Below are 72,089 nucleotides of genomic sequence, written 5' to 3'. Positions count from 1 at the left end.
TCACATCATATGATTAGAGATAAATCAAAGTTTGAGCACATGGAATATTATGATGGTGGTAGTGTAAGATTTGGAAACAATGAATCTTGTAACATAAAAGGAAGAGGATGTATCTCTTTGACCAATGAACTTATATGTGATAATGCTTATTTGATTTAAGGACTAAAGAATAATCTACTAAGTATTGCACAGTTGAATAATATTGGATTTAAGGTAGAATTCATGAATGGGAAGGCAAAATTGCTGGATGGAAAAGAAAATTTGATTGGATCTAAAAAAAAGAATGAAAGGTAACCTATTCTATCTCGATCTTAGTGAAAGTTCATGTTTTATTGCTCAAATAGAAGAAAGTTGGTTATGGAAAAAAAATATTATTTCTTTTAAACTTTGATAATATGGTTAAGATAAGAAAACACAAATGAGTAAGAGTTATTCTTAGTTTAAGGAGACCTTATATAGGTCTATGAAAAAATTGTCAAATTGGTAAGATGGGAAAGACTAGTTTCAAAAGAAAAAGCTATCATTCTGAAGAAGCCTTAGAACTTGTACATATAGACTTATGTGGACCTATTGAATAGAGAGTTACAATGGAGAAAATTTTTTCATTCTCTTTGTTGATGACTATTTTAGAATTATGACTGTAATGTATCTAAAAGAAAAATTAGAAGCATTTCAAAAATTCAAGTGGTATTTGGCAAGAGTAGAAAAAGAAACTGGAAAGAAGTTGAAATATTTGAGATTAGACAAAGGTGGTTATTTCATCTTCAATGAATTCAATGAATTTTGAATTGAAAAAGGAATTAAAAGACAAGTATCAACCTCTGGTACACCTTAGTAGAATGGTATAGCTGAAAAAAGGAACAGATCCATCATGAATTATGCAAAAACATTGATGATAGAAAAGTATGTTGCAATCAAATACTAGAAGGAAGTAATCAACACTACAGCTCATACCTTGAACAAAGTATAGCTGAAGAAAGATTCAAATCAAACTCCTTATGAACTATGGTATGGATACAAACCTAATGTAAGTTACTTGAAAGTATTTGGTAGAAAATGTTATATCTTGAAAGAATTTAAAAAAGGAAAATTTGATGTCAAAGGTGATGAAGGCATATTCCTAGGATACTCCTATACATGTAAAGCATACAAATATTTGAATTTACCTACTCATAAAATCATAGAAAGTGTACATGTGAGAATTGATGAGTTTGCAGAAAAGTGTGAAGAAGAAATCAACAAAGAGCCTGAAGATTACAAAAGGTTTGTTTACTATGAATTCAATACCCTACCAAACTTATCTAGAAAAAAGGAGGCTTCACCTCCCCAATCCCCAAAATCTCCAATAGATACCAAGTTACGGATAGTGTAACCTGAGTCACAGTCCAAAGGAACTGAGTTAGAGGCTATCGAGCTAGACAAAACCAATTCTGATAGACCTAAGTCACAAATAGTGGGACCTGACCTTGATACCGAAGTTCATGATAAAATAAATGAAACTCACTCCAATTACAAAGAATATGTGTTAGTAAGATATGTCAAGAGACATCATGCACCTGACCAGATCATTGGAGACAAATCACATGGAACAATGACACAAAAAAATTAAAAGGTATATGTTTTGTAATGTCCCATTTCAGGACATTAGTTCTTTCCCTATTATTTGTATAAATTTGATAATATTTTATATGATATCCCTCTCAACATTTGATATTCTATATATATACATGCATTTCAAAGAGTCATGTCCTTTCATTAATATTAATTATATTAATGATAATATAATTAATTATATATTTACATCAATAAGCTTAGTCAAATTAATTAATATCATAATGTATACTATATTAATAACTATATTATAACATATATTATTTTAATAATATATCAAGTATATATATATATATATATATATATATATATATATATATATATATATATATATATATATATTATAATACTTTATATTAATAGTGTTTCTATATTAAATCATATCTTAATCATTATAATATCATTATTTATTTATAATTATATTAGATTATCATTTAATTAATTTCCTACTTCCATATTGTTATTATAATCATAATACAATAATATTATTATATAATATTACTTATAAAATATTATTACTTTAATATTATTATTAATATTACTTTATATATAATACTTATTTATTATTTAAATTATATGTTAGAGTGGGGACATCATTGTCCTCCCCTCTGAAATTTGCTTGCCCTTGAGCAAAATATTTCATACACAAACTTTGTCATAGACACAAAATATATTTGCTTTCAAAAGACAAGAGAGATATATGAAATATACATGAATGAAAACATAAAGCATACATGATGTAGACAGATGAAAACATGAAGTAGACATGATGTAGATAGATGAAGACATAGAGAAAATATGATGCAAACACACAATACACACGTTATGCATTTTCTTAATTGTGAACCTGCAACCAAAAAAATCATTAGTACACATTATATATAAATCAATCTCCTAACAAGGTGTTTTATAGTCTCAATTTACTGACTTGTCAATCAAAGTATCTATTCATTATAATATTAACTCATCAATTCCTAGGTATGGGAGGAGAAACTATAGTAGGGTGCCCTATTACCCAATCATGGGGCTCACCGTTCTCCCTCATTATTGTTATCTCTCTCTAATTATCATTCCCAAGATGGTGCTTTTGTATGATGTACCCTGGGATATTCGCACCACTATAGGCCCTACCTAGAACCTATAGACTTTATCTAGAACCTCAAGTGGTGTCACCCAGCCCATTCCATCGCAGACCTTATCTCATCTTTCTCTTTCTCATCATCATTCCCAAGATGGTGTCTTTGTATGATATACCCTAGGATATTCACTCCACCATAGACCTTACCCAATACCCATCAGCTTTACCCAGTACCTCGAATGGTGTCACCCAACCCATTCCACTGCAAGCCTTATCTCATCTTGGAAGATGATAACCTTATTGATTTTACTTAATAATATTATTTGTGATAATGATTGAAAAACCAATCTCACTTAGAATTCAATATTAAAATTTTGAAAACTTAATTCTATTCAATCATTATTTGATTATTATTTTATAAACTTCAAAATAAATCTAATTTCATTATAAATATTCAATTAGGTATATTATAACTTAGATATTCGATGATTCAATATTCGTTACAATAACAAAATAAGTCAATAATAAGAAAGTTACTAATAATATATGATAATAGTTACAAAATTTTCCAAAATAACAGTATAAAAGAAAAATATATAATTTTCCTCATACCTTTATGTGTTTGAGTGGTGATTTAAAAGCATGAAGCAACCTTCATATCCATTTTCCACATTAAAGTCCCTTAATTTAGTCAAGCCAATAAATGAAACTCCTCTCTTATTTACAACTTTTATGCCCTTTTTAACTTAATTGGTAAATCCACAAACTAATCATCAATTCTCCCTTTTCATGCAGGTCCTCCTTTTTACATTAACCTTTGACCACCAAAGTTTATCTAATACTCCATTCTCATGCTTTTACCTAGCCACTATCTATAAAGTGCTTAGTTTTGGTTTAATGATTTCCTACAATGTTTGATATGTTGTTTGTATGTTGTCCCATATAATCCAAGTTGGATGGTCATTCTCTCCTTTGTTTTAATATGCTTCAGTCTTCTTACAAAAATATGATTCAATATTTTGACTTGACTTTCAATGCGAGTGATGATGTGTCATTTTGTACGTCGAGCCTCACATCTCTCAACAAACACAATCCTTTATGCACTCCTCAGATTCCACTCTATATCATTCGCATTGATTTTCATGTGAAAACCCATTCATTTCCATTTCACCCCTAAAACATATGTAATAAGGGACCAAAAGAGTGTGCGCTTCCATTAAATCTCTCAACTTTTTAATCTTTAACACTGCAGATACAATCATTAGGAAGAAATATTTTTACACATTTTTCTAGGAACATATTATGCTTGATATCTATGTTTCTCATCACTGTATCTTGTAGTCCCTCTCCAAATATTTCCCAAATAAACATTTCGCACGCATGTCTTTAAGGGAATCCACGAAGGAAAGGCAATCGAATTCTCCTAGTTTTTTTCCTCATCAATGGACAGACAAGCGAACTTGTTGGAAACCTTGGCAATCTTATCTTGTTCAAAGATGAGATCCTTTTCTATATCAAATATTTAAGTAAATAGAAAAGATTGAACTTAATTTTAAGAGGAAGTGGAATTATTTATTGGAAAAGCAAAGGAAATCTGTAGCGAGATATGATTGATCCAACAAAAAGATCTACAATTTTTTATGGGAAACAACACAAAGGTAATGACCCACATGTGCATGACTACCATTAGGGTTTAAATACTGATTTATCTTCAATATTTTTATGTGAAATTGTAATGGTGACACAGATTTTCAATACTTCTTTCTATTACCATAACTTTGTAATCCGATTGGCAGAGAAGATATGCAGCCGCTCGTAGTTGGGCCTCTAATTTTGTGCTTTCCATCAACTATTTGAATTATGTCAAATATAGTGCCAATTATCCATATGACTATTGATTTTTATATTTGCAACATGATGTGAATACTATTTCTGATATTTTATTGGTACTACTACTGAAGACTTCCTCCATTCATTTTAAATATTTGTTCCACTCCAATCGATTTTCTTTCCTCAATTACATAATTACTTCTCATATATTTGACTGTATAGAAGTGTCTTGGCTCAGACCTCACACTGTTTTCTATTTTGTTGTATACCTAACTCAAAACAGATTCCTAATCCTTCACACCCTGCAATGATCTATAAATGAATTGCTAAATACTATGATGAACATCTTCTTTTCACTCTCTTCATCACACTCTTTGCCTCCATTATTTTTAAGATAATTGGATATTCTTCTTTATATTTTATAGATATTGTTCATGCTAGCTAGTTTGGTCATTGTTACATATTGATTATCTTCTTCTAGTCCCTTCAGGCTAGTAGGAACATGCTCTGATACCACTTGTAATGTCTCATTTTAGGACATTAGTTCTTTTCCTATTATTTGTATAAATTTGATAATATTTTATATCATACCGCTCTCAACATTTGATATATATATATAGACACACACACACACACACACACACACACACATGCATTTGAAAGAGTCATGTCCTTTCATTATATTAATTATATTAATGATAATATAATTAATTATATATTTACATCAATAAGCTTAGTCAAATTAATTAATATCATAATATATACTATATTAATAACTATATTATAACATATATTATTTTAATAATATATCAACTATATATATATATATATTATTATATTATAATACTTTATATTAATAGTGTTTCTATATTAAATCATATCTTAATCATTATAATATTATTAATTATTTATAATTAGATTAGATTATCATTTAATTAATTTCATACTTCCATATTGTTATTATAATGCGATAAGAAAATTATATAATATTACTTATAAAATATTATTACTTTAATATTATTATTAATATTAATTTATATATAATACTTATTTATTATTTAAATTATATGTTAGACTGGGGACATCACATGTTTACTTGCTGAATTTGAACCTAGAAATGTTAAAGATGCATTAGATAATGAAAGTGTAGTGCCTACCCCTAGTTTGCATTTTTATTACTATTGCCAAACTCTTTTAAGCTAGTTTTATACTCAATGATTAGTAGCATTGTTTAGAGATTATTAGATATTGTTTTAAATTCAATTGATGTATAATGAGGTTACATGGTAATCCATACTTCATGTATGCATGATAATTATTAGAAAGCTTTTCAGTTATTGATGATGATTAGTTAGATAAATTATCATATATTTTTTCTTATCGATACTTACCCCATATTGCATGTGTATGGTGTGCGTATATGTTTTCTTTATGTGTGGTATTTTTGATATGGTTAATGAAGGCAGTCATAGTCACTTGCTAGTCAGGATCTACACATTGTACCACTTCCTACCATTGCCTATTTAGCTTAGAATATTGTCTTTGTACATGCATGGATTTTATATAGGTTACAAGTATTGGGTATCAACTTCCCTAAATTTCTAAGATGAGCATACCCTATAACATTATCTCAATAGTAAGAGAGGGGAGATAAATTTTTGAGTCCTTGATCAATATATTTGGATTGCTTTCTAGTCACTTTTGTAGGACTGAGGTGTCTGGTATGATTTGTTCTTGGTGATGTCATGTTATGACATATTTGACTAAATCATTTTGAGTCTTCATTTAGTTATTTTTGGGATGCTTTCAAGTTTCTCGTAGAGAACTAATGTGGTTATTATGATTTATCTTTTGATGCTTTCTAGTCACTTATACAGGGCTGAGGTAATTTTACATGATTATTGGTTTGTGCTTTTATGAGCCAAGGGTAGGTAATCTATATGTAATGTCAGGAATTGGCTTGCAATGGGGGTTGGGGCCCTAAGTGGCTACCAGGGTAACCCATTGTAAGTTGTTTAATAAGTGAAAACACTAAACTAAATTGGATTAAAATGAACCTAGTAAGAGTCTTTGTATGTTCTCACCCATGTCTCGAGTGCTAGTACAAACTGGGAGTAGAGAGAATGCTTAGTTGCAACCTTGCATCTATAGTATGCCTTGTTAGTACAAGATGATACTAGTGGCCATATACAAATCATTAGGGGACTAGGGTCCTTAGAGACTACTAGGGTAACTCTAGTGTGATTTGTGCGATGACACTTGCTTGCTTACATAGTGGGTTTCCTACATGTCATGTGTGCCTCTGGGAATAGATGTTAATTCATATTGGAACTCTTGAGTTAGAATACTTTTAGGATTTCTTGGACTTAGAGAGTACTTTTGATATGTGGTTTGATATCCTATTTGGGACTTGAGACTATCTCCTTAGCATGGTAGGAGTGGGCCATTTAGGTTCCACCGCACTAAGGAGATAGTCTCAAGTCCTAAATAGGATATCAAACCACATATAAGTACTCTCTAAGTCTAAGAAATCTTAAATGTATTCTAACTCAAGGGTTCCAATATGAATCAACATCTATTCCTAGAGGCACACAAGACACATAGGAAACCTACTATATAAGTGGGCAAGTGTCATTGCATGAATCATGCTAGAGTTACCCTAGCAGTCTCTGAGGACCCTGGCCCCATACTGATCCCTATGTCATCACTAGTATCCTCTCATACTGACAAGGAATACTATGGATGCAAGGTCATAACCAAGCATTCTGTCTACTCCCATGCTAATCTGTACTAGAACTCGAGGCATCAGTGAGAACATATAAAGAATCTTATTAGGTTCATTTTAATCACATTTAGTGTAGTATTTTTACTTATTAAACAACTTATAATGGTTTACCTTAGCGGCCACGTAGGGTCCCGGCCCCCATTATAAGCCACTTCCCCACAATACATATAGATTACCTACCCTAAGCTCATAAAAACACAAAAAATTAATCATGTAAAATCACCTCAGCCCTATTGAAATGACTAGAAATCATCAAAATATAAATCATAATAACCACATCGGTTTTCTACAAGCAACTAGAAAGCATCTCAAAAATAACTGATTGAAGACTCAAAATGGTTAAGTCAAAGATGTCATAACATGATATCACCAAGAACAAATCATACCAATCACCTTACTCCTATAAAAGTGAGTGGAAAGAAATCCAAATATACTCATCAAGGACTCAAAAATTTATCTCCCCTCTCTTACCATTGAGATAATGTGATAGGCTACTCTCATCCTGGCAATTCAAGGAAGTGGATACATGGTATCTACAACCTACATAAAATCTACACATGTACAAACACAATATTCTAAGCTAAATAGGTAATGGAAAAAAGTGGTGCATCGTGTAGATTCTAACTAGCAAGTGACTATGACTCCCTTCCTTAACCACATTAGAAATGCCATACATAAAGAAAATATACACACACACCATACACATGCAATATGGAGTAAGTATCGATAAGAAAACACATATGATAATCCATCTAACTAATCATCATCAATAAATAAAAAGTGTTGTAATAATCATCATGCATACATGAAGTATAGAGTACCAAGTAACCTCATCATACATCAACTGAATCTAAAACAATATATGATAATCTCTAAACAATGCTACTAATCATCAAGCATAAAATTGGCCTAAAAGAGTTTAGCAATAGTAATAAAAATGCAAACTAGGAGCAAACACTACAGAAAGTTGGATTGAAGCAATGAATTAAGAAATAGAATAGATAGAGAAGACAAAAACTTGGACTCTTTTTCTTATAACCAAGGATGAAAATGTAATTGGCACAAAGTGGGTGTTCAGAAATAAGCTGAATGAAGATACAAAAATTAACAAAAGAAAACCAAGGTCAGCATGTAAAGGCTATTCTAAAGAAGAAGGTATTGATTATGGTGAAACTTTTGGTCCTATTGGAAGATTAGAAGGTGTTAGAATCTTACTAGCATATGTAGCACATAGAAGATTTAAAATTTACTAAATGGATGTAAAATCTATATTCTTAAAAAAAAAAATTTGATGAGGAAGTCTACATTGATCAACTAGAAGGTTTTGTAGATCCTAGCAAAAAGGACATGGTCTGTAAATTACATAAGGCATTATATGGTCTCAATCAAGCACCCAGAGCTTGGTATGAAAGACTAAATAACTACTTGGTACAAACTAGTTTTCAAAGAACAAATGATAACAATAGCATGTATATCAAAGAAGTACCAGACAAGAAGATTGTGTTAGTAGAAATATTTTTTGATGATACTTTATTCAAAGGAAATGATGACTTGTGCAAGGCATTTTCATAAGAAATGAGTAAAGAATTTGAGATGTCTATGTTTGGTGAGATAAAATTCTTTGTTGGATTGCAGATTCATCACAAAAAAAATGGTATCTACATTACTCAATCTAAGTACATCAAGGAAATAATAAAAAAGTTTGGAATGGAGGATTCAAGACCAGTTGGAACTCCTATGACTACTAGAGATAAGCTTTCCAAAAATGATGATTCTAAAGAGGTAGATCAGACCACATACAAATCAATGATTGGAAAATTATAGTATGTAGTGTACACATGGCCTGATATTGCACTGGCAATTGGTATGGTGGCAAGATTCTTAGCAAATCCCAAAGAAAATCATGTGATGGTAATCAAGAGTATCATGAGATATCTAAATTTTATTGAAGACTATGGTTTATGTTGCAAAATAGGAGGCAATTTAGACTTAAAAGTATTTAATGATGCTGATTGGGTAAACAATATCGATGATGGAAAAAGAAGTAGTGGTGGAGCATTCTTACTTGGTAAAAGACTAGTGTCTTGGACAAGCAAGAAACAAAATTGCATCTCTTAGTCCATAGCAGAGGAAAAATATGTCAGAGTAGCAGTTAATTATTCTAATATTGTTTGGTTCAAACAACTGATGACATGTATGAAGATATAGATCAAGGATCCAATAGTCATATACTGTGATAACACTAGTGCAATCAATATATCAAAGAATCTAGTGATGCATACCAAAACAAAACACATTTCTATAAAATATCATTTCTTGAGAGAATTGGTTCAAGATAAAGAAGTCAAATTGGAATATATAAATACAAAAGAAAAAATTCTAGACATAATCACTAAGCCATTACTTAAGGATGCATTTTGTATCTAAGAGGTAAGCTAGAGGTCATTCAACTATTTGAAGCTTACTAAATGAAGTTTAGTGATGTATTAATTGGAGCATGTTGAAGATCAATTAGTTGATGCAAAATTGGCAAGGGCATGTTGCAAATGAATCAGTACTTAAGGTACATTGACAATCACTAAGTATTGTCTTTGCCATGTGTTGTCAAAGAGCGAGAAGTTTACTATCATATCTCATAGATTTTTTTTTTGATAAGGGAGAAAAGTATGCCATCATAGAAAGAATTATCAAAAAGGGAGAATGAACTTGGCTGAAGTTCTAGCAAACAGAATTTTTTCTGACAGAGGTAGAAATTGTAGATAGAAAAAGTTCACATTGATAGACGAAGTTCTCATGGATGAAAATCATAATGAAACTAAGGATATGCTCCTTATTTTTCTCTTTCTCTAAAAATTCATTATGTTATGACATATTGTGTTTCCATGAATTTCAAAGAAGGATATTATTGAAACAATTGATTAACTTTGTATTGTCTTTGATGTTACACAAAACATCATATCATTAAAAGTTAGTCAATGCTAAGCTCAATGAAGAATTGAAGATAGTTTTCTATGTCTACTGTGTGTTCCTGAGTTTCCTAAGTTTAGAAGGTAGTATATATCAAGTTCACTCGGGCACCAAAGGAAAGTTTGTAGAAGATAAGTGTTAACTGAGCTCAATCAGTTAATGAAGAAATGTTGGATGGAATCAAAATTAACTGAGCTCACCCAGTTACCAATGAAAACTTGTGAGTATTTAGTGTTGACCAAGTTCAGTTGCTTAACACAAGAAAATTATTTTTGTGTTAGTGTTTACCGAGTAGGGTCAACTAACAAAGGATTTTCTTATTTTGGCATGTTGAGTTTAATTGATCTATCTATTGGTTCTAGTTGACTAAGAAAATGAATATTAATTATTCTAAGTTGTATTCTAGTCAGCTTGACAATATGAAAGATATAAGTATAAGGTGAAGTTGAGATTTAGATGATTGTGAGTGTGTGGAAGATTTGATGATGCTAAGAAGAAGTAAATCAAAAGGATAAGAAAAATATCCTTGTGGATTAGAAAACATATATTCAATTAGGAAGGATCAAGTATAAGCTAGAATTGAGATATGTAATTAGCAATTCAATTGCATCCAAATCAAGTCATGTCATTGTTACTCTCTAACCATTGTCGCAGTAATCTAAATCTCCTAACAATGTTAGCTTAACAACTATTTTTAAAACCTCTAACCAGATGAAATTTCTATTGAATTTTCTAAAGACCTTTAACAAGGCCACTCCTAATAGGGTGATTAAATCCTAATGCCACCTAAAACGTAGCCTACCACCCATCATTCTCATCCTTCAAAATCTACCTACTAGTTAATCCCACTTTATTATCCTAAAAACCCTCTTAAACACCTTTTAGTCCCTAAGTGGTTGCTCACACGTGTGAGAAAATCAAAGCCCAAGATAGCTCCCCTTTCAATAATTCCTCCAAAAACTTCTTATACTCTTACACACTTGTCATCTTTCCTTTCTCCAAGGTTGCTCACACATGTGTGAGCACACCTTAAGCCATCTCAATCACAAAAAAAGCTTATGTTGACCTTTGCATGACTTGTCTCCTTAGCCCATGTGTCTCCCTTGTGGCACCTATGTGGATGCCACCTCCACAAGGCCTCTCTCAAGCATATAAATTGAGCCCTTGTCTCAAGCATTCTTAATCTCCCTCATTTGCATTATTTTTATGCTGGTATAGTTCTAGAGCTCTTAGTAGTTTTATGCATTGTTTCCAACTCTTTTGTAGTTTTTAGATTTCATTCTTGCATTGATAATTTAGTTTACTTTCTTGCATTCATATCCATTTCTTAAAATGTTTTGAGAATGGCTTCTTCCATAGCCTACTCTTGAAGCATTCCTCACTCATCTAGCTTAGGTTCATATCTCATTTTCATATTTTTATCATTGGAGGGATTCATTCAATAATTTTGATTGGAAGAGCACATCCACATCCTTCATTATTGAGCACACCAACAAGGCCTCTTGTGGGTGCTCTTCTTGAGGTGCTCCAAAGTTGCATGGCGACTCTTTTTTTTTTTGTTACATTAAGTTGTAGAACTCAAGTATAGGATTAGTTGTATTTTTATTTTCTTTGAATCTTTGATATACATGTACAACTAATGTTTACTTGTTTATGCATGGTCCCGATAGGTTTTATTTTCATGTATAAAAACTCTAAACATTATATATTTACCCTAGAATTGATAAGTTGATTCTAACCATAACCATAAAATATAAGTTACCCTAGAAACATAAAACTTCATACCGAAAGTTATATCATTTTAACACAAAACTTATCCCTAAACCTAAGCATGATGTGAAGACTAACTATAAATGTTTACATCACGATCCTCACTTGTTAACCCTAAAAAATGGGTTAATTTATGAATCCTAAGTAAAAAATTTAATCTATATTTGTACATTAACCCTAAACATTTAATCCTAAAGATTCCTAAATATTATATTAACTTTCACTAACATTGATCATTATTTTAAGAATATAGCTCTAGAAATCCCAACCACAATCCTAACTCTAAGCCTAACCATGTAATTATAGTTCCATAACATATTTAAATTTTAATCCTTGGTAATACTAAACCACACAATAAGTTAATTATATTAGCTTACTCAAAATTTAACACTAAATCCTAAACCTAATCATAATTCTACTTGTAGCACTAACGTAAGTCTCACACTAATATTAAACACTAATTATCTGACTATATAAGTTACACAATTATAACACTAACCCTAACTCTAACCATAATAGCTTACACAATATAGAACAATATTCTAAACACACACTCCTTTAACCGTAGCCCTAAATATTTTCCTAACCCTAACTTAGTAAAAAATTACCATGATTAAACCCTAATAATGGTCCCCTAAACTCAATACTAAGCTAGGTAACCCCAAAATTAACCCTAGAACTATAATATAAACCATAATCATGATAAAACATTAGCCTTGAATGCCAAACATAATTAAATTAATTTATGCACTATGAAGCACGTGCAATTCAAGAACAATATTTTATACTAATTTTATAAGTCAAAACTAACTATAACCCTAATTAATAAATCTTAACCTAACCTTGATGTTTTAACTTTAAGCCCAACCCTAAAATTAACTCTAAATTTAACACTAACTCTAACCAGAGTCCTACTTATTTCTCTAGTAACCTTAGCCATGATCATGAAAATATACTTATTAAATTTTATATTGAATCTAGTTCTATATTTAACATAGAGCTATGTGTCAGGTAGTCCATCCATGTGATCTAGACTCTATCTAGACTTAATTTAAACAATTCTATGAAGTTGTCACACGCGCGTGCGCACACACACACACACACACACACACAATGTACACATATAGTACATGTGTTATGTTTGTTTCATGTTTATGAAATTTTATGTACATGTGCATAACATATGTTTGTTTCATGTTTAAACATGTGCTATTTAATTTCACATATTTACAAAATTTTGGTTTCTTAAATGTCATCAAGTATGTACAATATATTTAAATTTTAATTAAATATCATATTTTAATTAACAATGTGCAAGTTCACACATTCTATGTTTATAGGTATTATATATATTTAATTTCATGTTTACAAATTTCTAGTTTCTTAAATGCCATTGGACATGGTAAATTTCACGTTTATTAAAAATGATATATTTTAATTTAAATTTCACGTTTTCACATTATATACACACATGCATAATACATACATTGACCTTCACATGGAAAATCAATAGCCTCATATCCCCCCTAGTAGTAGCCTCCTATCCCCCTTGAGAAACAACCTCCTATCCCCTTGAACAATAGCCTCCTATCCCCCCTAAATTGTGACAGGCTCCTATACCCCCCAAGCAACAGGAACCTCATATCCCCCTTGAGCAACAACAACCTCCTATCCCCCACAACTTGTTTCCCATAGTAGTAAACTATATCTAGAGATCAATAACCTATCCCACCTTACATGCTCTATGATCACACTAACCAAGAGAATCATAGACTTCATGAATACTTGGCTAGTGGCACATGCTCTAGTGTGTATAGTAGTACATGTTAGAGCATCTTATAGAGCCTCACATATATTATAGATGAGATTCATGGTGCTGATCCATATTCTACACATACTATATAGATTGTCCTTAACAGTAAGAGATGAGAAGTCTCTTCAAATCTCTCATCGTAGCAAGTATAGGGCTTAGTTCCCAAAGAGACATTGAAGAGGGGATTTTTCCCTAATTATCTTCCACTAAAGTGTGTGAAGGGGTATTCTCCCCTTAAGTGTATAGATCCATAGATGATTACACTTATATAGCCACACTTCCTTGGTCATTATCCAAATAATGACCAAATTCAACTCTATTTTGCAAAACAACTTTATGCAAAGGTTCTCTTAGGTAGGGTGGTGAGCTACATTTATTTACAATCATATTTAGGATAGGGGTGTGGTAGACTAGTTGATAGGTAGCTAGGTCATCCACCACTAACACATAAGTCTATTGTCAAAGAGAGGGTGCCTACTATTTCCCCTTTATTAGGTTCATCATCTAATGAGGTCATGTGTAGCATGCAATTGTGGAGGGTGATTCAAGGAGTTGGAGAGATTGCATTAGCTATCAGATCTATTCACTAACTAGCTTAGAGGGTCTCACTGGAGTGTTGGCACAAGATACTATGACTAGTCTTGCTAATGATCTATATTCATATAGATTAATATGAGAGCATCTTGGCATACCCATATTAGATGTTTGACATCATGTCCATAGTGGTATTGGGACACATCCTCAACCACATTCCTCTCATCGATTAGGTAGTGGCCATGGTGGTAGTACACATCATGATTAGTCTACTATCCACTCTTTTGCTACAAAGGGAAATATACATACTAGTACAGACCCTTCAACTAGTGCAAGGCATGGTCAAAGTTCAAATGTGAGCCTTGATGCTGTTGACTTCAGCTTGTCAACTAGATGATGGATGGACTTGTTGACTCATGGTGATTCTACTTCTATGCCATCTAATATAGTTATTCCACTTGGCTCATCAATATTAGGATGTGTGCCAACCACCAGTCATGGTAGCATAGATGCAGAGATGGAGCTAGATGAGGCCCAACAAAATCTAGATATATTGGTGGACATGATTGATGCTAGGTATTTTGAGTATTATTAGATGTCAACATGAACATAGGTAAATCTCTATTTAAAAAAATTCATGTTAAAATTTTGATTGAAAATGTGTCCAACTAATAATTTATGCATGTATACATATCATGCCTTTGTAATAAAATACATGTTTTAATTTGATTTGTTGCACACGTGTGTGTATGTATTGTGGGGACATTCCTCTTTTTACTCAATCTTTGATGCCAAATCATGTACATCTGAAGACTCATTTGATGATGTCAGTAGTGGACAAGTGAGATTTTTTTTTTGAATTAGACACATGTGAGTTTTAAATGTAATATATAAATTGTATGCAATTTGTAAATTTAAAAGAGATTTAATTAAATGTAAAATTATGTACATTGATTTCACTTTCTCTTGAATATATATATATGGGTCAACACATCCTAGTGAGCATCCTAATAGTCAATCTTCAGACTACAGATAGTCTTGCACTTGATGATCTATAGTTTTTTAATTTATAAATCATTTGATCTAGACTTTTATCCAAATTATACATGTTTGATGATTGACATGCATATATACTATGTTGTTATATGTTAGATTATGTTGGATTATGTTAGACTATCTTCTTTTACAGATTACATTATGTTGGATAATGTTCTATTATGTTGAAAATTATGTTAGATTATGTTGTAGTATGTTAGACTATGTTCTTTTACATGATATATTATGTTGAATAATGTTCTAATTATGTTGGAAATTATGTTAGATTGTGCTAGATTATGTTGGATTATGTTAGCTTATATTCTTTGACATGTTATATTATGTCAAGGATAATATTCTATTATCTCAAAAATTATATTAGATTATGATAGATTATGTTGGATTATGTTAGAAAACATGTTCTTTTACATGTTAGATTGTGTTGGTTTATGAAATAGATGTATACATATGAAATTGGTTAGAATTAGGGTTAGGGTTAGGGTTAGGTAATTAAATTTACATAATTCCTAATTATTTACATAATTCATAACTCCTAATAATGCAAGTGGTATTTAGATATGATTAAAGTCTAGTCCTAATTTCATTCCCTTAAGACAAGTGCTCAAATTTCTCCCTCAAGGCACATGTCCTAATTAGTTGCATACAAGTTCCTAATTTTTATAATTAGTTACAAATCATAATTCAAATTTCACAAGTTAAATAAAAGAGTAAAAGTAATATATAATTAGTTACATGTCCTAATTTCATCACCTTAAGTTACAAGTCCTAATTTGATTTGCTTAAGACAAGTGTTCAAATCTCTTCCCCTTCAAAGGAACATGTCCTAATTAGTTGCATACAAGTTCGTACTTTTTATAATTGATTACAAATCACAATTTAAACTTCACAAGTTAAATGAAAGAGTAAAAGTAATAAATAATTAATTCAACTAAATTGAAAATTGAAAATGATCAAGTTCAACAAAATTTCAAATTGTTGAACCAAATTTAAGATTTCAAATAGTTTAACCAAATTTTAAAATGTTCAAGTTGTTCAAAATTACAAGTTGTTTCTATCTCATATCAAGTGGTTCATCTCATTTCTAGATAACATTTAATATTTTTCCATGATCATCAATATCAAGCCTCCACGTATGTATTCTAGGTCCTTTGACTAGATGAAGAGTTAGACCAGTGGTAATAACATGGTTACTATATTGATATACCTTATTGTTAGGTTGATAATCTATGAAATGAATCCCATTCTTAAGTACTCTATTTTTCTTCAAATATGTTCCCTATACAACAACAGAACCTGCATACATGTCAATCAAATAAGTCAATAAATTTCAATTTATAAAAATATAGATGTGCATACATGTACATGATTCAACTATATACTAACCTATGGGAAACATAATTCCATCACTTATTTTAGTCTTTGTTAGCTTTTCTCTTTGTATGGTGCAATATAATAAATACTAACTGACACCTTCTATGTTTTCAAATTCTTCCATGACTGCCTACACAACTATATGTATATAAATTCCATGTGTCATGTACATGAGTATATATATATAATAAATTAACAAAAATTATGAAATACATACCACCAACTCTGATCAATCCTGAAATATGGTCATAATCACCAGAAATCAATGGAATATCAACACAGTTTTTATCCTCGTATTGATAATATCTAGTGGTACCAAAGTCTATTCAACCACATATCCACATTCTTGATTAATGCAACCATCATAGTTTCCATCAATGCAATCAGGACAAAAACATGAGTATTCTTGTAAAATGACCACATTACTATCTATACTCATAACTGAATGCAAAGATCATTTCTTATCTACTCTCTTGCATGCATGCATTGATCTTCTATTGACACCTGAATGTAAGGTCCATACAAACATATAAAAATAGATTTTTTAACATGTGTGTACCATAATTTAGTTATCATATAACATGTTAAATAAAAAATTGATTCAACTATAACATTTAAATTAATTTATAATTGATACCTCTCAAAACACTCAGAATGGTATGACTCGATCTGCTTGTGATGATGTGTTATCTGTGTTTGTTGGCACCATAAAATGTGTTTTGCACCACTCAACCACATCATGAGCATTATTAATGTGATATCCTTTATTGTCTATTTTATGCTTTCTTAAAGCACATTTGATACGAGATCTTGCACCCTCATGCTCACCCTTTCCATGTCTGCTCTAAATGTGTTGTATATTAAGGTATCGATGATATCTACATAATGCATAAAATGGTCTAGCTGACTTAAATTATGTTGCACATCCATCTAACAATACAAAATGTTTCTCCATTTTTATGTCTTTGTTTTTCAAATAATCAAAAAATGTCTTAAAATAATGTTCCACAAAATGTTTCTCATGTTCTTTGTCATCACTAATGTAAAAGTGATACTCTTTTTTAATGACTTGTGCTTTCAATTTTTACTTTCCACACTATCCAAATTGATTTGTGCATGTTGATAAGACACTTTTAATAGTAACTTGCTATGTATAGTAGTATTCTACTTGAATTTGTTTTTGAGAACTGAAGGAGTAATTATCTACAAAGTCAACAACATAAAAAGTTATCTCGAGTGGGAAAGTTTCTCTTAATGTTTGAAACTATTTTACTTGCAACTTAGAAAAAGAAGGATGACTTATATATGGTTGAATAAATTTATGAAAATTTGACATAAATTCTCTAGCAAGTATGTCATCCTCTACAGATTCCAACCTTCTTTATTCTTTTCTAAATTTTGTTTCTAACTTTCTGTACTTATATCTCTTACATTTTACCATCCTCATCATATCAGTATCTTCATCTCTCAAAGAAAATTTGGTTAGGTTACCACATGTTTCACAAGTTCCTCTTATGCAATCTATTTCACCTATTGTAAAATCATTTGGTTTGTCACATAGGACTGATTTTTATGAATTGGATTGCTCCTTTATGAAAATAGCTTTGAGAACCACCACTTTCCTCTATCATCTTCTAAACTCTTCATAGTACAAAATAAATTCAATGTGATATTGATAACAACCTGTTTCAAAAGATTTATTTATCTTCACAAAATATGGTTTGAATCTTTCCAATTTTGTGTCAGGATTTAAATTACAAAATGAGAGATACAATTCATGTTGTATGACATCCAACCAATATTTTCCATGTTGAAGATACTCCTTAGGCCCAATCCTCTAGTTGTTGATATCTCTTCTATTTGGTGAAGGACAAGTATTATCAATCCAAAATTGAATGACTAAGCTCTTAACTATTTCCATAATCCTATCACATCAAGGAACTCTACACATTAGTGCCTAGTTTCCTTCTAATGTACTATCAAATTCTTTCTCCTTTTTAGATAATATAATATCGTCTTTTGACTATACCCAGTATGGGATGATAGTGAAGAGATATGTCTTTTTTTCCATAATTTCTTATTTAAAAAAGATATCAGTATAGCTCTTCATGTAATGTATTTATCTAAGGATAACTATCCACTGTATCAAGATTCTCAAATTGTGCAATTATTTCTTTAGACTTTTTATTAAATTTCCTCTTCATAGTATGTGTAGGTTGACTAGCATATTCTCTCAATTTTTCCACATACATTTCAATTAAATGATCTACTTTTGTATGATTAATTTTTTTCTTCAAACTTTGAGCTAGATTAAAATTCTAATTTGTTGTTTGATCTTGGGTTGCAAGAAAAAATAAAATAAAGACTTAAGATAAAAATTCCCTTTAGGGTACACATATGTGTATATACATAACAAATGAACTATTAAATACAATTTTATCTAACCTTTAGATGGCCCTTTGATATCCATTGCTTCATCTTCAATTTCCTCCTATCCAACATATTCATCATCTACTATTACATGTGCATTATATAACAAATAAAATCAAGCAAGTTTGTAAGGGGATTTGTCTCTAAAATTAAAAATCAAAGATATAACATTTTCCTCTAGATAGGTAGAAGTCTAGAGAGAGATTGTACTTGGAAGAGATGTGTGCATAGATACATGTTTGAACTTGGGATGAACCTTCTCCAACCTCAGTAGGTTGTCCTATTTCACTACATCCTAAATAAATTCACAACTTAAAGCACCATAATTAAAATGTACCCTAATTCTAAATATTCATAATCTAAAAACCATAATGTAATAAATCTTAATTCTAAATATTCATAATTTAAAAACCATAATGTAATAATCCCCGATCCTAAATATTCATAATTTAATAAAACCTAATCCTAAATATTCATAATTCAATAAACCCTTAATATTAATTTAATAGTAACCCTAAGTTTATAGTTACCATATTCCTAATTGGATAGACCCTAATTGTAACTATATACTTACAAAAAGTCCACATTATGATTGCATGCTATATGAACTAAATATGCATTGGAAAAATATTGCACATGTACATACCTTGCTTGCTATAGTATCCTACTAAATTTTTTTGACAATTTTTATCTTCTTGTCTGTCAGTTCTTCTTTGTGAATATTTACTTGCTCTTTTACCTTTATTACCCATTTCACAATTTTTTTTCCAAAATTTGAAAATAGACAATCTCTCCCAATTGAAGTGCGAATTATCTGATTGAATTTGAATGCTACAATATATATATATATATATATATATATATATAATTTTACTTTAAAAAAAGACCCCTAAAGCTTGACTTTAATTTTGATCAAAACTACGTACTGTACTTCCAATCAAAAGTAAGGCTGACCCATTTAACCGCATGGGTTAGCCTTCTTAGTTTTGATAGAAATTAGGCACTTTTGTTTCTATTGAAACTAGGTAATTATAAGTTTTTCCCTAGTGTAAGAAGATTTACTGTATTTTCATCACTTCTAGGCTCAATTACCAAGTTCAGGTGGAGCATTGAAGTTGGATCATTTTGCATGATAGAAGTACTTTGAATAATATTTCTAATGACTATGCATTTGCTGCATTTTAAATTTTTTATTTATACCTTTTTACACATGAATTGAATAGAGGTTTGTTACAAAAAAATAAACCTATATATTGGACGCTCATGGAAAAATAGTAACTAATTGTGTTTTTTTTGAAAAATAACTACAGTCTCCGTATTTGAGTCCTCTTTCAATCAGAAAAAGAAAATTTGAAATCGAATAAATATATAATAAGTTACATGTGTCAAAAGCCATGTATGTCAAAATTCACATTAGGTGAACTTTAAACTCTAATAAAATATGTGATACTATGGATAAAGACATGAGGTCACTTCCATGGTTTTGGTATGGATATTAACAAACTAAAATCAAAAGAATCACATTGATGTCTATTGTGGAAAATAATTATGTGTAAAAAAAAACATTTTTTTTAAAATTAGGGCTTTGATAACATACCAATTTTTGTGGGAGAAAAAATAATTCAATAAAATCAATTCAAAAAAAAAAATTGGATTCTAGGTAGAAAATTCTAAAAGACTCGAATTTACTTCATCTTCAAATTCCTAACCACTAAATGGTAATTTGCATCTAAAAGTGAAATTTTTCTTGAAAATTTATAGTTAAGTGTCAGTTTAAGAAAAAGTGTGTAACTCACTATTGTGGGTTCACATTTGACAATAAACTACTTCATGATTGACAATGCACACAAACTTGAAAACTAACTAAAACTTATGGACACCTAACTCAAATACATCTACAATAAGAAGTTGATTCAAAATAAAACTTTCTCAATCACACCTAAACTAAACTTGTATTTCTTGCAACTCAACAAGGTTTGCCACATGTGCAACAATTGTTATTGACTACTATTAGAATATTAACTCCAACACCCCACTTAATGTGACAACTAAGGAAACATTATGTAGATATTATACTTTGAAATATGTCATAGAGTAAGACTTTCTCATAGTTATGTAGCTATCATCCAACTTCAAAACACCATTGGACACACCATCTCCACATGAAATTACCCATACACCTCATAAAGTTACAATGCTAATCTTCCAAACTTTTAGACCTCCCTAAACTATTGGACACATCATCTCCATGTGGAATGCCTCGTAACCCTCAAAAGGTATAACTTCTCCAATCATACAACACCTCAAACTATTAAAGCATCCATCTAGACTCTTCTACATATTTTCCTATTTTTCAAAGCATTCATCTATTCAAAATCAAACAAATTCTTTAATGAAAACATAATCATCTAGTGGTTCTTCTCCTAATCTCATCTTCTTAACAACTTCTTTGCTAATAGACATAACTTAACAGGAAGATAACTTTGATACCATAATGGAAAAATAGAACAACATATTTAGAAAAAAGAAAGAAGGAACTTCCACCTTAATTTTATTGAATAATAGATGCAAATTTATATGATAGCTTGATACAAAAACATTCCTAAATGAATGGTAATTAGATTGAATACAAACTACTTCATGATTGACAACACAAGAAAACTTGACAACTAACTAAAAATTATGGACAACTAGCACAAACACATCTACAATAATAACTTGATTCAAACTAAAACTCTTTGACTCACACCTAAAATAAACTTGTGTTGCTAGCAACTCAACAAGGTTTGCCACATGTACAATAATTATTATTGACTATTGTTGGAACATTAACCCCAACATAAGCTTTTCTTGTAGAGGATTCCATTGTCTATGAGTGAAAATAGTAGAAAACATTTCTCATAGAGAACAAAGGGAAGAAAATCCAATCACGAACAAAACACGCTAGTCTTGAGGATCCATCCTTCAGTAGTCCTATAAAAAATCCAGCACCTACAATACTAGATATTCACCATTTCCTCTCATATAGGTACTTGTTGAAATAGGACTCTATCCTTTCCACTTTAGGGTAGAATCCCCCCTTGCGCTCAATTCAGAGGTTCATAAGGACCCATATCTGTTGAAGGCTGAACTAGCATCTAAGCACACAACGAGGATGGCGTGTATCTAAAATATCCTAGCTTCTCCCCATTCTTCCATGTTTATAGATTTGATAGCTTGTTTTAAGCATCTGTTGAGATGGATAGCATTCATGTAGGAACATCTTGGGTTGCCTTGTTATCCTATTCATTTTGTTCACTTAGCAATTCCTTCATGTGCCTAGCAGTCCTTCATGTGCCTAGCAGTTTCTTAATGTGCCTACCAGTCCTTCATGTGCCTAGCAGTTCCTTCATGTGCCTAGCAGTCTTTCATGTGCCTACCAATTCCTTCATGTGCCTAGTAGTTCTTCATGTGCCTAGCAATTCCTTCATGTGCCTAGCAATCCTATTTTCTTCATGTGCCTAGTAACCCTATTTTCTTCATGTGCCTAGTAACCCTTTTTTTTGATGTGCTTAGTAACCCTATTTTCCTTCATGTGTCGAGTTACTGTAGAATTCCTTCATGTGTTGAGTTACCCAATGTATGCCAAGTGATTCTTCATGTGCCAAGTTACTTAGAGTATGTCAAGTGATTCTTCATGTGTCGATTTACTTAGTGTATGTCGAGTGTTTCTTCATGGGTTGAGTTACTCAGTGTATGCCGAGTGTTCCTTCATGTGCCAAGTTACTTAGTCTATGTTGAGTGTTTCTTCATGTGCTAAGTTAGCCGATGTATGTCGAGTGTTAGTATTTGGACATGATTTTGTGAGCTGACTTGCAAGATTTATTTCATTCGTGACATTTATGTTAAGATCTTTTCTTGAGATGAGTCCAAACCCTTTTTGGGTCAACCTTCGTCTTATGTAATGATTTGTAAGCCATTTTGGCAAGTATAAATAGAATGTTCAAGCTTAGAATTAGGAAAGTTTCAGAGAGAGAAGATGAGGGAGAAAAAATGAAAGTGAAAATTTGCTATTGGATCTTTGTAACTGAATGTATTGTAATTGGCCGCAACCCAGAAGGTCTCATAGCTAGGCATGTATGAAGATATTTTGATGAATCAATAGAATTATTTTCTCTTCTCTCTCCTTTGGTTGTTGTTCTTTGTGTTCATTTCCATTGTGCTAACTCTTGTAGGGTGATTTGGATAGCTGGGTGAGCCTTTGGCCCTAGTTATTCATCCTCTTGCCTACGTCAATTGGTATCAAAGCTTGAGGTTCATCCTTGTGGAGATTGGATCATGTAGAAAACTAATTTTGATTTGGTTGTAGGGTGGCATATTTGCATATTTGATCTATAACTTGCAGAGGGTTATGATCTTATAGGAACCTAATTTGTAAAGATGGTTTGTGGTAGAGGAAATAATGTTGATAATGCTATATTGGATTAGTTGAGACAAATTATGGCCAAATTAGATGTTGTGGAGATAGCCAACAGGAGAGGAGCACATCTTGATGATGTAAGTGATGATGAAGCAATAGCACCAAACCATAATCCAGAACCTAAAGAAGATCAAGATGAGGAAAGATTCTTGAGAGTATTGTCTAGAGCGAATTCAAAGCCTATTGTAGAAGTTGTTCCTTATGATGTAAAATTGGACATTGATCCTTTGTTGGATTAGATCTCTGATATGGAGAAGTTCTTTGAGTATGAAAACACTCCTGATAATAGAAAGGTGAAGATTGCAATCACTAGGCTAAAAGGTCATGTATCTATATGGTGGGAGCACTTGAAAACTGATAGACAAAGAAGAGGAAATGAGAAGATCAAAACTTGGCCAAAGATGGTGAACAAGGTAAAGAACAAATTCCTTCTTGGTGATTACCAAGTTAGCTTGTTGAGAAAGATGCAAAATTTGAAGCAAAAGGACATGACTATGAAAGACTATATTGAGGAATTCTATAGACTAGACATCAGATCTGGACATGTGGATGATGATCTTGAGAAAATTGAAAAGTACATTAATGGATTGAGATCTGGAATACAAGATGAGATAAGTTTTGTGAAGTTGGAAAGTGTGGAAGAAGCATACCAATATGCCTTGAAGGCTGAGGAGATCTTGACAAAGAAGCATGAAAAAAGACAAAGAGGTAAAGGTGGCAGATTCCAAAGAGGTAGAGGTAGAGCTTATGGTGAAGGTAGCTGATCTAAAAGTTCTATGCAGGATAAAGGAAAATCTGAATCGAAGAATGATAAAAAAGGAAAGACCTAATGGAAAAGTGGTAATTCTTACCAAGGAGACACCGGTTCTTATTGAGGAAGAGGTAATTCCTAATCTAGAGGTGGATTTTATGGTAATTGTTTTAGATGTGGTAAAGAGGGACATAGATCTTTTGAATGTAGATCCTCTAAAAGTAGACAAGGTAAAAAAAATGCTATGATTCAAGAAGATGATGAGGGTTCACCAAGTGGACCTAAGGTTGGAGAAAATTTGATGGTGAGAAGAACCTTATGTAATAAGGGAGGTGATGAGGAACCTATTTTAAGGAGAAGTCTTTTCAAGACAAGATGTAAGATGACCAGAAAATGCTATAAAGTGATCATTGATAGAGGAAGTCCTACAAATCTGGCACCAGAAGAGTTGGTTACAAAGTTATAGTTATAGAGGCTGAAACATCCCAAACCTTATCATGTTTTATGGATCAAAGATGAGCATAAGATATTGGTAAGTGAGTAGTGCCTTGTGAAGTTCAAATTTGGACATTACTTTGATGAAGTTTTGTGTGATATTATGCCCATGGATTGTTGTCATATTTTGTTGGGTAGACCTTAGCAATATGATAGATATGTTGTAAATGAGGGAAGATTGAATCAATATACTCTTTGGGTAAATGGGAAGAAACAAACATTGTTACCTTTGTTCGAAAGTTCAGATGAGGTTAATTGTACTACTATAAAAATTTGCATGGTTAATGGGAAAAAATTTGAAAACAAAATGAAAAAGAATCAAATCTATTTTGCTATAATTTCAAGAAAGTCAAGTTTTGTCAGTGGTGACTGAATGATAGATGCTAGTATTGACTGAGTGCCAGAAGAAATTGTAGAGTTGTTGAATGAGTATAAAGAAATTATTGCTAATGATATTCCTGATGGTTTACCTACAGTAAGAAGTATAAGTCATTGCATTGATCTGATCCCTAGAGCTAGTTTTACAAACAAAGCACCATATAGATTGACACTTGTAGAGAATAAAGAACTTAACATACAAGTGCATGAGTTGTTCCAGAAAGGTTTGCTCAGAGAAAGCTTGAGTCCATGTGTTGTACCTACTATATTAGCACCTAAAAAGAATGGAGAATGGAGTTGTGTATTGATTCCAGAGCCATTAATAAGATAATAGTGAAATATAGGTTTCCTATGCTGAGGATGGATGAAAAAACAAATTTTTTGAGTGGAGCATAGTATTTTACCAAGATTGATTTGAAGAGTGGCTATCATCAGATTAAAATTGGAGAAGGTGATGAATGGAAGACTGCTTTCAAGACAAAAGATGGTTTGTATGAATGGTTGGTTATGCCTTTTGGTTCGACTAATGCATCTACTATTTTCATGAGGTTGATGAATGAAGTTTTGAAAAGATTCTTAGGTAAATTTGTGATTGTTTATTTGGATGATATTTTGATATTCAGCAAGACTAAGGAATAACATCTTGAGCATATTAGACAAGTATTGCAAAGGTTAAAAAAGGAAAAGTTTCTAATTAATCTGAATAAGTGTTCTTTTATGTAAGAGGAGATTGTGTATTTGGGATTTTTGATTTCAGCTGATGGTTTGAAGATGGATCATGAGAAGCTTAAAGCAATTTTGGAATGGCCTACACCTGAGAATGTGAGTGAGGTAAGATCAGTTCATGGTTTGGCTAATTTTTACAGAAAGTTTATAAAGATTTTCAGTGCTGTTTGTAATGCTATGACTGAAACAATGAGGAGAGATAAAAAGGAATTCAAGTGGACACATGGAGCTGATAAGAGTTTTGAGACTTTGAATCAAAAGGTTGTTGAATTACTTGTATTGGCTTTACCTAATTTCAACAAATTATTTCAAGTTGAATGTGATGCAAGTGGTAATGCAATAGGAGCTGTATTAAGTCAAGAAGGTAAACCTGTTGCTTTCTTTAGTGAAAAGTTGAATGATGCTAAGAGAAAATATTATATGTATGATCAAGAATTGTATGTCATTGTTCAAGCATTGAAGAAATGGAGACATTATTTGATGCCTAAGGAGTTTGTGTTGTACATGAATCATAAAGCTTTACAATTCTTGGGAAGTCAACATACATTAAATCAAAGACATATGAAGTGGGTTGAGTATATGCAGAGTTTTACATTTGTGATCAAGTACAAGAATGGAGTTACTAACAAAGTTGCTGATGCATTGAGTAGAAGACGTTCTTTGTTGACTGAAATGAAGGTTGAAGTTCTTGTTTTTGATGAAACAAAAGAATTGTATGATGTTGATCCTAATTTTTTTGAGGCATGGAGAGAGTGCAAAGCACCAAATCTGACAAATCACATAAGTATGATGAGTATTTCATTCAAAAAGGTATGTTGTTCAAAGGCATCCAGTTGTGTATTCCTAGAAGTCCTATGAGGTTGAATTTTATTAAGAAAAAGCATAGTGGTGGATTAGTTGGACATTTTGGAATTGATAAGACATTGAGTTTGCTAAAAGAGAAGTATTATTGGCCACAAATGTATAAGGATGTTCGGAAATTTGTAAAGAGTTGTGGAGTTTGTGAAGTTGCAAAGGGAGTGAGTCAAAATACTAGTTTGTATACACCTATTACTATTCCTAAGAAACCTTGGATTGACATTAGTATGGATTTTGTTCTTGGATTTCCTAAAATAGTGAAAGGGTATGATTCCATATTTGTTGTAGTGGACAGATTTTCTAAAGTGGCTCATTTTATACTGTGTAAAAAGACATCAGATGCTAAGCATGTTGCTAAACTTTTTTTTAAAGAGATTGTGAGATTGCATGGATTACCAAGAAGCATTATTTCAGACAAAGATAGTAAATTTGTTGGTTATTTTTGGAAGACTTTGTAGAAAAAGATGGGTACTGAGTTGAAGTTTAGTTCTACATTCCATCCACAAAGAGATGGGTAGACAGAGGTTGTGAATAGAAGTTTGGCAAATTTGTTGAGATGTTTAGGTGGGAATAAGCCAAGTAATTGAGAGATGGTATTGGCAGAAGCTGAATTTGCATATAACAATTCTGTGAATAGGAGTACAAGGAAGACACCTTTTGAGATTGTTACCAAAATGCATCCTAGAGGTATATTAGATTTGAGAGATGTTGCTGGTGAAGAAAAAAAAAGCATTGCAGGAGAAAAATTTGTTGATTTTATGGAGTCCTTGCATAAGAAAGTGAAGTTGAGGTTGGAACAAAGCAATCAAAAGTATAAGGAGAATGTTGATAAGTCTAGAAGACACCATGATTTTCAAGTTGGTGATGAGGTGATGGTTCATCTAAAGAAAGGAAAATTCTCAATTGGAACATATAGCAAGCTGAAGATGAAGAAATTTGGACCTTGTAAGATCTTCAAGAAGTTTGAAAGTGGTAATGCTTATGAAGTTGAGTTACTTGATGACATGGATATATATCCTATATTTAATATTGCTGATTTGTATAAGTATTAAGAGTCAGAGGATGAAGTTTTTATACCAGATAATTATCCTAAGAAATGTTCCTAGCAATCCTATTTTCTTCATGTGCCTAGTAACCCTATTTTCTTCATGTGCCTAGTAACCCTGTTTTCTTTATGTGCCTAATAATCCTATTTTTCTTCATGTGTTGAGTTACTGTAGCATTCCTTCATGTGCTGAGTTACCCAGTGTATGCTGAGTGATTCTTCATGTGCCAAGTTACTCAGTGTATGCCGAGTGTTTCTTCATGTGTCGAGTTACTTAGTGCATGTTGAGTGTTTCTTCATGGTCCAAGTTATTCAATGTATGCCAAGTGTTTCTTCATGCACCAAGTTACTCACTATATGTCGAGTGTTTCTTCATGTGCTGAGTTACTCAGTGTATGTTGAGTTTTTCTTCATGTGCCGAGTTACCCAGTGTATGTCGAGTGTCAGTATTTGGACATGATTTTGTGAGCTGACTTGTGGGATTTATTTCATTTGTGACATTTATGTTAAGATATTTTCTTGGGATGAGTCCAGACCCTTGTTGGGTCAGCCCTCCTCTTATGTAATAAGTCACAAAGTGAGTCCTTGCATAAGAAAGTGAAGTTGAGGTTGGAACAAAGCAATCAGAAGTATAAGGAGAATGTTGATAAGTCTAGAAGACACCATGATTTTCAAGTTGGTGATGAGGTGATGGTTCATCTAAAGAAAGGAAAATTCTCAATTGGAACATATAGCAAGCTGAAGATGAAGAAATTTGGACCTTGTAAGATCTTGAAGAAGTTTGAAAGTGGTAATGCTTATGAAGTTGAGTTACCTGATGACATGGATATATATCCTATATTTAATATTGCTGATTTGTATAAGTATTAAGAGTCAGAGGATGAAGTTGTTATACCAGATAATTATCCTAAGAAATGTTCCTAGCAATCCTATTTTCTTCATGTGCCTAGTAACCCTATTTACTTCATGTGCCTAGTAACCCTGTTTTCTTTATGTGCCTAGTAACCCTATTTTCCTTCATGTGTTGAGTTACTGTAGCATTCCTTCATGTACTGAGTTACCCAGTGTATGCTGAGTGATTCTTCATGTGCCAATTTACTCAGTGTATGCCGAGTGTTTCTTCATGTGTCGAGTTACTCAGTGCATGTTGAGTGTTTCTTCATGGGCCGAGTTATTCAATGTATGCCAAGTGTTTCTTCATGCACCAAGTTACTCACTATATGTCGAGTGTTTTTTCATGTGCTGAGTTACTCAGTGTATGTTGAGTTTTTCTTCATGTGCCGAGTTACCCAGTGTATGTCGAGTGTCAGTATTTGGACATGATTTTGTGAGCTGACTTGTGGGATTTATTTCATTTGTGACATTTATGTTAAGATCTTTTCTTGGGATGAGTCCAAACCCTTGTTGGGTCGGCCCTCCTCTTATGTAATGATTATAGAATGATCTGTAAGCTATTTTGGCAAGTATAAATAGAATGTTTAGGCTTAGAATTAAGCAAGTTTCAGAGAGAGCAGATGAGGCAACAGAACTAAAAGTGCAAATTTTTTGTTGGATCTTTGTAACTAAATGTATTGTAATTGGTTGTAACCCAAAAGGCCTCACAACTAGGCATGTATGAAGATATTTTGATGAATCAATAGAAGTATTTGATCTTCTCTCTCCTTTGTTTGTTGTTCTTTATGTTCGTTTCCATTGTGTTAACTCTTGCAGGGTGGTTTGGATAGTTGGGTGAGCCTTTGGCCCTAATTATTTGTCCTCTTGCCTGTGTCAAGCATCCTCTAGAGCCATACATGCTCCTTCGCCAAGATCAAGTTTCATTGGGTGCAATGCATCTCCAACAAGGGCTATGTTTCCTCTCCCCTTTTCCATTCCCTTTCCCCACTCCCATGGCCACACCCACCTCAACTTTAGATTTGCTAAACTAATGGTCTATGCTAGGATCATCTTTATGGCCCAACTTTATTAGCTCTGCTATGGGCTAAGAGAAATCCTTAACCATCTCCAGAGTTGAATTCTAAACCCTCTTAGCATCCCCGCATATCTCTTCATCTAAAAGATCAAATTAAAGGTCATATTGCAAGCTTTTCATGATTAATGGGAACAAAGAGTGAAAATAGTTTCTGACTGAAGTATTTAAACATGTTATTGGTATAGATTCAATTTAATGTTCATCTTTCAAAGCATGCTAGAAATTAAACTTTGCCAATAAAATTCAAACCTTAACAAAACCCAACAGTACCTTGTGGATGAAATCTCTTGGTTACAAACCAATAATTTTTTTTGTCGTCACAAGGAAGAAACCCTGTCCTACCTCCATCACCCCAATGTTGTACCATGAGCTTCTCAAAATGGTGGCTTTCTGTAGATATGAACATGCCCCTAATGGAAACAAAACCGGATGATTTGGTCAGTTGGAAGCCCATATATCTTGAGACCACTGAGTAAACTCCATTGCATCATATCACAATCTGTAACCCATACTTCGATATAACTGTTGCCCTACTTTTCATCATATACAAATTTTGCAAAATGGAAAATAACTTGCATTGTTTTTAATTTGGTCGAATTAGTTGGTCCTTTCTTCCTCAAGTGATAAGTATCTCCATTGAGTTTTCATCTTTTCCCTTCTCTCACATTGTATGGTCAGGTGGGTTTTATTTATCATCATGAGTCTTTGGGGTAGTTTAGGACCTTGCTCGATGGAGATTCTTAAATTATGTTACTTTAGATGAACTTACTTGTAGCTCATTTTGTTCCAAACATATAGAAAGTTGAACTAGCGAAAAATCTAGTTTCATCTTCTCCTTGGTGGGTTTTCGCACCCCAAAGGTGAAACTTTGTCGAGATTCACAAATGCAATTTGCGAGCTTAAATGAAGAGAAGAAAATCATGTTATGGATAGATCATTCAAGTATTACCATGTTTTCACTATGGGAACCCTTGAAAACTCACTAAGATGATAAAAAAGGGCATCAGTAGAAAACTCAGAAACAACTTCTCCTTGGCAATTTTCAAACCAAGAAGTTAGTTTTCCAAAAGAGCATCTGTGAAAGAATAAAGTGAGTCAGTGGGTCCCATCTCTCACTTGCAAAGCTAGTTTTATATTTTTTGAAGGCTTAAAGTAAAGTGGTTAGGGAAAAAAAGGTAGAATGAGGGAAAAAGTGGAAAAGTGGAAATCATCTTCTCCTCTGCGGGGTTTCTACCCTTGAAGGCAATTTTTTGCATCGAATGGAAAATCACTCTTGCAAGCATGGTTATTTGAAAAATTGATTATAGGAGGCTAAAAAAGATAAGGGAAGCATGTTGATCACATTGAGGAAGGTATTCTATTCAAAATCTGGCTAAGTGGATTTTTACTAACAGAGTACTTCATTCTTAATTCTCTGCAGCTTGGTAAAAAATGGGAAAGTAATACTATAATAAAGGAAAGTAATCATTGGGCCAATGAAAATAGTGAAAAGACAAGAAAGAATTTGTTGTAATCTCCGCATTTACTAATCTAATAGATTTATCATTTAATTTTTTTTGTGTGGTGTAGATCTTAATGATTGATGGGTGGATTGGTGTTTCTATATAGAGATGAACATAACAGATTTTCAAACTACTGCTTACTTATTTGAACTGTTATGCTATTGAGTTGACTATTGATTCCAAAATTCCCACAGTTACAAAGTTCTACTCTCTATCCTATTTTGAATTTTAAGATTTTCAATTTATCTCTACCTCAGTTGAGATGGCAACAAGATTTGTTGTATTTGATGGATTGGATGGAATCAAGTCTACATGGTAGAATATCATAGACACTTCACTATGCTTCTTTGACATGCAAGATTTCCAAAGAAGGTTGAGGAAGGAACCAATCCATCCCATAATGGAGAAACTCTAAGGAAGTGGGCTGGTAGAAGTAGTAGGATTTCCTGTAGCAGTATAAGCCCCAAAGCTAATTATTGAATGTATCAATCACTATAACTTAGATATGAAGAATGTCTTACTATCTGATTAAATGGTGTTAATCTCAATTGATAGGCAAGTAGTAGTCAATTGTCTATGGATTCCAGAAAGAGAGGAGTTCTCTAAATTAACAATTGGAGGAGTTATGTCAGAATTCTCTCTAAAGAAGATGGTGTGGCGAAAAGAGATCATGAGTTCTTGGTTCTGAAAGCCAAGGCGAGCTAAAAGTAAAGTTCCTAAAACCCTTTTTGGCATTGATCTCAAGTGTAAGATTGTGGACATTCTAGTTCTTTTGCATCAATTGAAAGGTGAGGTCGAAGCCCTTAATTTTGTAGAAAAATATTTCTTTTTGGTACAAGTTATTTTGCTCAGATACACAATATGTTGACTGGGCATATGAGGTAAGTGAACATCTGTCTAGGGCTCTCAGTGTAGCTAAGTTCTAGAATTCATTTTATATGTCTTCTTTCTTGATATATATGTTGGCTTCCCTACAATTATGGTCAGGCCTTCCTAGAATAGAGAATTTTCTAGATTATGTAAAGAGTTATGAGTTTTACCCATTCTTGCAATTACACAATAGTTATGCATAGTATATTAGAGTTAATGATGCATTTACAATGAGGCTTTGTAGGGAACTCCAAGGGTGTCCAAAGAGGAGATTCAACCCAGAAGCAATGGTGGCCATCAATCAGTTTGGTAGTTATTTCATCCAATTCTCATCATTTTCATATTTACATCTTGCAATTTTTGATGGATTTCCCCTGAAGCTGCCTAGATATCTGAATGACATGATCATGCTCATTAAGATCATGAGACAAGCAATCTAGGTGAATGTGCTAAGCACTAGTTTGAGGAAAAAGGGATACAAATTTCCCATAAAAGTTGGGGCCTACAGTTGTGAGTCTCGATCAGATGCCAAAAACATGCTCAAGGCATTCAAGAACAAGTTCAAATTAGAAGAATATGAAGTGGTGAGGCCTATGTTTGACCCGAATGGGTATGCCAGAGATGTGCTTCAAATTGGAAGCGTGATCAAGCATGTTACTACTGTGGAAGATTATTGGGCAGATTGTAAAGATGAGTTGGAAAGCCAAGATCAAGCTTTTTCTAGATTGATAGTAGATCAAATAAAGACATATGGCATTAACTTAGATGTGGAAGGGCTAGAAGATGATGGGAAAAATATGTATAGTAATATATAATTGACCAAATTGAGAAATACTCCAATCATTGTTGAGCCATATGTTGATATGGAAGAAGACCTTGATGTTATGATGGGCTGAATTGTCAAAAGAACTGGAAAATGGGTTGAGTGGACAACAAAAAAGGGCCAGAGTAGGAGCAAGACTAATCAAGCTTCTCTAGTTGCTTCTACTCCCACTTCTTCTCAAAGTGCCACACCTAGTGTTACAACTACGGCTACTCAAGGACCTTCTTAATCTACAGGAGGAAGTGACCAACCCTTGAAAAAAAACATTTCAATAGCTCCAACTTGACAAGGCGGTCCTCTACCAGTTATTGGAGCCTAAGCTAGCACCAAAGAAAAGACGACTGAAGAGCCAAAATATGGTGTTACTACTCTAGTCTCACCTCCTCATGTTACTGATCTAGTCTCATCTCCTCACATTACTCCAACTCCATTTCCTCATCATAGCCCTGGTCCATCTGCAAGCACCCCCTTTTGAAGCCAACTAGTTCCCCCATTCAGATAGTAGAGATTGGGGATGAATAGAGTACTAGTAGTGAGCCCACTGAATCTAATGAAGCTACAAGGAAAACTCAAGAGGAAGACAAAGCCTTGAGTTCATCTAGGCTTCTATTTCAAGATCCTAAGAATCCTTTTTCTACAACTACAATGGCAGTGACTCCGATGAAGAAGAAAATGTTCAGTATAGAGTCACTTGAGGCTACTTCTAAAGTGATTAGTACAGAATCCTAGCTAAGAACACCTTAGAAAGGAAGAGAAAGAGGAAAGACGAGAGGATCCCTACAAAGGATACTGTTTCTCAAGCAGTTCACTCTGGGTCTACAATAGTGAAAGTTAAGAAGCAAAAGACTTTATCAATACTTGGGCAAGATCCAAAAATAGGACACTTAACAATGGAGGTAGCAAAGCCAAACAAAGCAGGGAGAATTGAGGACATGACACCCGATGATTTCACGCTACATTCAATTGATATTGCAAAGGCTAGACATGATACAAAGGTGGGCCTATGGAGATCGAGTAATGAGGTGATAGAAGAACAATTGGAGAGCCTCAAATTGTCAAAAATCAAGATGAAGGCCGAGCTTGAATAATTGAAAAGATTTATTAGGTAGTTAGTTGTTCCATTGGCAACCATTACTGGTGTGCCTACTACTGAGAACCCCACAGCAGAAGAAGTGCAAGCTTTCATCTCACGGCTTTAGAATGATAGGCATTTTGGTCAGATTGGAAGATAATGGATTGAGAAACTCAATGCAAATGGAATTGCTCTAATCAATCAAATTGGAAATTTTATCCTTCAATTGGAAACTGAGAAGGATAATATCATATCTAATCATAACACTTTGGCATCAGAGAAGGCAAGATGTGATGAATGTAGTTCTCTCCTGAAAATGATCATCCAAATGAAGGTAAAAGAGGTAGTTGAAGCAACTATTTTGAAGAAATGGACTAAGCCTCTATTTGAATGGCTTCAAAGTGTGCAATTTAAGCTGAAGATGATTCAAGAGGCTAAAGAGGGACTTAAAGAAACAAGAGAAAAAGTGAGGGAGACCCAATATAGAGCATTCAAAGTCATGCGAGGATTACACACTAATCCACAAACTAATGGGCAAGGGAAAGCTCTCACTGGGGTAGAAGTAATGAAAAAAAACTTCTCCATATACTTGAGTAATCTATTTGGAATGACTTCAAGTAATCAAAAAAGAGTGGTAGAGTTGCAAACGCTTGGTGGATACGTACATGTGGCTACTGAAGAACTAACAAATCAACTAAATGTAGTCAAGGAGCTGGCTCAAGAGCATTCAAAGTGGCTCTTAAGATTCACTAATGTACATGTGCCTAGTCATGAAAAAATGATTCCAATTATAGTTGTTGCTAAGGCATATAGAGTGAAAACAGAAAAGGGAAAGAAGTCCATGTGATTCAGTTGACACTCCCTTTTTGTTTTTTGATGTAAATTTTGTAATACGAAAAACTGGCATCTTGCCAATTTTCATCTTCAGAAGATTAACTAATTAAAATTCCTATTGTAATGATCATCTCTCAACTCTATATGTATGAAGTTGAATGATTAATAAAAGGTCAGAAAATTTTGGTGTAGGATACTTCATGTTGCAGAGTCAATTGAAGAGTATTTTATGTCAATTATTTCATGTTCTAGTAAGTTGATAGTTGTTAATTGTTAGGAATAAGGTGTCTCAACCTTGTATAATTCCTATTCTTATTATTTTTTTTGTAAAATGTATTTCTTGCAAATAATGTTGATGTGTCGACATCTTGAATTGTGTCTAAGGAGATCATGGCTAAAATGGTTATGATGGATTCCTATGACATGTAAGAGCTATGTTAGGAAGATTCAATGATAGGTGAAGACATATGGAAACTAAGATATTTGAGTACATGTGGCAACTAAGATATTTTCTCAGAGAATGGTAAAACCCTAATACGGTTTACCTTTGGGAGTAGCCCTAAAGTGAAGTGCATGTTATAAGTGTTTTTAGGGTTGTGAAGACAGATGATGTGAGAGAGTGTATTGTTGGTACTGTGAGTTGCTATTGGAGTCTTCTGTTGTCACTCTTGAGCTTGCACTACAAGTGTATTGTAACATTTTGTTGAAGATAATACATTGTGTAGGTTCGGAAGGGGTTGGGTTGTTTTACCGAAAGGTTTTTCCCCTCCGACAAATCTTTGTGTTATGTGTTTCTTTTTTTGTCTATTTTTGTATGCATGGTTGGCTGCAATATTGTTGTTTACATGATATTGAATCTGTAAGTGTAGAAAATTTTAATAGGATTTGCATCATACTTTCCTTATGAGATTAGTGTAGGAAGTTGTTTTCGCACCTGAGTTTCCATACAAGTGGTATCAGAGCTTGATCAACTTTTGATCCTAGTTGTTGGGTAGGGTTTTTTGAGCTAATCTCAAGTCAAGTGGGAGTCTTGTGCAGAGTATCCTGAATCTTATTTGCAGATTGAGATGGCGAGTTCATCATAAGTAAGAATGGAGGTGGAAAAATTTAATGGCACTAATTTTGAGTTGTGGAAACTCAAGATGGAAGACATGTTGGAAAATCATGACCTATGGGAAGTGACTACAAGTGCTACAAGACCAGTAGCTGTAGCTCAAGAAGATTGGGATATCAAGACCATAAAGCTAAGGGTCTCATAAGACTTCATTTAATTGATGCAATCCTTCTGAATGTTCTAGATGAGAAAACTGTATATAGTTTGTGGGAGAGACTTGGGGCCGTGTATCAGGCCAAATCTTTGGTGAACAAGTTGTTCCTGAGGAAGAAGTTGTATTCTCTATGAATGGAGGAAGGTGGATCCTTAACAGATCATTTAAATGCATTTAATCTGCTGGCTACACAGTTGACATCAGCTAGTGTCAAGTTAGAGGAGGAGGATCGTTGCTACACACTTTTGTGTTCTTTACCGGATTCATGAGACCATCTTGTGATGGCTCTCAGAAGCACATTAGTCACCTTCAAAATGGATGATGTGGTGTCTTCGCTGCTATCAAAGGAGATGCAGAGAAAGGCTTCTGTTTCAGAAAAAGAAACCCTTGTTGTTCGTGGGAGATCCATGGAAAGAGGGAAGAAAAATGACAATAAGTCTGACAATAAGGGTAGATCCAAATCTTGTGGGAAGTCAAAGACTTCCAATAAGTCCAGGGAAAAATGTTGGAACTGTAATAAGACTGGGCACTTCCATAAAGACTGTAAAAAGCCTAAGAAGAAGAAGAAAGCCTTCGATTCTAGTTCTGAAAAATCTCAAGAAGATGGTGATGCATTCATCATAGCTTTAGCAGCCCATGCCTCTGATGATGTGTATTTGGTTGACTCGGGTGCATCTTTTCACATGATCTCTCATCAAAACTGGTTCTCAAGATATGAAGAGTTTGATGGTGGAAAGGTGTACTTGGGTGATGATTCTCACCTAAAGATAGTTGGACGCGGAAGGGTCACTATCGAATTTCCTGATGGACGAGTAAAGTGAATCAATGGAGTAATGCACATTCCAAGTTTGGCACGAAACCTATTATCTGCAAGTATGCTAAATGATGTAGGTGTGCAAGTTCTTTTTTTGAAAGAAGGATGCAAGATGATGAGAGGATCGATAGTGCTTGCAAGGGGTACTAGGAGAGGTACCTTATTTCAGTTAGATGCATGTATTCCTCTATGTAATAGTTCTTCATCCTCACCATTTGAACGAGCAGTCAAGAATACTATGGTTATTGGTTCTGATGGCAATGCAAACACTTTGGAAGGTAAGCTTCCTATAGAAAAGACAATGTTATGGCATTTGAGATTTGGTCACATTGGTGAAAAGGGTCTCAGAACCCTAAAAAATAAAAATCTTGTTGAGGGGTTAAATGATTGCAATCTCGAGTTCGATTTTTGTGAACACTGTGTCTATGGTAAACAAAATCATGTTCAGTTTTACTCTAGTTCTCACAAATCTTCTGATGTTTTTGATCTTATTCATTCTGATGTATTTGGTCCTGTAAAAGTTCCTTCAATCTCCAAATCTATATTTTTTGTATCTTTCATAGATGATTACAGTCGAAGGAAATGGATTTATTTCCTTAAAAGTAAGACACAAGTCTTTAGTTGATTCAAGGAATTTAAAGCCCTTGTAGAGAATTAGACTAGTAAGAAGATTAAGTGTGTGAGAATTGACAATGGTGGTGAGTTTTACTCAGCAAAATTTGAACAGTTCTGTAAAGAAAAAGGTATCGAGAGGCATAAGACAACTCCTTATACCCCAGAACAAAATGGAGTTGCAAAGAGAATGAACATGACACTGATGGAGAAGGCTAGGAGTATGCTTAGTGGAGTTGGTTTAGAACAAAGGTTTTGGGCCGAAGCTGTGGCCACTGCTTGCTATCTGGTTAACAAATCTCCTACATTAGCCTTTGTTGGTAAGACACCCATGGAGGTGTGGTCTGGTAAGAAGGCTTCAATTAGACATCTTCGTGTTTTTGGTTGTAAAGCTTATGCACATGTTCCAAAGAAGAAAAGATCTAAGTTGGAAAACCAAGTTGTTAAATGTATTTTCATAGGGTACAGTGCTGGTGTGAAAGGATACAAGCTTTGGGATCTTGTGACTAGTAAGGTGTTGTTAGTAGAAATGTTATTTTTAGAGAGCTAATATCTTCTCCTATTATGCTACAACTAGATGAAAAAGAAAAGGAAAAATATGTTGTTCAGTTGCCTCCTACCCCTGAGAAGACTGAACAGAGAGACCATGTTGGGTCTAATGATGAGGAGACCTCTAGCAGCACTGACAGTTTAGAAGAAGAGGAAGAACAACCTCAATCTCAGCCCTTGAGGAGAACCACGAGAGAAAGAAAGCAACCAGAAAGGTTTGGTTATTCTATGTTACATTCCAGTTGTGCTTTTTCTTTGATTACTAACACTAATGAGCCTAGATCTGTGAAAGAGGTTTTGGTCATGGAAGATGCAGGTTCCTGGATTGAGGCTATGGATGATGAGATGGCTTCATTAGAGAAAAATAAAATATGGGACCTTGTACCTTTTCCTAAAGGGAGAAAATATGTTGACTGTGAATGGGTGGTTAAGAAGAAATTATGTGCAGATGGCAGTGTTGAAAGGTACAAAGCTAGATTGGTTGCAAAGGGGTATTCACAGGTAGAGGAAATAGATTATGGTGAAATATTCTCTCATGTTGCAAAGTTGACATCCATTAGATTTTTGTTATCTCTTGCTGCATCATATGATTTATGGATAGAAACAATGGATGTGAAGATAGCTTTCCTTTATGGTGATTTGAAGGAAGAGATTTATATGTCACAGCCTGAGCACTACATTGTTAAAGGTAAAGAATCCTTAATTTGTAGATTAAAGAAATCTCTATATGGTTTGAAACAATCTTATAGGATGTGGTACCTTAAGTTTGATGCCTTTGTGTTGTCAATTGGATTTGTAAGATCGAAATCAGATCATTGTGTTTATTTCAGAGTTGAAAATTATCACCTTCTTATTGTTGCATTATATGTTGATGATATGTTGTTGTTTGGGAAGGGTAAGGGTATGATTTCTGATTTTAAATCTTAGTTGTCAGCACAGTTTGAGATGAAAGATCTTGGGGCAGCTAGGTACATCTTGGGTATGGAAATTAGTAGAGACAAGTCTAACAGAAAACTTTGGTTGAGTCAGAGTAAGTATGTGAAGTTTGTGTTGGACAGGTTCAGCATGGCAAATTGTAGACCACTATGTGTTCCTATTCCTATGGGAACAAAGTTATCTGTAGATGATTGTCCAAAATCTCCTAGTAAGGTGGAGGACATGAGTAGAGTACCTTAGGCTAGTGCAGTTGGCAGTCTTATGTATGCTATGGTCTATACTAGACCAGACATTGCCCAAGTAGTGGGAGTCCTAAGTCGATTTATGGCTAATCCTAGATGGATACATTGGGATGTAGTTAAGTGAGCATTCAGATATTTGAGGGGTACATCAGATTACTCCATATGTTATCATGGTAACTCTTCTGGATCTTCGCATTCAGTTTGTATTCATGGGTTTGTGGATTCGGATTGGGCAGGTGATATTGACCGCAAGAGATCCACTAGTGGTTATGTGTTCACTATGTTTGGTGGTGCCATTAGTTGGATGAGCAAGCGACAACCTATGGTTGCTTTGTCCACTACAGAAGCTGAGTACATGGCTGCTACTCATGCTTGTAAGGAAGCCATTTGGCTTAAGAGATTGTGTTATGATGTTGGTGTTGATGCAGAATAGATTACTATTTGGTGTGACAATCAGAGTGCTATTTGCCTTGCGAAGAATCCAACTTTCCATGCCAAAACAAAGCACATTGATGTGCAGTATCACTTTGTGAGAGATATGGTGGAAGATGAAAATGTAAATTTGGAAAAGGTAGATACTGTGAAGAATGTTGCAGATGCATTAACGAAACCAGTGGGCATTGGGAAGTTCAGATGGTGTTCAGAGTCTATGGGCCTTTTGGCCTATAGCGGTTAGTTCCTGTTATGTTCCTGTTGCTCTTACAACGTGTTCGACAAGTGGGAGAATGTTAGGAATAAGGTGTCTCAACCTTGCATAATTTCTATTCTTATTATTTGTTTTGTAAAATGTATTTCTTGCAAACAATGTTGATGTGTCGACATCTTGAATTGTGTGTAAGGAGATCATGGCTAAAATGGTTATGACTGATTCCTATGACACGTAAGAGCTATGTTAGGAAGATTCAATGATAGGTGAAGACATGTGGCAACTAAGATATTTTCTCAGAGAATGGTAAAACCCTAATATGGTTTACCTTTGGAAGTAGCCTTAAAGTGAAGTGCATGTTATAAGTGTTTTTAGGGTTGCGAAGACAGATGATGCGAGAGAATGTATTTTTGGTACTGTGAATTGCTATTCGAGTCTTCTGTTGTTGCCGTTGAGCTTGCACTGCAAGTGTATTGTAACATTTTGTTGAAGATAATACATTGTGCAAGTTCTGAAGGCGTGGGGTTGTTTTACCAAAAGGTTTTTCCCCACCGGCAAATCTTTGTGTTATGTGTTTCTTTCTTTGTCTATTTTCTGTATGCATGGTTGGTTGCAATATTGTTGTTTACATGATATTGAATCTATAAGTGTAAAAGATTTTAATAAGATTTGCATCATACTTTCCTTATGAGATTAGTGTAGGAAGCTGTTTTCGCACCCGAGTTTCCTTACATTAATTAGTTAGTTATTTCTCTTAAACAAAGTTACAGTAGGAAGGAAAAAAATGTTTCATTCCTTTGTTTTGAGGTTGTGAATAAACCCAGTAGGATGTGCTGTGAAATATTCAGAGGACTCATTAGACCTTTTTTTATTATTCCATTTACATCTCTGTTAATAGTTGTTGTAGATTAGTTGAAAGCTGAGTGTATGAATTCATAGGATGTGTGAGTTCTATCATTTGGTTCATAGGCTAGAAAGTTTACTCCACCTGAATTAAGTTATGCTTAGGCATAACTTGGTTTGCCTCTTCTGCTCTTGGGTTAAGAGCATACCCTGTGTTAGTTTTAGGATCAAAACATAATTCATTGCGTATTATTCTATAAGGGAGCTGTACCTACCAATTCAGAGAAAAGCCAATAATCAGATAATGGCTTTTCAACTGTTGTAACCAGATATTATTCATAATTTGGGCACTAAAAGTCATATCCTTAAGAAATAAAGAAAGACAAATCTGTTTACCAACAATAAAGAACCTATATTTTAAGCAAGATGGCCTCTGAAAAATCTGAGTGAAAGAGCTTTATTTTCTTGTCATTGAGATAATAGTTCCTACCTTTGCTGTGAGGGATGTTCCATCTGCAAGCTCAATTGCGGTGAAAGGAGAGAGTGTCTCTATGTAGGAAAACTACTTTGGAGTTGAATCTCTCACCATTACAAATAAAAAGTAAAATATATATAAAACATAAAACAAATATCCACTCCGCATACTTACCGAGACTCTTCGGAATTGTGAAATGCTCCAGTCCAAACAATCGACGTAGTATTTTGGATTTCAATCGCAACTTCAAAGAAATATTAAACGTTAATGTCAAGACATTCTAGAGCCTATTATCATGTCAACATGTCACATCACACATCGTGTCATATCTCATTGGACAAAACGTAAGTCGTATTATTCATTCCATATTTCTGCCCTACACGCGGGGTTTGGTTTTCAGCAACCAAGATAATGCTCTCTAATTGTTTACACGTCATGGACATCGTCATTGTGATTGGAATAATAACTTTGTATGTTTGTTTGTTATCTAGACTTAAAAGAGTTATGGTCATAGACAATCTCTTCTAGAGTTCATAAACCTTGGAGTATGTTTCCTCCATAAGCAATTTAGTTCATTGTCTAATAGAAACGATATAGGTCAATCAAACAGATAGCATATGTGTAGAATGCGTATCATCATAGCCCACATCATACAGAGTTCCATTACTTGGGTACAGGGAATGATTCTCATCATACTTTGGCATATAATTTCTTCTAGTGCTCAACCAGGTTTGTACGTTTTTACCCAAAATACTTGGATCGTGTTTTCTTTATTTATACGGACTTCAAATAATTCTACCTCGTTGTCTTCAATGGACAAATACTGAACTTTACAGTACTGCATCTATTAACAGGATTTCTCAGATCACACAGATGAAAGAAATATAGAATGGGTGACAGATGACGGCACTGGCTAAATAGCTGAAAATATGACCCATGACTATAGAACCACGAAAATGCATTTCCTTTACATTACTTTTTCTAACTTTTTAAAAAATTAACCAAGTCCTCTCTTTCGTATGGAAGTGCAAAATATTCACCTCTTCGATTGTCACATGTTACATTTTCCTCCTCGTATGTAACCATTTGATCATGCACACATCTGACATGCTTTTAATATATGCCAGCAAGCAAGCTTGCTGTTTATAATTTTAGGTTTTAATATTATTTCATTTTCATTTAATATTTAATTTAATTTGACGAGAAAAATGTTTAAGATAACAATTTTATGTTTTATATTTATAAATATTTAAAATGTTGATTTTATAATATGTTATACAATTTTTTATAATATATAATTTTATTTTTGATATTTCATTTCTTAATTTTATTTTACACAATTAATCATTTGATGTTTTTCATTTTCAAAAATTAATTATTGAGTTTTAGATTATTATTTTATCTTGAAAAAAGTATAAGAATTATTTATTTATTTTTAACTTTTAAATGATTTTATTTTGATATATAAAGAAATACATTGTAGGCTTCATAGATTTTACTAAAGTTACAAGAAAATATACATATAAAAACTATAGTAAAAAATTTGTTTATGTAACAAATAAATCATTAAAATGGTAAAAAAAATAGTAATATACAATTTTTAAATTTGAATTTAAAATATTAAAGAATTTTTAAAAATAATTTTTTTATCAATACTTAAAAATTATATATTAATCTTGTTATGATTTAAAGTTTCATTATTTTATCTTAAAAATATTTTTTTTTAATATCATATTTACAAAAGAAATAAAAATCATTGAAATAGTAAAAATTATTAATATATAAATTGATTTCTTTATTTTTTATTATAAATATTAAAAAAAATTAATCATGTTATTAGTTTTAGTTTCATTATTTAATCTTAAAATTTAAATTTGTTTATATCATAATTACTAAGAAACTAACTAAGTTAGAAGTGAAAGTTTAAAATGTAGTGCCTACCCTCGTTCGCATCTTTTCTGGACATTGTTGTTGTTATTATCAGACTTTGAGGGACTAGTTTTATGTTGATGGATTAGTGATATTGTTTTGAGACTATCAGACATTATGTTATGGATTCAGTGGTTATATGATGAGATCATTTAGACTTTACATTTCATGCATACATGATGATCATTATATTGTTTTCAGCTATGGTTGATGATTAGTGGATGGTTATTATCTCATGTGTTTTATTTTGGATACTTACCCCATACTTGCATGTGTATGGTGTGTGTGTTTTCTTATTGTATGGCGTTTCTGATGTGGTTAAAGAAGGGAGTCGTAGTCACCTACTTAGTCGGGATTTACACGATGCACCACTTCCTGCCATTGTCTGTTTAGCTTAGCATTATATATTGTATGTGCATGCATGGTTTTTTCTGCAGGTTGCAGGTACCGGGTATCAACTTCTCTGAATTGCCAGGATGAGTGTACCCTGTTATATTATCTCAATGATAAGAGAAGGGATATAAATTCTCAAGTCCAAATCCCAATCCCTTAAACCAATTGTCCTGGTGAGGTAGGACAAGTATCTGGATATTTTACCCACCAAATATGTCAGATGACATGATTCATGATTTTTAACCCTTTAGACTAATTTTGAGTGCTTTGCTCTATGATGGGTTTTCATATTTTATCTTGGAGGTCTACGGTGAATTTTCTATTAATTAAGTCTTAATAAATACATTTAATTGATAAATTAATTATTTGAGAAAATTAATATAAAATATCATGTTATTTGATATTTTGCACTATTGAGGAAAAAGAAAATAAATAAAAGAAAATTAGAAATTAAAATTAATAATAATAATAAAATAATAATAATAAGTAATAAATAAATAATAATAAAAAAAAATATAAAAATTAAAATGGAAGTTATAAATATTTAAATAGAAATTATATAAAAAGTGAATTGGAGTTATAAGCTTGCATGGGAGTTAATGCACTTTTCTATTTCTCATGTGTCAACAACACGGGGGTTAGTGCATCAATTAAGCACATGGTGTCTATAATCCTATGGCTCATCTAAAAGGTTGGAAAAGACCCATGCTTAGTTGGTGACACCTTCTAGCTATTTCTAGAAGCATTCTAGATATTTTCTGAAAGCTCTTTATATTCAAGCATTCATAGAGGCTTAGACATAGCCGTTGGAGTGCAAATTGGAGCATTGAAGGACTCAAGAACTCTGAAGAAGGGAGGAGCTTGCTCTGTGGGTTTCTGAGGAAGAGCGAATTAGCATTAGAATCCAGGTAGATTCTTGTGTTTTTACTTATGCTATTTCCGCATCATGCATTCCCTGTCTTCTTCGTGTCTTCCATATGTCTTCTGAGGAATTTCATAATTATTGTGCATTCTCAATATGGGTAGTTAAAATTTATTTGAGAATCTTATATGCATAGATCTAAAAAGAATATGGGGGCTAGGGTTGAATAGTAGCCAAAATTCATTAGAAAATTATTGAGAAAATTTAGAAAGTAAATATTTATAGGAAACTCATAAAATTATATATATATATATATTCTTTGTGAAAAAATATATATAATTCAGATCTTCATTTTCGCATATAAATATATATTGTATAAAGTTCTGTGTATATTTATATAAACACACACACACACACACACACACACACACACACACACACACACACACACACACACACACACATATACACATATATATTTATATACATACATAAGTATATATACACATTTAATTAATTGGAAAGTCGAGCGAATTATCACAGTAAAAACTCATTAAAACACATTGCGATTGCGTTTGAGAAACGTTATTACAAAAAAGTTTTTAAAAATAAATATACATATGCATATAAGGGCGGGACGGAATATCCCAGCCCCGAACACCGTACGCTGCATGTGTAAGGACGCAAAGTACCTGCGCGACCGTAGTGTACCTGCGGCTTGCAGACTACCTGCGTTACGGTGGCATGTTTTTTATATAGTCTGCATTGTATTTGTATAATGTGCAGTTTGATTTTATATTTTTTTATAAATTCATTTTAATGAATTTCGTTTATGTAAATGATTTCTTTTATAAATATTGTTATGATAATTATATATGTATATGTATATATATATATATATATATATATATATATATATATATATTTTTATTAATAAATAATTGATATATTATTTGATGTTTGGAATTTAAAGAGGAATTCTTTAATACAAGATATTTTACAATGGTGAGCAATATAGATTCAATATAATCTTTAATTTGGAAAGATGAATATGGAAAGAATATCAATTAGTACTTTTTTTAAAAAATGATTGGGGTCTAAATGGAAATATAAGAGACATTTAGAACATCTAGAAAATTGAGTTTAATGGTAGAAATTTTTACGAAAACACTTGGGCTAGGTTAAACGTGAAGTTTCTCCACTTGATAATTGAATTGGGAACGTAAACCGAGACTTTTACATTTAAATTCAAGTTGTAAATTTAGCAAAACCAAAACATGTGTTTGCATTATGTATTCTTTATGCTATTGTTTTGGGTTTTGGGTTGACTAGTGTTGACCAGTTATAGGACATTTACAAGAGGCTTGAGAGTTATGTGATTGTGATGTCATGATGATGTTTTAATCTTAATCTTTATAAACCCAACCATGGTTATGTGATAGAATGCTCTATATATTGGATATGATTACTGATTGTCATAGTTGAGGTTCTTATGTATGAGACACTTGACTTAACCATTATTTTTGGTCATCAATCAGTTATCCTTGGTTATTTTCTAGTCGCCATGATGGGACTGCGATGTGGATTTATTCTTGATGATGTCATGATGTGACATGTTTGACTCAACCATTTTTGGAGTCTACGATCAGTATGATTGAGATATATACTTTGGTTATTGAGAACCATTGGATACTTTGATTATCAATGATACTTCAGTTGCCAATATAGAGTTATTGTGTTCATGATTGTCTATGGATGTTTGCTCATGGAGAATTGATTCTTTTATGCATATTTGATGATTTTATTATGGATTATCTTTTGTGATTTTGAGATTTATTATTCCATGAGCATTAGGGTAGGAAATCTACATGTAGTGATGGGAAGTGGCTTGCAATGGGGGCAGGGGCCCTAAGAGGCTGCTAGGGTAACTCATTGTAAGTTGGATTAATAAATGATAACATTCATACCTAATACTAACTGAATGAACCTAAAAGGATAAGAGTTTTGTTCTCGCCCATTCCTTGAGTGCTTGTATAGGCTAGGATGGGAGTAGTGAGATGCATGGTTGCGACCTTGCATTCCATAGTATGCCTCGTCAGTATGAGAGGATACTAGTGGTAGCATGAAATCAGTATGGAACCATGGAGTTTAGCTAAATGCCAGAGTAACTTGTAGGTGATAATTGCGATGAAACTTTCCCGCTTGCATAATAGGTTCCTACATGTCATTTGTGCCTCTGGGAATTAGATGTCAGATTTTTGTGTTTGGAACCTTTGAGTTAGTATACTTTTAGGATTCCTGGACTTATGGAGATTTGTGTATGTGTTATGGATAGCCTATTTGGGACTTGAGATTATCTCCTTAGCATGGTGGGAGTGGACCACTTAGGTACCACGCAGTCGGGTGGTAGTGTATTTTCCACTCTTATCATTTTGAGTTTCATTGAGACATCATGGATGATGCATCCTTCGTGCTGGTGGATATGTATCCTTTTCATTGATGACTAGAATATGTTAGATGATGCTATCTTATGCTTTTATTTGCATGTTAGATTACTTTCTACATATGATGTTGTTAAGAGTGACATTCCTACTATGTAATACTGATGATCTCTTCGGTAATTTGGAATGTTACGCACGGATGGATGGCTAGGATCCACAATGGTTTAACGATGCTATTAACAGTTGAGAGGAATCGTGCACTTAGTTTATTAAGTTTGATCTTTATGATGGATGTATATGACCTCTATGATGATGTATCATGTGTACCATGTGATTATCTTTACTTTGATGTATCAAGGTTTAGAATAGGAAGATGTACCTTATTCTATGTATGTGTATTCTTTTGAGCTTGTCATACCCTGTGACATGTACAATGGATGATTGAGTATTTGAAATGTAATGGATAAACATTGGACTTATCATTGTTATTTCATGTGGTTGTTGTACTAGATGGATTTATGTTTCTAGATGTAATCCAACGTTAAGGGGTCTTTAAAGAATGTAATCTATTATGTATGTTATGTTTAATTTCATATGTACATTACTATTGCTTCTGTTATTGTGCATAAGTTTTACGTGGTATTTACTTTCATGAAAAAAAAAAATGCTACCAAACTTAGTGAAATTCTAGGTTAATTCTTTGGATCCCTTGGCAGGGCATTACATTTGGTATCAGAGCTCGAGTTTCTATATTGGGAGCTCTAGGTATTTTGGAACAACTGAAACTTTGAACTATTAAGTGTATCTGTTCAACTTGAAACTAGGTGAACTAAAACAGAACTTGAACTGTTACTTGAATATTTTTCATACTTCAACACTTAGTTATCAAAACTGGAAATTTTAACTTAAACCTAAACATAGAACTGAACTTAGTACCTTGTACTATTGTAGGATGGTATTTGGGACTAGGTCTTCTATTAGAGGCCGTGGTAGAGGTTGTGGTCATGGTAGAGCTATCAGTGCCCATGAGTCTGCCCATGAGTGATCGGCTCATGTAGAGAGCAGGGAAGAACACTCTAGTAGGCAGTAGAAAGAGAGCCGTAGAGAGGACCAAGTTGAGTCTGAAGAGGTCAGTTTAAGAGAGATGATGTAGACTATTCTAGAACGTTTACCTCCTATTCAAGAATAGCCCAAAGTGCATCAGACAGAACAAGAGCATAGACCCAGATCTAGAAGTCCTCAGAAGGATCGTCAGAGGTCCATTATGTCCACTCAAATGAAGGATCTTTCAAGATCCAAGGTTAAGCCTTTCAATGGGCAAGGTTCTGGTTATGTGGCTAAGTAATGGCTTATTTCCCTCGACAAGATTTTTTCCATGCAGGAGTTTGACAACAATGTTAAGGCAAGATTTGTGATCACTAATCTAGAGAATTTTGGGGCCACTTGGTGGATGATAGAGGAGAAGAAGTTGGGAATCGATATGAGTAGTGTTACATGGGAGTTATTCTAAGAGAGTTTCCATGAATGATTCTTACCAGAGGAATAGAAATAGTAAAGGGCTGATGAATTTCATAATCTTAGACAGTACACTTTGTCAGTGACCGAGTATGAGCATAAGTTTTATGAGCTCATGTCTTTTTCAGGATTCAGTGAAAATTCAGCACAGTTGACACAACATTTTATTAGGGGTTTGAATAATCGTATTATTGGGGGTGTCAAGGTATTTCAGCTAAAAACCCTTAAGGATGCGGTACATCGAGCTATCCTTGTTGAGAAAAGTGTCAACCTTGGTCAAGGTGGTTTTGTAGGAGTGTCAGCAGCATCAAGATCTAAAAGCAACTACAATTCAGGTGGTAACAAGAAGTTTTCTTTCTCTAAGAGAAAACAGTATCAGCAACAGTCTCAGTAGATACAGTAACAGAAGGGATCAAATTCTCAAGCTCAAGGTGGTGGAAAAAGTGCTAACACCAAGAATAACCGCAATGCTCAATGCAATAAACAGAATCAGTCCAATCAGCCAGCTCAGAGTAGCCAATCTTTTGTGAGCAGGAAGAGTCATCTGCAATCAAATGTACCACCTATGGGCAGAGGTTCTGGCAAAAATACGAAATGTTTTTCATGTGGTCAGATTGGACATTATGTAGCTCAGTGCCCTCAGTGAGCACCTTAGTTTTTAGGACCTAGACCTACCATTTCAGAGCCTACAGTTGGTGATGCAAGTAGAGCTGATAGAGTCTTTGTAGTAGTTGATCAGCGTCAGGCAGATCATCAGGGAACAATGGTTGAGACCACAGGTGCTATTAGAGGTATATCTCTTTTAGTATTGTTTGATTCAGGAGCTACAGATTCATTTATTTCACCACCTATAGTTTCTAAGTGTAAGCTAGATGCGGTGAAGCAAGATCATGGTTGTCAAGTGGAACTAGCCTCAGGAATTAAGGTCTCCACAGACTCTGTAGTTCATAAGTGTGGGCTTAGCTTAGGAAGCTTTGATATGGCAGTGGATCTTTGAGTCATACCCCTTGGTTCCTATAATGTGGTTCTAGGCATGGACTAGCTTGGATCTCATAGAGCCAGTATAGATTGTAGGAAGAAGATTATTATGTGCCAAGATGACCAAGAGAATGATGTGCAAATAGTTGGGATACCGAGGCCTATATCTCTGCAGATGATTTCTACTATGCAATTGAATCAAAGTTTCCGTAAGGGATGTTAGATATTTTCTATTATGGTAAATGATCTTGATGGAGAAGATCCCATGAGAGAGACTTTAGATCACCCGATTTTGTAGGAGTGCACAGATGTTTTTCCTAGTGAAATTCCAGGCATGCCTCCGAAGAGGGAGATTGACTTTAGTATTGATCTAATTCCTAGAGCGGAGCCTATATCTAAAGCTCCTTATTGCATGACTACACAAGAATTGGGTGAGTTACGTCTTCAGGTAGAGGAGCTTCTGACCAAAGAGAGCATTCGACTTAGTATATCACCATGGAGAGCTCCAGTGCTCTTTGTGAAGAAGAAAGATGGTTCTTTGCGCCTTTGTATTGACTACAGATAGTTGAATAAGGGGACTATTAAGAACAGGTATCCTTTTCCTAGGATTGATGACTTATTCGATCAGATCAAGGGAGCTACAGTATTCTCTAAGATTGATCTTAAGTCAGGATACCACCAGCTTCACATTAAGGAAGCAGATATTCACAAGACCGCTTTTCGAACGCACTATGGGCATTATGAGTTCACAGTAGTACCTTTTGGGTTGACTAATGCTCCATCAGTTTTCATGAGTTTGATGAATGGTGTGTTTCGATCTTATTTGGATAGGTTTGTACTCATGTTTCTTGATGACATATTGATATATTCTAAGACTCAGAAGGAGCATGAGGAACACCTATGGTTGGTTTTGTAGTGTTTAAGAGACAATCAGCTTTATGCCAATGTAGCTAAGTGCGAATTCTTCAAATCAGAGATTTAGTATTTAGGGCATGTTATTTCAAGTGATGTTATTTTAGTAGATCCTGCAAAGATTCATGCGATAATAGATTGGCCTACACTGACTAATGTGTCAGAGATTCATAGTTTCATGGGTTTAGCCGGTTATTATCATAGATTTGTCCAAAACTTCTCTAGGATAGCACATCCTATCACTTCTCTTCAGAGGAAAGGAAAGAAGTTCGTGTGGACAGAGAAATGTGAGGAAGCTTTTCAGAAGCTCAAGGAGCTTTTGATCAGTGCACTGATTCTAGCTGTACCTGATCTAGAAGGTGATTTCATGGTATGTACAGATGCTTCTCTTGAAGGGATTGGGGCAGTGTTGATGCAGAATGGATGGGTGATTGCGTATGAATCACGCAAGCTCAAGGATCATGAGTTAAATTACCCTACGCATGATCTTGATGTTAGCAGTAGTAGTTCATGCTTTGACTAGATGGAGACATTTCTTGTTGGGGCACAGATTTGAGCTACACAACGATCATCATAGTCTTTAGTACATTTTTACTCAGCCTAATTTGAATGCTCGCTAGAGGCGATGGATGGAGTTTCTATGCGAGTATGATTTTGAGGTTAAGTACATTCAGGGTAAGGAGAATGTGGTGGTAGATACTTTGAGTCGCAGGAGACATGTGGTATCATCGATGACTCTTAGTGTGGATTTGAGGAGTCGGATTCTTTAGGCACTTCCTATGGATTCCTGGTATCAGGAAGTGTGCAGAGAGATAGATTTAGGGAGATCTTTGGAAGGAAAGTTTGCAAGTTATGTTTGAGAATTAGATGGTCTATTAAGACATTTGGGGAGGATATATGTGCCATTTTTAGATGAGTTTCGCACCTTGATACTGGCAGAAGCCCATCGTACACCTTACTCAGTACATCTAGGTGTCAAGAAGATGCATGCTAATTTGAGACGTTTGTTCTTTTGGTCTGGGATGAAGCGAGATATTTCTGATTTTGTGGCTAGGTGCCTTGAGTGTCAGAGAGTTAAGGTAGAACATCAGCAACTGGCTAGACTTTTGTAGCCTAATCTCATTCCTTCTTGGAAGTGGGATATCATCTCCATGTATTTCATTGTAGGATTACCTATGACTGTTCGGTGTCATGATGCTATCATGGTCACCGTTGATCAATTGACTAAGGTGGCACATTTTTCACTGATTAGGTCTTCCTACACAACAGCTTCTGTAGCTAATGTCTTTATGCGTGATATTGTGAGGTTACATGGTATTCCTAGAAGGATCATTTTTGATAGGGATCTTGTATTCACATCTGCATTTTGGACATCGCTGCAGCATGAGCTTGGAGCGCAGTTAAACTTTAGTTCGACATATCATCCAGAGACTGATGGTTAGATAGAGAGAGTGAATCAAGTTTTGGAGGATATGTTATGGATGTATGTGATGGATAGGAAGACACATTGGGAGGACTATCTCTACCTAGTGGAGTTTGCTTACAACAACGGGTATCATAGTTCTATTGGCATGGCACCATTTCAGGCATTGTATGGTTTTCCTTGTCATACACTATTGAGTTGGAATAGTCTTGAGGATTGCATCCTGTTGGTTCCTGAGATGCTTCGTGATATGGAGCAATAGGTGGTGCATATCCGTGAGCATTTGACTACAGCACAGGATAGGCAGAAGAAATATGTCGATGCTCATAGGACTGATAACCAGTTTGCTGTCGGAGATAAGGTTTTCCTAAGAGTGTGACTGTGAAAGAGTCCGATCGAATATGGAAAGGGTTCTAAGCTAGCACCTCATTTTGTGGGACCATTCAAGATTCTAGAGAGGATTGGCCTGGTTGCTTACTGCCTTGTTCTACCGCCTAGCCTAGCTTGCATTCATGATGTTTTCCATGTTTCAGTGCTTCGACAATATATACCTGATATTGTACATGTTCTTGATTGGAATGTGTTGCAGGTAGAGGACAGGCAGCTGGCTTTGGAGCCAGTTCGTATTCTGGAGCAGCGAGAGTTGACCCTTAGGGGTTGAACCATTGAGCAGGTAAGGGTCCAATGGGACCCTACTGATGATTCTTCAGCTACATGGGAGGATGCAGCTAGATTAAGGGAATTATATCCCTACTTATTTGTAGGATTCCAGGAGTAAGCCTAACCCAAGGGGGGGTGGATGTAGTGCCTACCCTCGTTCACATCTTTTCTGGACATTGTTGTTGTTATTATCAGACTTTGATGGACTAGATTTATGTTGATGGATTAGTGGTATTATTTTGAGACTATCAGACATTATGTTATGGATTTAGTGGTTATATGATGAGATCATTCAGACTTTACATTTCATGCATACATGATGATCATTATATTATTTTTAGCTATGGTTGATGATTAGTTGATGGTTATTATCTCATGTGTTTTATTATGGATACTTACCCCATACTTGCATGTGTATGGTGTGCGTGTTTTCTTATTGTATGGCATTTCTGATGTGGTTAAGGAAGGGAGTCATAGTCACCTGCTTAGTCGGGATCTACACGATGCACCACTTCCTGCCATTGTCTATTTAGCTTAGCATTATATATTGTATGTACATGCATAGTTTTTTTTGCAGGTTGCAGGTACCGATTATCGACTTCTCTGAATTGCTAGGATGAGCGTACCCTATTATACTATCTCAATGATAAGAGAAGGGAGATAAATTCTCAAGTCCAAATCCCAAACCCTTAAACCAATTGTCCTAGTGAGGTAGGACAAGTATCTAGATATTTTACCCACCGAATGTGTCGGATGACATGATTCATGATTTTTAACCCTTTAGATTGATTTTGAGTGATTTATTCTATGATGGATTTTCATATTTGATCTTGGAGGTCTATGGTGATTTTTTTATTAATTAAGTCTTAATAAATAGATTTAATTAATAAATTAATTATTTGAGAAAATTAATATAAAATATCATGTTATTTGATATTTTAAATTATTGAGGAAAAATAAAATAAATAAAAGAAAATTAGAAATTAAAATTAATAATAATAATAAAATAATAATAATAAGTAATAAATAAATAATAATAATAAAAGATATAAAAATTAAAATGGAAGTTATAAATATTTAAATAGAAATTATATAAAAAGTGAATTGGAGTTATAAGCTTGCATGGGAGTTAACTCACTTTTCTATTTCTCATGTGTCAACAACATGGGGGTTAGTGCATCAATTAACCACATGGTGTCTACAACCCTATGGCTCATCTAGAAGGTTGGAAAAGACCCATGCTTAGTTGGTGACACCTTCTAGCTATTTTTAGAAGCATTCTAGATGTTTCCTAAAAGCTCTTTATATTCAGCCATTCATAGAGGCTTAGACATAGCGGTTGGAGTGCAAATTGGAGCATTGGAAGACTCGAGAACTCTGAAGAAGGGAGGAACTTGCTCTGCGAGTTTCTGAGGAAGAGCGAATTAGCATCAGAATCCGGGTAGATTCTTGTGATTTTACTTATGATATTTCTGCATCATGCATTCCCTGTCTTCTTTGTGTCTTCCATATGTCTTCTGAGGAATTTCATAATTATTGTGCATTCTCAATATGGTAAGTTAAAATTTATTTGAGAATCTTTATATGCATAGATTTGAAAAGAATACGGGGGCTAGGGCTGAATTGTAGCCAAAATTCGTTAGGAAATTATTGAGAAAATTTAGAAAGTAAATATTTATAGGAAACTCATAAAATTATATATATATTCTTTGTGAAAAAATATATATATATATATATATATATAATTTAGATCTACATTTTCGCATATAAATATATATTGTATAAAGTTTTACGTATATTTATATATATATACACACACAGACATATATATATACAAACATATATATTTATATACATACATATGTATATATATATATATATATTTAATTAATTGGAAAGCCGAGTGAATTATCGTAGTAAAAACTCATTAAAATGCATTGCGATTGCGTTTGGGAAATGTTATTATAAAAACATTTTTAAAAATAAATATACCTATGCATATGAGGGCGGGACGAAATATCCCAACCCCGACCACTGTACGTTGTAGGTCTGCGGACGCAAAGCACCTACGCGACCGCAGTGTACTTGCAGCTTGTAGATTGCCCGTGTTATGGAGGCTCATTTTTATATAGTCCACATTGTATTTGTATAATGTGTGGTTTGATTTTATATTGTTTTATAAATTCATTTTAATGAATTTCGTTTATGTAAATCATTTTTTTATAAATATTGTTATGATAATTATATATGTATATGTATTTATATGTATATATATATATATATATATATATATTATTAAATAATTGATATATTATTTGATGTTTGGAATTTAAAGAGGAATTCTTTACTACAAGATATTTTACAATGGCGAGCAATATAGATTCAATATAATATTTAATTTGGAAAGATGAATATGCAAAGAATATCAATTAGTATTTTTCTTTTAAAATGATGGGGGTCTAAATGGAAATATAAGAGACATTTAGAACATCTAGAAAACTGAGTTTAATGGTAGAAACTTTTACGAAAATACTTGGGCTAAGTTAAACATGAAGTTTCTCCACTTGATAATTGAATTGGGAACATAAATCGAGACTTTTGCATTTAAATTTAAGTTGTAAATTTAGCAAAACCAAAACATGTGTTTTCATTATGTATTCTTTATGCTATTGTTTTGGGTTGACTAGTGTTGACCAGTTATATGACGTCTACCAGAGGCTTGGGAGTTATGTGATTGTGATGTCATGATGATGTTTTAATCTTGATCTTTATAAACGCAACCATGGTTATGTGATGGAATGCTCTATGTATTGGATATGATTACTGATTGTTATAGTTGAGGTTCTTATGTATGAGACACTTGAATTAACCATTATTTTTGGTCATCGATCAATTATCCTTGGTTATTTTCTAGTCGCCATGATGGGGCTGAGATGTGGATTTATAATTGATGATTTCATGATGTGACATGTTTGACTCAACCATTTTTCGAGTCTTTGATCAGTATGATTGAGATATATACTTTGGTTATTGAGAACCATTGGATACTTTGATTATCAGTGATACTTCAGTTGCCAATAGAGAGTTGTTGTGTTCATGATTTTCTATGGATGTTTGCTCATAGTGAATTGATGCTTTTATGCATATTTGATGATTTTATTATGGATTATCTTTTGTGATTTTGTGATTTATGATTCCATGAGCATTAGGGTAGGATATCTGCATGTAGTGATGGGAAGTGGCTTGCAATGGGGGCCAGGGCCCTAAGAGGTTGCCAGGGTAACTCATTGTAAGTTGGATTAATAAGTTGTAACATTCACACCTAATACTAACTAAATGAACCTAAAAAGATAAGAGTTTTGTTCTTTCCCATGCCTTGAGTTCTTGTACAGGCTAGGATGGGAGTAGTGAGATGCATGGTTGTGACCTTGCATTCTGTAGTATGCCTCATCAATATGAGAGGATAATAGTGGCCACATGAAATCAGTATGGACCCGTGGAGTTTAGTTAACTACCAGGGTAACTTGTACGTGATAATTGTGATGACACTTTCTCGCTTGTATAGTAGGTTCCTACATGTCATTGTGTGCCTCTGGGAATTAGATGTCAGATTTTTGTGTTTGGAACCTTTGAGTTAGTATACTTTTAGGATTCTTGAACTTATGGAGATTTGTGTATGTGTTATGGATAACCTATTTGGGACTTGAGATTATCTCCTCAGCACAGTGGGAGTGGACCACTTAGGTACCACACAGTCGAGTGGTAGTGTATTTTCCACTCTTATCATTTTGAGTTTCATTGAGACATCATGGCTGATGCATCCTTCGTGATGGTTGATATGTATCCTTTTCATTGATGATTAGCATATGTTAGATGATGTTATCTTATGCTTTTATTTGCATGTTAGATTACTTTCTACATATGATGTTGTTAGGAGTGACATTCCTACTATGTAATACTGATGATCTCTTCGATAATTTGGAATGTTACGCACAGAGGGATGGCTAGGATCCACAATAGTCTAATGATGCTATTAATGGTTGGGAGGAACCATGCACTTAGTTTATTAATTTTTATCTTTATGATGGATGTATATGACTTCTATGATGATGTATCATGTGCACCATGTGATTATCTTTACTTTGATGTATCAAGGGTTAGAATAGGAAGATGTACCTTATTCTATGTATGTGTATTCTTTTGACCTTGTCATACCCTATGACATGTACAGTGGATGATTGAGTATTTGAAATGTAATGTATAAACATTGGACTTATCATTGTTATTTCATGTGGTTGTTGTACTAGATGGATTTATGTTTCTAGATGTAATCCATCATTAAGGGATCTTTAAAGAATGTAATCTATTATGTATGTAATGTTTAATTTCAGATGGACATTACTATTGCTTTCGTTATTGTGCATAAGTTTTATGTGGTATTTACTTTCATGGAAAAAAAAAAAAAATGCTACCAAACTTAGTGAAATTCTAGGTTAATTCTTTGGATCCCTTGGCAGGGCATTACATAAAATATAAGAATATTAACAAGTTGTAAGTATCAATATCTATATATAAGAACATGATGTTTAATCTTCCCTCTTTCAATTTACAAACATGCACATTATAATGGACTTTCTTTAGAAACCTTTTTTAATAAATGTGAAATTTAAATCTCAAAATTAAAATAAATCTATTGTAAATTTGTGCTGCAAATGTAAAATTTATCTATAATTTTTTTTTAAAAAATACTATTATAAAATAATGAATTTTAAAATAAAATATCAGTATGAAAATGAGAATAAAAAATAAATTTAAACACTAGATCTGTAAAATTTAAAATGTCAAATAAATTTAAAAATTTGATATAAAAATATATATTATTAAAAATTATATAACTATTATAAAATTAAGAAATTAAAATAATTTTTACATTAACAATAGAAGATTATTATATTAAATATGAAAAAAAAAAACTAAACAATATTTTTGTTGATTTATTTTTGTTTTAAAAAACTTTTATAATTTTAACATGATTTAATTTTAGTAAAGTAAAATTTAAAAAATGATATGCATGCATGAGAGTAATTTTCCTCCTCTGATCATTGATTTGATTTTAAATGTTATAATATAATTTTAAAAAAAAAAAATACTTATATCATTAATATATTTTATATTTATACTTTAGCATTGATTTTCTATTCATGACATATTCAATTAAACTGTCAGTGCTACACTCCCAGTCAGCTGTCTGGTGTACAAATATGTATGTATGACCATACTATTACATGTGGTGAGGAAAATGGAACAGGTTACACGAAGGCTACAAATTTTTGGCTATTTAGGCAATGCCATAGATGAAAATTACATATAGTCTGCTTGAATGCTAGCAAAGTGTTTGAGTCTTCCCAAACCCTCTAAAGAAGTAGATTGTTATAACATACCCATCAAACCCAAAGTGCTTTATCTTTTGAGAATATGGTTTTATAAAGGCAATTACAGTGGAATCCTAGGATTACCGAGCTTCAAATACTCAATTGAGATGAAAGATATGTTTTCGCTCACAAACATAGTGCTTCAAACTACACATGAAAAGAAAAATAGGCAAGAGGATTTTTGTGACTTCTGACAAGATCCTTTATGTTTGTTTGATCCATACTTCAGAGCTTCATGATCCATTTATCTATGCTACGAAGTTGAGAACCCTTCAACAAGGAATGTATCATGAAGTAAAGCAAGGGACAATGGTTCGTTTGGAAGCAAGATATGATGCAAGGGGAAAATCCATAACCATGTAATTTGTTTTTTCATATGATGTTCTTATAAATTTGTCTGAGGCTTTATTATTCTCTCACCCTTCTTTCCTTATTGATGCTTATGTTTCTAATTAATTAGGTTTCTTGATGACCAATTTGATTGGCTATGGTATCCCTTTCCCATGGAAGGACTTGAAGATATTACGTTGGAGGAGACAATCTCAACTAACAACACCCAAAATTTTCTTCCATCTATTGTCATGCAAAATACACTTGCTGCACTTGCCAACTTCAATAACATAATTCTCTATTCTATAATCTCCAATAATATCAACCTCCATGCAGCTCTACTGCATAATCTCCAATAATGTTGTGGTCAATAGATATTGGGCCTCCTAAATAATTTGTCAAATTATAACTGTTCACCTTTGCTTTTGGCTCAAAGCATTGTCCTCTTGCCAGCTTAAGTAACTCATATGTTTTTAATTATATTTTTAAAAAAGTGTTTCTTACAAAGTAAGACCCAAAAATATGATGAAAAATTTCTTTGTTTCAAGTTCTAGTTGAATGTCATGTCCCCTTTTCAAATAATTAAAAATAATAATCTTTTCTAGGCAGGCAGGCCCAAAAGGGTGAAGTTTCAAAAAAAGGGGATAATCTTTGGAAGCTAATGGACTAATAAATGAAAATTATTATTAAAATACATTTTATTAAATGCTCTTGGATGTGAGTTAGGGTTATTCCCTCTTTTAAGGAGTTTGGAGGCATTTTGGGCTCATTCCAGAACTTGATTTTTGTGCATTGCTTTGTTGTTCTTTAGAGGCTGCCAAACCTGTGATTAAGGATACCCAAGAATGGGAGTTTGAAAGTTTCTAAGAATGCTAAGGATAGCAGTTTGAAGCCATTCCATGTGCATGCTCATGCAGAGTTTTCCTTTGTGCTGAACAATGCAGATTTGTGAGTTTTCGGGTGTATTTTTTTGTAAGAGTTTGGTGTTACCGGTTGAGTATTTCATATCAGTTTGGGTTGCTGCTGTATATAAATCTTTTAAATGTTAAAATAGAGCTGAATATATTTATTTGGATATGATTATACTTCTATGATAGATTATTAAGTTTTTGTGGTGATTCTAGGCTATGTTGTGCTATTTTCGAGAGCCCGATGAGCATTGTTTGTGTCCTCCGTTTGGGAGATATTTTGTGCATGTTATACAGATCTAAAATTTTCATTTTATAGGCTGTTATGCTGCTCAAATTTTTGTAAAAATTTTCACTTTCAGATTTATAAATAATAGGTGAAGCTGTGAAGCTTTTGGCACCATTTCTGGCATACCCGATTTGGGGTTTATTGAGAAATGGGTGGATCTTTGAAATATTGGTTGTTTGATTTTAAAGATCTGATTTGAGGCTTGAAATATCATATAAAATCAAAGAAAGGGACATTTTAGTGGTATCAGAGTTATGATCTTGCCAGCCTGAGGGTTTGTAGAAGTTTGCATGTCAGTTTTGATAACTACCCAAATCTTGCATGTCATAATTTATGGTTGCATGTTGCTTCTAATTAGTTGCATGTCAAAATCTATGGTTGCATGCTACTTCTAATCATTTGCATGTTAGTTCTTGGTGAATTTGGTGGTTGCATGTTGCTTCTAATCAGCCACATGTCAAAATCTATGGTTGCATGCTACTTCTAATCAATTGCATGTTAGTTCTTGGTGTTTGAAGAAGTTATAACCTATTGGGGTTACACTCTACTTTATCTAGAATGGATAGGTATAGTACAGAGTCTCAGAGGACATGATCTTGGATAGTTGATATCAAGAGTTAGAACAGTAGAAAGGATGGTTATTTAGACATTCTTGATAAACTTAGGAAAATAAGCCATGACATGTCTGAACAGTTGGTTGAGCACCACCGTATAATGAATGACATGTTGTCTGACCCAGCTAAGGTGGATAAGTTGACTAGATTTCTATTTGGTAGATTTTTTCACAAGGCAGATGACACAATTACCAAGAACTTGCATGAGGAGTTTGAGAAACTAGCTTATAGCTAGGCTAAGGTCTTAGATTCTACTCCGCCATAGGAGCTAGTGAGAAAGGATATTGCGCAGATTGATAGTAATGGTCAACTTGATACTTACATTGAGACAATTGTATATAGGTCGTCAAAGGGTGATGTCACAAGTATTCAGGATGGTATAGTTACAACAAGCAGTGACTATAGCGTAGTGGGTTCAGATGATGATTATGAGGATGTTGTTGTGCATGAAGGTGAGATACCTAGTAGAGATGAGCAAACATTGAGCATTGATGACTTTGTTGAGAAAGAGTACCAGGCATAGTTAGATGCTTCGACACATGAGGTTGAGGTTGGTAGTACTTCACGTGATTTGTCCAGCCAGCTGAAAGTGAACAAAGATAGTATTGTGACTTCATTATCTCATCATGACAAGTATGTGGAGTTAGTTGGTATTGGTCATATTACTCAGGTGAAGAGTTTTCTTGAGTTACCAGCTGATTCTAGTTTAAAGATATGGACTCGAGATTGTTATATTGGCATTTGGGATTCAGTTGATTGGAAATCTTTAACACTTTTTGGTAGCAGTGATTGTTTGGGTGCTATTATGGGTTTGATTAGCAGATTGCACAGTGTTGTCTTTTTTTGTGCCAGGAGCTTATCCAATGTTGGTATAAGGTTTTATACACTAGTGTTGGGCTTTGTTCATATATCCAGTCAACCATACTTTCTAGAATGTGTTGATGATCTTTCATATTTGGTAGTGTGTACAGATGAGTCCAGGATCATATTGGCATTGATTACATCCAGGAGGTTGCAGTGGGCAGTTTTGAAGACTTAGTTTCCTTGGGTACAGAGGAGTTGGACAGTAGTGCTATAGTTTTTGATACTCCGTATGTTGATATGAGCTTTAGAGTTGATTCACAAGATATGGATGGTAATACTCTAGAGATTAGTAACTTTAAGGATATTCCTTTAGACAGTGCATCAGAGGAGGTTTGTAGGAGACAGCCAAGCTAGTGCCGTCATGTGTCTAATCAGTTGAGAGTTAGTGAGCGAGACATTGCTATCACTTGCCAACATTTCAATGTTGCTCATCAATTGTTAGCAGTTTATGGATGGGGTTATCCTACTAGTGATGAGCAGGGAAGTAGTTATCTTTCCTTGACAGAGTTCCACTCTTTATGGGAGGCTATCCAAATTTTGAGATAGGATTATATGCAGTTGGTAGCCGATGGAGATTATCTTATGGAGTGGGGCAGTATAGCATATGATGCATTGTTGGCCAAGGAAGATGAGGTGAGTGAGCTTATTGAGCAACTTGAGGTGACTTCTGAGATTCTTGAGAGTACACAGTTGGATTTCAAGGAGTCACCATTTCATTTGGCTAAGGTGACCATGGAGTTAGAGCAACTACAGTCTTTACTAGATTCTTTATAGTCACAGGCTTTGGTGTCTGATGATCTAAGGATGTCCATGGTTGAGATTGTCAAAGATAGTGGAGATGGTGATGCATCCATCCTTGATACTAACATTGGCATATCGGGTTCATCCCCAGTAGAGTCAGGTTCAGTTGAGTTGGGTGTTGTAGCAGATTGTTGTGATATGCCTGACATGGTGCTGACCTCTAGCACTAATGGCACAAAGACTAGAGATGTTGTATCAAAGACCATGTGTGATGTTGGTGAGCCGATAGTTGGCATGGTTCCTTCTAGTAATACTACTCCATTGGTGATGTCTTTAGAGGTAGTAGTCAGTTCTAATTTGGTTAGTGATTGATTGTAATCAGTTACATCTGGATTGCAGTCTGAGCCACTAACTAAGATTGGCACATTCTATCAACATTACATTGTGAGGTATGCTCATCAATTTACCTTTGATGACCATGTTGATGAGATGATGATATAGAGATGTACTTTGGTTCCTAGTGCTTATCATTAGTATGGGATAATTTGATGCCTCGGGATGAGAGTTGTGATGGGCATGACATGGCGATAGGTTCTGCAGTTGACAGCTTGATAATACGTGACATAGAGCAGGAGTTTTGGAGTGATGCTTCAACAGGTGTTGTTATTGATTCTACTCCTTTGGCTATGACATCTCCTGACTTAGCTGGTGATTAGTCATAATGGGTTGTATCACTTGTTCATGGTGAGTTGTTGACTAAGGTTGGTTTTTTTTATCAACATTATATTCCAAGGTATGTACATCAGTTAGCATTTGATCCTTGTGTTGAGGTGTTGGTGGCAAGCAAATTTGGTTTGGGTTCCAATTCTTGCTATTTATCTTGTGATGGCTTTTCACCATTAGGGGTACATGGGAGTTATGGTTATGAGATAGTGGTTAGTGATCTACAGAGTTGTGTTGACTGTAAGAGTTGTACAGTGTGTGGATTCTCCATACTTGGTACAGTTTCATTTGAGAGCATTCACCATTGTTGTGGAGTTGGATTGTACATTCTGTATAGGCCAGTGGAATGCGTTGATGGTATTTACTATGTTGGTAGTTTGATTTGTCTACTTTACTTGAGTTTCGATGTTCTAAGAGTTTGTGTCTCGTGGGTTTCTGACTGTGGAAGTTGTGACTTTGGAGTTTGGTTGAGTAGTAATTGTCAGTTTGATTATGGATTCCTCTTGGTTATAGTGCAGAGGATATTGCAGAAGCCTGTGTTAATTGATAATAGTATAGTTCATGACTACATTTGGGATCCAAGTGGACTGATTGGTTTATTTTTAAGCCATTGCTTGAGGAAAAGCAATATTTGGAAGGGGAGGACTTGTCATGTCCCCTTTTCAAATAATTAAAAATAATAATCTTTTCTAGGAAGGTAGGCCCAAAAAGGTGAAGTTTCGAAAAAAGGGGATAATATTTGGAAGCTAATGGACTAATAAATGAAAAATATTATTAAAATATGTTTTATTAACCCCTCTTGGACGTGAGTTAGAGTTATGCCCTCTTTTAAGGAGTTTGGAGGCATTTTGGGCTCATTTCAGAACTTGATTTTTGTGCATTGCTTTGTTGTTCTTTAGAGGCTGCCAAACTTGTGAAGAAGGAGACCCAGGAATGGGATTTTTTAGGTTTCTAGGAAGGCTAAGGATGGGAGTTTGAAGTCATTCCATGTGCATGCTCATGCAGAGTTTGCCTTTGTGCTGAACAGTGCAGATTTGTGAGTTTTCGGGTGTATTTTTTTGTAAGAGTTTGGTGTTTTCGGTTGAGTATTTCATATCAGTTTTGGTTGCTTCTATATATCAGACTTTTAAATGTTAAAATAGAGCTGAATATATTTATTTTTATATGATTATACTTCTATGATAGATTATTAAATTTTTGTGGTGATTCCAGGCTATTTTGTGCTATTTTTGGGAGCCTGATGGGCATTGTTTATGTCCTCTGTTTGGGAGATATTGTGTACATGTTATACAGATCTAGAAATTTCATTTTATAGGCTTTTATGCTGCTTAAATTTCTATAAAAATGTCCACTTTCAGATTTATCAATAATAGGTGAAGCTGTGAAGCTTTTGGCACCATTTTTGGCATACCCGATTTGGGGTTTATTGAGAAATGGGTGGATCTTTGAAATATTGGTTGTTTGATTTTAAAGATCTGATTTGAGGCTTGAAATATCATATAAAATCAGATAAAGGGACATTTCATTGAATGACAAGAGTGTAGTTGAATTTGATAAGGTTTCAATTCACTAACACTTTGAACTATTGATGCAGGAGCATCCTCAGTTTAAGGGCAATCTTGCATCACCAAAAAAATATTTTATTTTATAGTGTTTTCTATTTTAATAAGGACTAATAGACATGGTGCTTACTATTTATGGGAACTTTCTATTTTCAATAAATTTTTCATATGAGCTTGAAATGTTCTCATTTTCTATAGGAAGGTTCATTTTAGAGATATAAGCCTACCATAAAAATATCATTGCTCAATCTTACGTATCAAAGAAGTTATTATAGAATTTGGTGGAAACATTCACAAAAAAATCTTTAGGCTCATCATTTGAGGCCTTGGAGTGCTCATATGAGGTCCAAAAGCTCAACATAAGGGTGCTAGTGTAGTTTAAAGCCCATAGATCACGAGCTGACATTTTCAAAAAGTGGTTATAATCGCTAATTAGAGCACAGTTTGTGAGTTATGGCCTTCCCAAGTTGGGCTTCCCAAAATTTTAAAAATAATTGTCAAAGATGTATTTGGTTGACTCTCTATGTATTGTTAGGATCCGTCGGCCCTAGGTATTAAGTTTGAACATCTAGAAATTTCTCAGGTGGCATAAAAATGGCTATTTAAGAAAGACCTGAATATTGTCTAGGATAGCTCAGGGTGATTGTTCACAGCTTGTCTTGCAAATTATTGTATTGAAGGCACTTATGTGGGTTAGCATATTGTACTTATGATTTTAGTAACTTCACATTTGCGACGCAAATAAGAAGTCCATATTTTGTTCTCATAGTTGTTGTTGTTTCTTTGTTTATGTTATGAGTTTATGGTATTAAGGGGAGCACCCTGCATCAAGTGGTATCAGAGCAGGAGTTCTTAAGTGTGTGTATAGATTGCCAACTATAAGGCAATTCTCACCAAGACTATGATTTGGGCTAAGCATGTAGACAAATCATTGATTGTGAGGTAGTTCATATTAGGGTTTCAGTGGAAGCACAAACAATGCCTCCATGAAAAGAGCATGGCGAAAGAGTTGTAGGTGTTACACTTGAGGGTTTTAGAGCCCCCCAAAGATAGATACAAGCATTGGAAGAACAAATGCATAGAGAAATATATCTTCCTATAAGAGATGAAATCGAGGATGAGAACGAAGTAGAAGAAAATGTTGGAGCAGAGGTAGTTCTAAACTCAAAGGAAGAAAGGCCTTTTAGGGCCATCTTCAAGATTGGAAAAAGACTCGAGTTTGAAGTTCCCACATTTTTAGGAAATCCTAATTTAGAGGAGATAATCAATTGGATCAATGAACTAGAGGAGTACTTTGAATATGAAGATATTGAAGATCCTGATAGGGTCAAGTTTGCAAAGTCAAAACTAAAGGGACATGCAAAGATCTGGTGGTAGGAGGTTCAGTTGGAGTGAAATAGAAAGGGAAAGGACACAATCACCAGATGGGAACAAATGGAAACTAAGCTCAAGTGACAATTCATTCCTGTGGATTATGAGCTTGATCAATTTAAGAAAATACAAGGGTTGAAACAAACAATAAAATATGTTCAAGAGTATACCGATGAGCTCTACCAAGTTCTTATTAGAACCGGCCATGCAAAAGCTGATAAGGAGAAAGTTGTTAATTATTTTAACGGGTTAAGGCCAAGCATTTAGGATGATTTGAGTTTGGTTTGAATGAGCAATATTGAGGAAGCATACAAATTTTTCCTAAGAGTTGAGGAGAAAATAAGCAAGAAGTTTAACAATAAGAACAGTGGAAGAGGTTGTGATGGAAGATTTAGTGGATGATCTTATGGTGGTCATAATGATGATCAAAAGAACAAGAATGAGGCTAGAAGTAGTAATTAGAACCAAAGGGGAAAAAATTCCAATCATTTCCATGAGCAGAACAATAGAGATCAAAGAGGAAGAGGTAGAGGACAAGGATCTGGAAGAGGAGACTTCCGTGGGAAATGTTTTCACTATGGAGAAGAAGAGCATAGAGCATTTGAATGTAGCCAACACCAAGGAAGGATAGATTGAAGAATACAAGGCCAAGCCAAAGTTGTATATGTTGATGAAGATACTAGATCATCACATTTTGAAGATGTTGAAAGAGGAGAAGCCCTAGTTAACTGAAGAGTCCTACTGAGTGGTGATAATGAACTTGAGCAAAAAAGGAGATTGTTTTGCACAAGCTATAGATGTAAAGATAAGTGTTGTGATGTGATCATTGATGGTGGAAGTACTAACAATCTAGTATTAGAAACAATGGTCACCAAGTTGAAGCTGAAGAGGCAGAAACACCTGCATCCATACTATATTGCTTGGATGCAAGATGACCACAAGGTCATGGTCAATGAGCAGTTCTTAATGAAGTTCAAGATTGGAAGCTACTACAATGGGGTACTATGTGATATTTTACCTATGGACATATGTCATATGTTGTTGGCTAGGCTGTGGCAATTTGATAAGCATGTTGTACATGATGGGTGAGCAAACACCTACACTCTAACTAAGAATGGAGTGAAACATAAGTTGAATTCATTGAACGATAAAGAAGAAAAGGTATGTAGTGCTGCCAGAATATGTTTTTTTGATGGAAAAGAGTTTCTTAAAGGTATGAAGCATGAGCATATGTGTTTTTCTATGATTCCTAAAGATATTAAAGAAGAATTAGAGGAAGTACCTATAGAAGTTGAAGATATGCTGGGAGAGTTTTTTGATATTGTATCAAATAATGTACTTGATGGATTTCCCCTAATGAGGAATATTAGTCACCAGATGGATTTAGTTCCAAGAGCTAGTTTTCCAAACAAGGTAGCACATAGAATGACACCAACAGAAAGGGACGAGTTAAACAAGAAATTCCATGAGTTGTTACAAAAGGGGTTGATTCAAGAGAGTCTGAGTCCATGTGCTATACCAATAGTATTAGCACCAAATAAGAATGGAGAATGGAGGATGTGCACAAATAAGATCACAATAAAGTATAGATTGTCCATTGCAAAGGATGGATGACATTATGGACTATTTGAGTGGAGCTAAGTATTTCACAAAGATAGATCTGAAGAGTGGGTACCATCAAATTCATATTAGAGAGGATGATGAGTGGAAGACTACTTTCAGGACAAGAGAAGGACTGTATGAGTGGTTAGTCATGCCTTTTGCACTAACCAATGTATTGAGCACTTTCATGAGGCTCGTGAATTAGGTGCTGAAGGAATTTCTAGGAAAGTTTGTCATTGTTTACCTAGATGATATATTGATCTTTAGTAAGACATTGGAAGAGTATTTGAATCATATTTGCAAGGTGTTTGATAAGTTGAGAGAAGAAAATTTGTTGATAAACCTGAAGAAGTGCAGTTTTGTAAAGAAGGTGTTTGTGTATCTAGGATTTTTAGTCTCAGTAGAAAATCTAAAAATGGACCCAGAGAAAGTGAATGCTCTCCTTGAATGGCCTACTCCAAGGAGTGCGATAGAGGTAAGATCTTTTCATGGATTGGCTAAATTTTACAAAAAGTTCATAAGAAGTTTTAATAGTATTCGTGGAACCTTGACTGAAACAATTAGAGGAGATAGGAAATAGTTTAAGTGGACTATAGGAGCAGATACGAGTCTTAATCTATTGAAACACAAAGTTGTTGAGCAACCTATTTTAGCACTTCCTAATTTTAACAAGGTGTTTCAAGTAGACTGTGATGCTAGTGGTATTGCAATAGGAGCTATTTTGAGCCAAGAAGGTAGACCAGTTGCTTATTTTAGTGAGAATTGTTTGTTTTGTATACTGATCATCAAGCTTTGCAATATTTGAATAGTCAAGGAAAATAGAACCAAAGACATTTAAAGTGGGTTGAGTTTTTGTAGAATTATCAATTTTCTTTGAAACACAAGAGTGGGAAGTCTAACAAAGTTGTAGATTCTATTAGTAGAAGAAAAACTTTTGATGATAAAAATGTAGATAGATGTGGTTATGCTCAAGGAACTAGGTACTTTGTGTCTAGATGATCCTAATTTTGGTGAAGTGTGGATGGCTTGTACAAAGCCTGTTACACTTGATAGGACAAAGTGGTTGGATTTTATGATCTAGGATAGTATGTTGTTCAAGGGAAGCTAGTTGTACATTCCCAAAAGTTGAATGAGAGAGAATATCATCAAGGAGAAGCATAGTGGAGGATTGGCTGGAAATTTTGCTAGAGATAAAACCATAGCTTTGGTTTCTGAAAATTATTATTGGCCACAGTTGTAGCAAGATGTGACATAGTTTGTACAAATTTGCAGAGTATGTCAGATGGAGAAAGGAGTGAAGCAGAATATAAGGTTGTATCATCTATTACCTATATAGAGAAGCTGTGGGAGGATGTCAACATGGATTTTGTTCTTGGATTACTAAGGATGGCACATTTTATTCCTTGCAAGAAGACTAGTGTTGTTGTTCATGTAGCAGAGTTTTTTTTTAGAGAAGTGGTGAGATTACATGGTCTACCAATGAGTATGGTTTCAGATAGAGATGCCAAATTTTATGGGTATTTCTAGTGTACATTATGGAAGAAGTTGAAGATAGATTTGAAGTTTAGCTCATCACATCATCCATAGATTGATGGGTAGACAAAAGTTGTGAATCATAGTTTGGAAAATTTTCTAAGATGTTTGGTTGGAGATAAACCAAAAGGATGGGATATGATTTTACCACAGGCAAAATTTTCATATAATAATTTTTTCAATAGGAGTACTGGTAAATCATCACTCCAAATTGTATATGGGAGTAGTCCTAGAAATTCTTCTGAGTTGAGGTAGTTGGATAAAGGAGAGATAAGTAGTGTTGAAGTAGAAGATTTTGTTGAACATTTAAAGAACATCCATGAGGAGGTGAGGAAGCATGTCATAAAGATGAATACATAGTATAAGGCTAAGGTAGATGTGGAAAGGAGATATAAATTTTTTTAGATTGGAGATGAAGTCATGGTTCATTTGAGAAAGGAGTGTTTCCTAGTGGGTACATATAATAAGTTGAAGATGAAGAAGATTGGACTGTGCAAGATAGTGAAAAGGCATCATTCTAGAAATGTGAATGAAGTGGAATTTCCTATTGAATTGAATATTTCACTAGTATTCAATATTTTAGATTTGATAGAGTATTATAAAGTAGGGGATGGAGATAAAGTTACAGAAGTGTAGTGGAGCATTCCAGTTGGTGCTTCGTCTACATAGGAGATTGAGGAGGTATTGGACAATCATGTTGGAAAAAGTACTAGAAACATAGCTTATGAGGAATATCTTGTCAAATGGAAAGGGAGGCTAGTTGAGGATTCATCATGGCTATTAAAGAAGAAGGTTAATCATGTTGATTTTCCTTCAAACACTCTAGATGTGATGGGGTCACTTCTCAAATTACCTTGGATGTCTGATGCAAGAGCATTTTGGATGTAAGGGAAATCTTGCATCATCCAAAAATATTTTATTTTCAGTCTTTTCTATTTTAATAAGGACTACTAGATAGGATGGTTACTATTTATGGGAACTTAGTATTTTTAGTAATTTTTTCATATGAGCTTAGAATATTCTCATTTTCTACTGAAAGGTTCACTTTAGAGATATAAGCCTACCGTAGAAATCTCATTGGTCCACCTTAAGTATCAAAGAAGTTATTGCAGATTTTGAGTAGAAAAAATGTGCAAAAAATCCTTTAGGCTCATGGGTGGAGGCCTTAGAGTGCATGAATTAGGTCCAAAAACTTGATAGAAGGGCACTAGCACAATTTTGAGCCTGTAGATCAAGAGATGACATTTTCAAAAAATTGTTATACCTAGCCAATCATAGCAATAGTTTGTGAGTTATGGCCTTCTAAAGTTGGGCTACCCAAATTTCTAAAATAATTGTCAAATATGTATTTGGGTGACCCTATATTTTTTGTTAGGGTCTGTCAGCCCTAGGTATTAAGTTTGAGAATCTAGAACATTCCCATGCAACATAAAACTTCTTATTTAAGAAAGACCCAAACATTGCCTAGGACAACTCCAGGTGATAGTTTGTATCTTGTCTTGCAAATTATTTTACTAAAGGCACACATGTGGGTTAGCATATTGTACTTATGAATTATGTAACTCTATATTGATGGTGCAAATAAGAAGTCCATATTATGTTCTCATATTTTTTGTTGTTTCTTTTTTTCTATTATGAGTTTATGGTATTAAGGGGAACACCTTGCATCAACTACCTACACTTATTGCAAGCATTTACATACTATGTTCATTTCAATAGATTTTTCCATAGAAGTAATATTTAAAGTTAATGATACATCATGTGTAATAAAATCTTCAAAATAATAGAAAATAAGAATATTTACATGTTACCATGATCTATTAAGCTAGCCCAAATTAGTAAAACATCCACTAAGAGTTTGACTCGAAGAAATGCTTGATGGCAGAGATAATTCTTTGAGATTGAAGATCTACTTCATCTAATTCCTCCTCATTTTTGCAACCAATCTCTTCCCCTGCAACTTTATGAAACAAAACTTGAAATTAAATTTTAGAGAAAATAAATTAGCAATGCAAACCATCTGTGCAAGGAAGAAAGCTTTGATGTGCTACGAGGTTGCAATGATGGTAGTGTCCTTATTCAATTTGCTTCCCATAGAAGAATTTTGATTTTGTCTTTCCATTGTCAAGTATCCAATGTTGCAATATCTCCCCCCAAATAACTCTTCCACTATAAATGGGAGCATGGTAAATATATGCCCCACGCATCCTTTATATATCTTGGTCAAGATGCTAATTTTCACCAACCACCTTCATGTCTGAGGTGAATCTAGCAGTCTACATGGATGAGGGTAACTCTATGGTAAGTCTACTATAATATCTCTATGGAAGATCACAATATAGATAGATTTCTTTAAATGTCATCCCTATAATTAACTAGCTAGCATTCTAAGGATGACGGTTGGGGAAGCTCCTTTATCAAATCGATCGTCGAGACAACATGATGGTCAAACTGGGATTCACCTAGGTAATAGCCTATCAGCTAGATTACCATAACTTTTTTATTTTGGATTCTTATAAATATTATATATTTATGATTTTAAGCAAATGACTAAATGTCAAAATATCATCAATGAAAATAGGAAATTTCAATTTATTTTCTTATTATTTAGGACTTAAAAAGTTCTAAAAATTTTAATATTTATTTTTGTAGAAAATTTAGTTATTCAAAATTTTCATTATGTTACTACAATGATTATTGTTCAATAAATTTTATAAATAATTAAATTACTAACCAAATTTCAAATCATGTATTTTCTTATTTTATTAGACAAGATGATCGAATCTTATTTTTTTCATGAAGTTAAATGTGGAAATTATTTTTGTCTTGTTGTTATATGGTTGGCCCTTGACTCAGTTGATAAACTATTTAGTGTTTTGTAATTGCTTACATAATACATGATGTCTATGGTTTGGTTTCTACATAATATCAATTATTTTGACAAGGTTGTTGAAACGCGCTAATAGTTTTCTAGCTATTATTTACAAGATTATCTTTGATTTTCATGTAACACCTTGTGTTAAGGGATAAAGTTTGAAAGAAAAGTATGTGAATGCATGGAATATTTTTGAATATCTAATGATGCTAAGAGGAAGTGAATCAGAAGGATAAGTAGAATATCATTGTGGAGCTGAAAGGATACATTCGATCAAGAAGGATCAAGGACAAGCAAGAATTGAGATCTATAATCAAAAAATTTAGTTGCATCCAAATTAGGTCATCTAATTGTTACTATCTAACCATTATAGCAGTGATCTAAATCTCTTAACAGAGTTGGCTTAGCAACTATTTATAAATCCTCTAACAAGGTGGTCGTTCGATTGAATTATCTAAAGACCTCTAACAAGGCCATTCTTAGTAGGGTGATTAAACCCTCTAATAGGGTCATACCTAATAGTGTGTTTTGTAACCTTTAATAGGGTTGGCTCCTAACAGGGCTCACTTTAGAAGAGTGAAAATAGTAACTAGTTGCAATTGGTGGTTTTCCCAAAATTGGGTTTCCATGTCAAATCTTGGTGTCAAATAGGTTCATGCTATTTCTTTTCTATGTTTAGAACTAAGTTAAAGTAATGATAATCACATATAACATCTTAAG

General features: G+C 33.8%; 1 pseudogene; it reads right to left on the bottom strand.

The window, feature by feature from the left end:
* Nucleotides 1-22,114: 22,114 nt before the first annotated feature.
* On the bottom strand, nt 22,115-54,647 carry LOC149537680 (monooxygenase 2-like; annotated as a pseudogene).
* Nucleotides 54,648-72,089: the final 17,442 nt, after the last annotated feature.

The sequence above is a fragment of the Cupressus sempervirens genome, chromosome 9 (assembly GCF_028749045.1).
Source record: "Cupressus sempervirens isolate cs-2001-9-10 chromosome 9, ASM2874904v1, whole genome shotgun sequence".
Classification (NCBI taxonomy): Eukaryota; Viridiplantae; Streptophyta; class Pinopsida; order Cupressales; family Cupressaceae; genus Cupressus; species Cupressus sempervirens.
Note: the sequence above shows the minus strand (reverse complement) of the source record. Positions and strands in the feature narration are given on the sequence as shown.